Source organism: Pinus tabuliformis, chromosome 5_2 (genome assembly GCF_031772625.1).
Source record: "Pinus tabuliformis cultivar Carrire ecotype Pingquan chromosome 5_2, CPIR1, whole genome shotgun sequence".
NCBI classification, from domain to species: domain Eukaryota; kingdom Viridiplantae; phylum Streptophyta; class Pinopsida; order Pinales; family Pinaceae; genus Pinus; species Pinus tabuliformis.
This window is the reverse complement of record NC_142306.1, coordinates 598,561,189-598,633,277: the sequence shown is the minus strand read 5'-3', so window position 1 is coordinate 598,633,277 and position 72,089 is coordinate 598,561,189. Positions and strand designations below refer to the sequence as shown.

At 37.1% G+C, this 72,089-nt stretch overlaps 1 protein-coding gene and 3 pseudogenes across 1 annotated transcript; all 4 read right to left on the bottom strand.

Moving 5' to 3' along the window:
* The window catches only part of LOC149160420 (mitochondrial carnitine/acylcarnitine carrier-like protein pseudogene), a 918-nt pseudogene extending 704 nt beyond the window's left edge, over positions 1-214 (bottom strand).
* A 4,211-nt stretch (positions 215-4,425) lies between these two features.
* LOC149160419 (pentatricopeptide repeat-containing protein At2g03880, mitochondrial pseudogene) lies at positions 4,426-4,998 on the bottom strand (annotated as a pseudogene).
* A 19,713-nt stretch (positions 4,999-24,711) lies between these two features.
* Positions 24,712-25,939, bottom strand: LOC149160418 (mitochondrial carnitine/acylcarnitine carrier-like protein; annotated as a pseudogene).
* Positions 25,940-29,956: 4,017 nt separating this feature from the next.
* LOC149160417 (pentatricopeptide repeat-containing protein At2g13600-like) lies at positions 29,957-57,140 on the bottom strand. The gene is made up of 5 exons (XM_089434612.1): positions 56,976-57,140; positions 50,971-51,217; positions 31,163-31,332; positions 30,882-31,118; positions 29,957-30,772 (listed from the first exon to the last, which is right to left on the bottom strand). The coding sequence occupies exons 1-5, from the start codon at positions 57,138-57,140 to the stop codon at positions 29,957-29,959; spliced, it is 1,635 nt and encodes a 544-aa protein (XP_089290738.1).
* Between the last annotated feature and the right edge of the window lie 14,949 nt (positions 57,141-72,089).

Sequence of the window (72,089 nt, the reverse complement as noted above, 5' to 3'; positions counted from 1 at the left end):
CTCCCATTCCTTTGTACATCCCTGTGAGGCCTTCTTTGGCAATGGTCTGCTTGACAACATCCATTGCACCGACATAGCGAAGATGCTGGCCAGGAAGAAGCAATGGTTGACTCTGGGGCTTCACCTCAATTGTGTCAAAGGGATGCCCAGATATCAGTTGTGTTGTTCCCCCAACAGTGCTAGAAATTAGATCCTTTGCTACAACGATTACCATAATTGGAAGCGACTAATCCTAAAACCTAATATCTACAACACACGGCTTTACTTTATGTGGAACTCTATCTGACATTTAATATCGATAAAATCCAGCCTTTTATTTAGTTTTCAATAAACGAAAGTATTCTAAATGCAGAAAGCTTCCTTAAAATGGGTGTTCAAGGTCACTCAAATTGTACATAGAACCTTAAAATGGGTGTTCAAGTCCACTCAAATTGTACAAAGAAGGCGGATGAATTGCTCACCTGATCAACATGCCTTGTCCAACAGTAAAAACAACTTAATGTAACCTAGCGGAAAACCTACAAGCAGAACCCTACATGAGATGGACCAAGATTCAATAACTTGGAAGCAGCAGAACCTGGAAGTCAATTGTTGGTTGGGGCGCTCATCCTCGATAGCATTTGCGGCAGATAAAGTTGAGCTTAGAAGGAGTTGAGTACCCACCTGTACAAATATCAAATCCATTAAAAACCCATATCTAGCTTAGAGGAATTAGAGATTAGCAAATCGAAAAGGGCATTGAATTATGCCAGAGGACAACTTTCTCACCTGTGGTGGCTTGGAAACACAAGGCTTCACCTGCCATAACAGGCAAAATATTAGTTAACGTAAGTAGGCACAATGCCCCTCTGTACATGTATAGAAATGGAAAGAAAAACCATTAGAAAGAACAAATATATATCTATATATATATATATATATATATATATATATATACTTGCTCCTTAGTATTATTTTCGAATGCAGATAAGACAATACTTCTTTAGACATTTGGAACAATAGACCACTCTGCCTTTGTCATTTCTTTTACAGTGATGGAAATTCGTATTCACAGTGTTCTGTGATGTTGCCTTCATTTTATTCGCCTATACTGGAATATTGTGATGGTGCCTTCATTTTATTCTCCTATGTTGGAATATACTATCCACCCCCATCTGCATTTTTCTGACAAAATTCTTGGTATTCTTAACCTTGAAAACATCAGGAGTTGGGGTAATATTTAACCCCTCATTGCTTAAATTCAGTGGCGCAGGTCGTTTAGGCTCCGTGTTCGAAACCGATGCACTATACTCCAAAAAGCCATTGGTTGCTTCCTTATTGTGATCCTCGTCAATTAACATCATCTTCGTTACCTGCATTCATTAATTTCAAAACCCCAAATTCTGCCCCAATTTCTTCCTGCTCCTCGTTGACCTTGCGTTTCTGCCCTCTCTTCTTCACACCACCATCAATGCCCTCATGTAACACAGTCCGGGGTTTCCTGCCCCGCTTCTTACCCTGGCCTCTGTTGCTCGCAGTGTCCTTGGACTCTTGTTTCTACTGCATTTGATGTTTCTCGCATTGCGATATTGGTACATTAGTGGGTTTAAGCACTGCAATTCCATAGGCCACAGTGCGGGGCTTCCTACCCCGCTTTTTGCCTTGGCATTTGGAGCTCCCAGTGGCCTTGGGTTGCTGCTGCAGCAATTTTCTCACAATCCCCAATCCTCGGCATGCCCCACTTCCTACCCTGGCCTCTGATGCTCGCAGTGGCCTTGGACTGTTGTTGTTGCTGAAATTGATGTCTCTAGAATTCCAACATTGGTGGTTTGAAGCTCTGCAACACCACAGCCGTGGGCCTGCTCCCATTGACCTTAGGCCGCTAGCGCCACATTGCTCTGAGCTCCTTTCGCTGCAATTCTCTCCTTGTGAGCATTCTAGTGTCGTCATTGTTCATCACCATAACCTCCATGAAGAATTCAAACGGACTCTACCTGGAACTCCTGCGTAAAAAGCGCATAGATGTGGAGCAGAGAGCATTGTTCATTGCCATAAACTCCACTAAGAATTCAAATGGACTCTACCTGTAACTCCTCCATAAAAGCGCACAGATGTCGAGCGGAGTTTTTTTAAGGGTATTTTAATGTTTTAAAACATTTTTTATTAAATTAGACGGCTGATTTTTGTTCAATCGTCTAACAAAAGATCTAACAGCTACGATTAGGACAGAAGGGCATTTGGGGGAGTTCATTTCAGATGGAAACGCCTTACGGTGTATATATATATATATATATATATATATATATAATAAGTTTTTATTTAATATAATAATAAAAATTTTATAAAATAAAAAATATTAAACATAAATTTTAAGAATGATTTATCAACTCCTTCGCACTATGTCCCTCGGTTTTGTGCATATGACTGATAATTCGAGTTGTATTCAAATATATTTGCATCCACATTCAAATATATTCAGTATTATATATTATATATTCAGCTTACATAATATGTCCCTCGGTTTTGTGCAAATGACTGATAATTCAAATATATTTGCATCCACATTCAAATATATTCAGTATTATATATTTTGTATTCTGCTTACATATTTTTGTTTGTTATTTTTAGAGTAAATTTATTTATATTTTATCTATTTTACAAATCAGAAAATTATAGTTTTATGTTATAAATTTACAAAAAAGACACTAAATTCATTTTAGGATTAAAACATACAATTTAAATAAAAGCCCATCACTGTCTCATGAAAAAAATCATATCGCCAAATTACAAAGGGAAAAAAAAAAAAAAATGTTTCTGCGTCCATCTTCTATCTATCAAAACATCAATTACCTACCAATATGGAAAGGTCAAACACACAATTCACGTTTTTACTCAGACAGACCCTGACATCTTGTAGATGAGGGTTGGTGTGGGCCTCTTAAGCAACGAAAAGACTGTCCCACAAAGTGAAAGTTCCACCAAATGTATTGTAATGATGTACTCAACGACAATGAACATCTCATCTTTTTGGGTTTCCTGTGAACTAATGTACTTGATGATGTTCAATGAAACCAGCCACTCAAATCAATAGAAATTACAAGTATATCAAGGTAAAATCGTTTATTAATCTCACCTATCGGGCTCCATAGACAACTTGTAGTTGGCCTTTCAGAGGGATGACATGGATTTACCATGGTGTACTGGTAGTCTGGTAAAGGTTCCCTCTAAGCAACAGAGTACTGCAATGATGTAATATTAATCTCCAACTCAGTTTGTGGAGGTTATCTCTGAAGCTAATCAAGTTGTCGACAACAACTCATCTTTTTGGATCCCATCAACTAATATAATTGATGAGATCTAACGAAGCCAACACCTCATCAATAGAAATTAAAAATTTGCCTGGGAGGGTCACAGGCAAAATTGTTTACTAATCTCACCTATCGATTTTTATATACAACTTGTACATGGCCTCTGTGGCCTCTCATAGGTGCTAGCGAAATGGTGCACGGGTTGGATTAATCCATGGTGTATTGCTAAATGCTTGTAAATGATTAAGAGAGGTTAAAAGTACTCGGGTTGATATTTCACATTTGCATAAACAAACCCATACTCTGAAAGAATACTCAATATTTATTACAAGTACACTACAATGAATTCGTACCAATTTTAGAGATTTTAATTCATATTGATTCATTTAAAGCAATTATTGAAGATAAATCTCATCTTGGTTGCAACTTTTCATTCTTCTCCAAGGGCTTCACTCTGAAGTTACAAAGGGAAAAAGTATTTAGATTCTTCTGAATAGCGCATCATTTATAATGCTTAGATTCTAGCGAATAGCACATCACTTAAAGTACATACATGGCAAACATTTCCTAGCCTTTTGATTACTGCTTGTTATTTTGAATGCCCTTTAGTTCAAAAAGATATCATCCATGCTAAAAATGGTGGCCATCTTTTGCACGCAATGAACAATTTCACCTGTAGTGCAAATAAGAGAGCTCTCTTCCTTATTAGATCCCCAACATCCTGTCCCCAAGTGTTGTTAGTTAAAACCCAGATATGCTTAAATCTCGCTGCAAAAAGAATTTGTTGATTCAGCTCCTCGAGGATTGAATTTGAAGACTTCAATAACCTCCAACTATCATTTCGCTCTTCATAGATCAATCATGAATATTTCCCCTCCATCAGAAAAGCTGCATTTGAATTTTACTCCAATTGGTAGGAGATATTGGTTTGATTTTCACTTTTTGGACCGTGAGTATTATTATTGATTTTTGGAGTTAACAGGTTAACTTCTTCCCAATGGCAAAGCCTTTTCCATAAAATGGAATACCCTGCCCTTTAAACTTCATCTCTGATTCTCCACAGCATGCTGGACAAATCATGCTGCAATGATCTGCTTAAAATTATTTTGTGACCATGGATTAGTTCCAGCTTTTTATGTTATAGCGGGTGCATCCCATTTCGTGCAAGGAAAGCATGCAACTGCTTGTTGACTTCAATCCAACTGCGTCCAGCCGTTGGTTTAATCCCCCTATCTTTCATGGTTTTTCTCATCTTTTCAATACCATCCCACCGGCCCACTGAAGCATAGATATTTGAGAGCACAACATAAGTTTCTGCATTTTTCCAATCCAACTCAAAAAGGTGTTCGGCAGCGTATTCTCCTAACTCTGTATTGTTATGTATGATACAGGCACCAAGCAAACACCCCCAGACTATAGCATCAGGGGTTATTGGCATTTTGCTTATCAAGTCTTTAACCTCTTCCAGGTGCCCAGCACGGCCAACAAGGTCAACCATGCAGCCATAGTGTTCTATCACATGTGTGATCTGGTAACATTGACTCATAGAATTAAAGTACTTTCGGCCCTCATCCACTAGGCCTACATGACAGCATGCCGATAACACATTGACGAAGGTAACACTGTCCGGTTTCATACCAGATTGTTGCATTTCTTGAAATAGTTTCAGGGCCTCCTTGCCACATCCATGCATTGCATATCCTGCAATCATTGAATTCCATGAAACCACATCTTTTCCATGTATTTTGTTGAAAACTTCATTTTCCTTGTCTATGCTTCCACATTTTGCATACATGTCCAGAAGCGCGTTACACAGAAATACATTGCACTGAAAACCACTTCTAATTATTTCTTCATGGATTTCCATGCCCTGTTCCAGAGCTGCCAAATTAGTGCATGCTGGGAGAACACTAGCAAAGGTTTTCGAATCTGGCTGCACTGCTGCTTGTTGCATCTGTCGAAAAATCTCCAGAGCTTCCATGTTGTGCCCATTCTGTGCATAACCTGCAATAATGGCTGGCGGTCCAGGATGCAGCATTTCGTTGAGGCATTTTGTCAAACACTTTGCATGCAATGTCTATTCTCTCACATTTTCCATACATGTCTACAAGGGCAGTTCCCACAAAGACATTAGATTCCAACCCACTTCTGATTACTTCTCCATGTATCTCTATACCCTGATGCATAGTTCCCAAGTTCACACACACTGGGAGAACACTGGCAAAAGTTTTTGCATCCCGCTCAACGCCTGCCAGATGCATTTGCCTAAACATCTCCATGGCTTCCAAACTGAGTCCATTCTGCACATACCCAACAATCATCACAGTCCAGGAGACTACATTACGTTGGGGTATTTCTCTGAAAAGCTTCAATGCCTCATCTATGTATCCATTGTGCAGGTATCCTGTAATCATGGCGTTCCAGGAAACAATATTTCGTTCAGGCATTTTGTCAAACACATCGCGTGCTTTCTCAATAATACCACATTTTGCATACATGTCCAAGAGAGCAGTGCCTACAAAAACATCATACCGAAACCCTCGTCTGCTTATGGCCTAATGAACTTCCTCGAGGGTTTCCAAGGTGTTACATGCAGGAAGAACACCGGTAAAGGTGAATTGATCGGGTTGAATTTCACTCTGTTTTTTCATTTGACGAAACAGAACCAAGCTTCCCGGGAAAATCCATGTCTGGCATATGCGGAAATCATGGCATTCCATGAAAAGGCGTCTCGTGTTGTCATCTGGTCGAACACTCGCTGAGAATCCTCCGGGCTCCCGAACGTAGCATACATAGTGATAAGAGTGTTAAGTAAAAATCTATCTCTGACAAAACCCCTCTGATGCATTTGGGCGTGGAATATTTTTCCGCCCGATAAGGCCTTAAGCTTAATGCAGCCCTGCGAGAGAGAAACACATGCACTTCTATCTACAACGTTGTCGGTAGCATGCAAGAAGCAGAGGGCGTCTTTTAGCAGGCCCACTTCACGCAGTGTTACCCCATTCTGTACAGACGGAGTGTTTGTGTTAGCTCCTGTTTCAAGTACAGCAATGGCAGACTGCCTAACTTGAAGATTAAGCACGAACCCAACGAGCATTACAGTCTTCTTCTTTTTCGGGTTTCTTAATGGCTGTCTCCTTAGCAACCTGTTCATCTGAATATGTTAAAGTTCAAATCTATGGCATCCCTGCTCCATAAATCTGCCGAATATAGGCGGATTTATTTCAAATTCGAGAACGACGAAAACGACACTGATCAAATGAAAAATATGTTACTGCTGCGTAAAAAGCGCACAGATGTGGAGCGGAGAGCATGGTTCATTGCCATAAACTCCACTAAGAATTCAAATGGACTCTACCTGTAACTCCTCTGTAAAAAGCGCACAGATGTCGAGCTGAGTTTTTTTAAGGGTATTTTAATGTTTTAAACATTTTTTTATTAAATTAGACGGCTGATTTTTGTTCAATCGTCTAACAAAAGATCTAACGGCTACGATTAGGACAGAAGGGCATTTGGGGGAGTTCATTTCAGAGGGAAACGCCTTACGGCGTAATTAAAATGATATGAAAAATATAAAAATATATGAAGTATTTCATTTTTTTTTTTAATTTCCACCTAAACCACAATAAATTAACTTTAAATAATATTTATTTTGCCATATATACACATTGATTGGAAATGAATTGTTTCGTTTCATTTCAGGTACCCTCTAGCGCTTCAACAACATGTGTTTGGCCCCATTCGTTTCCTTGGTTCGATGTGCAGGTTGAATGATCGATTTGATGTGCCTATTTGATGCACCGGTTCAATGCGATTAGGGTGTGCAGGTCTAGGCATTCACCCTATTATCTTGAGATAAAAATCGAGTTGTTAAACATCTCAAGATTAGAGAAGTAGTTAAATTAGATCATAATCAAGATATGCCTGAGCAGGGCTTTTGGCAAAGCATTCTGGAGTATTTCAGAGATTCGCAAGCTGCAATCCCTCTGTTGGAATCGGTGCCCAGGTTAGTTGTTAATCTGAAAAATTAATTTACCATGTTAGCTAAACTTCATGGGTTTTTACTTGGGACTCATAAGCGCTCTGGTTGCATAATATTTTTAGGATTTGACTTTATATTTGTTAGTGAAAAATTACCTATATAACTACTAGTATATCAATTATATTTATTAATGTGGTTGTGCTAGTTAATATAAATGTTATTATATTTATGTACCATTGATATAATCTCTAAGGTTTATGTATATTTAGTTTTTTTCCTTTTCTTAAAAATATTTTAATATTTCTATCTTATAAATATTTTCAATAATACTTTAAACTATCAAAATTAATTAGCATCTTGAGATTTATAAAAAGATCTAATATATAACAGTCACAATTACAATACAAATCAATATATCTATAACTTTGTTAAACCAACCTAGATTTGTCTTAATTCCATATCTACCAAGTGTAGAGCGGCATGAATCTCTTGAAATGCAAACCTTTTTTAGAGAAAAAAAGTTTTGATCCCTCTTAGCCCTTTGTAGATACAAGCCAAGATGGATCTATCTTGGTTTAATTTCCCCCTTTAAATAGGCTATATTCCACATGAATACTATATGTTCTCATACAATGGGTGTATACAATGAAGTTATTTTTGTTTTAATGTTGTTTTTCTTATTAAAAATTGTTTTCACGTTATTAATTTTTTTTAATATTAATTTTAATTTTTATGTATTTTAACCAAGTCAAAATGTTTACAGCGCAAGACAATACAATATCTTTTTCATATTGGACTAGTTTTTATGTCTTTTAACCAAGTCAAAATGTTTACAGCACAAGAAAATACAATATTTTTTTCATATTGGGTTGGAGAGTGCAACAATATATCTAAAGTATGTATAACTTTGCTAAACAATATATCTAAAGACATAGATTTGAGTGACAAGTTTTAAAACTAAAACTATATTCAATGGAATTTTCAATGTTAAAGAAAATCATCATTATAATTTGAAAGTATGCCCCAGAATATTGAGTTTCTAATGTTAATTGGAACAATTTTTTATGGTATTCATATTGAGTTTCTAATGTTAATTGGAACAATTTTTTATGGTATTCATCATCCAGTATATTGTAGATGTGTAGCTAACGTTGGCTCAATTAAAAGATAATAAAAAGTTTAAATCATGTGAAGGATAAGTGTAAACATTTAAATATTGGCTCAATTAATAATAACAAGTTAAAAGTAATAAAAAGGGCAGTTAAAAGTAATATCAATCTAGGATGAGTAAAAAGGCTCAATTCATAGTAAAGTATTAAAGTAATAAAGAAATCAAATTTTTATATTTTAATTTTGTTATTGACTTGTGAATAGGCTTTGTTACAATTACAATACCATGGCTTATCAATACCACATGCCCAAAAACATATCTTATTTCACAATCAAAATATTTTGTAACAATATGACAAGATTCTTAACTATGAATATTCACCTCCACTTTACCATGGATATTATTAAATTGTAAATAGGCTTTGTTACAATACCATGGGCCAATCACTTATGAATACCACAATACCAGATACTGAAAAACATAACATATTTCACAATCAAAATATTTTATAACAATATGACAAGATTCTTAACCATGGATATTCACCCACACTTTGTCATTGATAGTATAAACTTGTGAATAGGCTTTGTCACAATACCATTGGCCAATACTATGGCTTATCAATACCACATGCCCAAAAATCATAATTTATTTCGCAATCAAAATATTCTATAACAATATGACAAGATTCTTAACCATGGATATCCACCCCCACTTTACCATGGATATTATTGACTTGTAAATAAGCTTTATTATAATACCATTGGCCAATGCCACGACTTATCAATACCACATGCCCAAAAACTATAACTTATTACACAATAAAAATATTTTAAAAGTATTTTATTTTAATTTTATTTTTTAATATTTTTTAATTAAATCTAAGAGGTAAAAGGTTATAATTACTTTTGAGATATATCTAAATCCTCTATCCTCATGACCACTAAAAACATTCCCATAGAAATTAAACCAAGGTTTTAATAAAATTAAAAATGAGAATACTTTTTTATAAAGATGTGAAATGTATATAATATAGATAATATTATTTAAAACCACCATAGATCCATCTTAGCTAGGGATCCAAGCAATGAGAGAAGGAAAAGTGAATAACAATAATAGAGGAAAGATAATGCATGTTTCTTTTAAGTTTTTCATTATTGTATTTTCTTTGACATGATTGATCCAAAATATAGGTTTAATATTTTACAACCGATTGAGTTTTTTTAATTTAGATAATTTATTAAACACAGTAAAATAGGATCAAATTTAAGAGAGAGAGAGAGAGAGCAAGGGGGGTCGGGGAGGGGAGAGAGAGAAAGGGAGATAGTGATAGAGCTAGAGGGCAGAGAGAGAGAGAGTGATATGGGGAGAGAGAGGGAGAGAGAGGAAAGAAGAGAGAGGGTAGAGAGAGAAGAAGAGAGGGAGAGAGAGAGAGATAGAACTGGAGGGGGGAGATAGGGAGGATAGAACGAAGACATAAAGAGGTTGAGGTGGAGAGAGAGAGGGAGTGACAAGGGAGAGATGGAGAGAGTGTGAGGGAGAGAGGAGAGGAGGGAAGAGAGAGAAGAGGAGAGGAGAGAGATAGGGAGAGAAGGGTAAGAGAGAGAGGGGGGACAAGGGATGGAGGGAGAGAGAGAAAGACATAGGGAGGGAGATAGTGAGAAAGTGATGTGGCGGGGGGGGGGGGGGGGGGAGGCAGGTAGGAGAGAAATGGAGAGAGTGGGAGGAAGAGAGAGAGGACTCAAGAAAGAGAAAGAGAGGGAGAGAGATGGGCGAGGAAGGGGAGAGAGAGGGAGCGAAGAAGAAAGATGTAGACAAGGAAAGGTGGAGAGAGAGAGGGAGTGACAAGGGAGAGTGTGTATTTTGGTGGGTGAGATAGGGAGAGGGAATAAGAAAGAGACACATAGGTACAAATATAGATATGATATAATATTATATAACTATCCTAGATCCATCTTAACTCTAGATCTATCAAGCACAGATGGGGATCAAATCTCTAGAGGTGCAAACCTTTCCTCAAAATTTTCACTCAAAAAAAAGGTTTGTGCCTCGAGAGATTTGATCCCTCTCGACGCTTGATAGATACAGGGTTAAGATGTATCTAGCTGGTCATTATAGTAGTAAAAGTTAATGTAAGTTAATGATGGTATATTATGGCTCATCAGTGCTAACGCTAACATAAGAAGAAAATAATCTATCAACTATGCAAGCATAGAAAGAAAACAATCACTTAAATTGGAGGGATGGTTAGTAGTACTTCTACAATGAATTTTGATATGATGTAAAAAGCTGAAATATATGAAAGTGGATTAGATTTCCAAATAGATAATTTTCATTTATGTAAATTAGGCTTATCTTGAGTAGTTGGGAGGAATGATTGTTATCCTCCTTAATAGTCTTCCTAAATATATAACATTTATTTATGGAAAATTGTTATAACTAAAAAAAATGTTTTTTTATAAGAATGGCATGTTATTTTTCCTCTAAAACATAATGTATATTTTCTCGTTAGGCCTTAATATTTGTACGTAAATGATAGATTTTTTTTAGACAAATTTGTAAAGTTGTAGACGCAATTTGTACATGCCATAAAAAAGTTAAAAAGTACTTTAAACTTATGTTTTATTGATTTTTTTGTGAATTGTACACCTAAATATCTAACCAGTGATTCAACATCAATTGAAAATTGTGCTAGTGTTATCGATAAAGCTATGGTAGATGGGACCTTCCATCAGGCCATGACAAGTATTCTCACATTGGAAACATATATGTGGTGTTACTCAACTTGAACATAAAAACCAACTAAGATATGTGGAGTCAATGGTATATAATCAATGTGTTCCAAAGTCCCTACACCTAAAGGTCTAAGATACTCCTTTTATATGCCACTACAAATGAACTATGTTACACTAGACTACATGTGATATGTGCTATCTTAGTGATATTTTCACCAAGGTGATCCAAAATCTTAGGTGTTTTGGGTGAAGCAAGGAATAGGCATATGCATAGGTGTAGGTGGTCCTCTCAATGGATTATTCCTAATATTTGATCAATCCTAGATAGAGACAAGACCAACCTCCTCGAACTTAGCGATGTGAAAATAATTTATGTGGAAACCAATCATGAACTTGACCCATAATTTCCAAAAAACATATAATGCTATATCTATATTATTACAAGGATGTTTATCAAAAATGATAAACCAATGCCTCATCCAATTCTCTTATGATTGATGAAATGTACACCAATCCATGAAAATATTATTCTTCCTTATATCAAATGTTTGGTTGGATCTAGGGTCAATAAATAACTCCACAATCATCTGTTTCTTGTGATATTAAAGTCTTTAACCTACTCCTTAATAATAGTGGAGTAGAATTCTCTCTACTTGGCCCGATCTTTAGTTATACTTGTTAATTGGTCTATACATGATTAATGGAGGTAATAATAGTATCAAAGGGTGTGGCTAATGGAACTCACGATGGTTCCATTATGTTTCTAAGCTCTTGAACCAATAATTTTAATTGGTTTAAATATTTTGTTACTTGTGTTTATGGGTTAGGTTTTTCTGTAAGGTTCAATTTTTCTTCTGGCTCTGTTGCATGGTCATTTTCTTGATTTTATTTTATGTTTTCAGGCATCATAATGACATATAATCAATCTACAATTAAACAAACACTTCCTTTAAAATGTTTGCATTTTTTCTTTCATACCAAAAAAGAAGAAGAAAGGAAAGATGGCTTACCTATGAAGCTAGAAGACCTCTGAAGCTAGGAAGCTTGGGTAGGGGCTCATGCTCATTTTGGCTACATTAGCAATGGGAAACTGCCATGGTTTAGTTGGGGAAACAATGAAAAATGCATGGCCCATTTTTTATTGATAAAGGAACATATGAGAACATATATGAATTATAAAATTATGATATATGCCAAGGCAAAAATATATTGAAAATAGTAAATGTTATATATATGAAAAGGTGATACAACTCACAATAACTTATAAGAGTCACTCTAAAAACTAGTACAAGGTAGATGTGTAGGTGCAATGAAAGTATATAAACAATTTTAAATGTCGGCTCAATTAAAAACTTAAAAGAATAGTAAATTTGTTATGTTTTGCTTTTGTTTTTCTTAATAAAATTAAGTAATTTTTTAGATAAAAGAATATCATAGTATACATGCCACATTAAAAAATGTAACATGATACATTTTACATTTAATTAATAAGAACATAAAAACATAATACTTACAATAAATTTACAATATGAAAAGATTCTTAACACATAAAAACATAATACTTACAATAAACTTACAATATGAAAAGATTCTTAACCATGGATATTCAACCCCACTTTGCCATGAATATTATTAACTTGTGAATAAGCTTTGTTGCAATACCATGGGCCAATACCAAAGCTTATCAATATCACATGCCCAAAAAGCATAACTTATTTTACAATCAAAATATGTTATAATAATATGATAAGATTCCTAACCATGGATACTCACCTCCATTTTACCATGGATATTATTAACTTGTAAATAGGCTTTGTTACCATACCATGGATCAATAACATGGCTTATCTGTTATAGGCCATTTTGTCACATTTGGTCAATACGCCTACAAATTGGGCCAGTCAACATCCATGAACACCTTTTCATAATCCCTACATAAAGCCCTAAGCATGAGTATCTCAAATCCTAGAGTTTCTAACCTTGACTACTTCATTGTAGTGCTTCTAAGGCCCAATGAACCCTGGCCCTTTAGGGACCTACTTTGATTCGCAGGTTTCTCAGTTTTGCACCTGCTCTGATCAAAGCAAGTTTTCCCTTGTTGGGGGTGCACTGGTTCTAGAAATTTAGGAAAAATAAAAAGAATCATGAAGCTTCCTCTTCCAGAAGCTTCGAGGAATTATTAAAACCATTTACCTTAGATAAGAACTTTGAATCCTATCTCCCCTACCTTGGAGTTTTCACCTCTTATCCCTTGACCTCATCCTCCCATCAAGAGTGTATCTCAAGCCTATATTTGTAAATGGATAAGAATTCCTAAACTACCATCCTCTCCTATATATTTACTGCTATCCACAAGCTAGAGGTTAGGTTTTGGAGACTAATCATACCCTTATGCTTCTACTTTGATCATAGGAGAGACATCATTCCCATGCATTAGGGTGGCTTTGAGGTGTACATTGTGGCAAGGAAGGAAAAGTCAACTTGGGATGTTCTCTACAAGACAAGCTTCCAATTTTGGTTGTAAACTCTCTCCGTTCCATTTTACTACAAAGAATATACCATTTTACTACATGTGTTATGTTATGTTTATGTACATGTGTTTCAATGCTATGTTGATCCATTGAATAGAATGATTGGATAATGTTACATGGATGTTGTAAATCTTTGACTTATGTTGTTAGTTTGTTCAAGTTATAATTATAGTGATTGGAGCTACAGTTGGATCCGACAAGCCAAAAGGAGAGAAGAGCTTGTGACAAATCACAAGTAAGAATATTTCCATTCTCCAATTCTTCTAAGGAAAACTATATAGTCTTTGATTTCTGTTGTTCTAGACTAGGCCACTAGGTGTAGGGAAAACAATTTTGTATGTATTTGTGGATTTTGTATAACATTATGAATACCACATGCCTAAAAACCATAACTTATTTTGCAAACAAAATATTTTATCAATATTTTATTTTTATTTTATTTTATAACATTTTTTAATTAAATCTAAAATAAAAAAGGTTATAATTCCTTTTGTTATACAAATAAACCCTCTATCCTACAACTAATAAAAACATTCCCATAGAAATTAAATCAAGGTTTTAATAAAATAAAAAAAAGAGAATAATTTTATATATAAAGATGTTACAATTATATAATATAAATAAAATTATTAAGAACTAGCATAGATCCATCTTAACTAAGGATCCAAGTGGTGAGAGCAAGAAAATTGACTAACAAAAATTGAGGAAAGATAGCACAATATTCTGTTAAGTTTTTCTTTATTGTATTTTCCTTGACATGATTGATCCAAAATATAGGTTTAATATTTTACAACCAATTGAGTTTTTTTAATTTAGATACTTTCTTAAACAAAAAACAATGGGATCAAATTTAAGAGGGAGAGAGGGGGGAGGGAGAGGGAGGGAGATAGTGACAGAGGTGGAGAGAGAGAGAGAGAGGGAGTGAAAAGGGAGAGATGAAGAGAGAGCAAGGGAGAGACGAGACAAGGGAAGAGAGAGAATAGGAGAGGAGAGTGATAGGGAGAGAAGGGGAAGAGAAAGAGAGGGAGACACGGAGATGGGGGGGGGGAGGGAAGAGAAGCAGAGAGGGATGGAGATATTAATAGAGTTGTAGGGAAAAAAGAGAGTGAGAGTGATGGGATGGGGAGAGAAAATGGGAGGTGGGAGAGAAAAAGGGAGAGTGAGGAAGGCAGAGAGAGAGAAATCGAGAGAGAGAGAGAGAGAGAAAGAGAGATGGAGTTGGTGGAGGGGAAAAATGGAGGGAAGAATAAAGAAATAGAGGGTGAAAGTTGGAGAGAGAAGGGGAGTGAAAAGGGAGAGAGATATTCCATTTGATTAGGTCTAGTATTTCAATGGTAGGTGTTGACGATGCTGGACCAGCCAATATTCACGGGATCTCCCTGATATGAAGTCCCAGTTATACCTCACATCATTTGGTGTAGGATTCCCATCTGGAATATGGTCCAGTTGTCAATGCAGTGGGTTTTAATGATATGCCTTGGCTGCAATTATGCATAGAGTTATGTTATGTATACAAAGAGTCAAGTGTGATGCATGAAGGTTCTGCCACATAGAAGGGAAAATAAGTGAGCCCCTTAAAGGCCTGTAATAGCACGTAGCTTGAAAGGAGCACATGAGCATAATGACATCACAAGATAATATGCGAAATAGTTCACAAGTTAACAGTGATGAATTAATACAACATCACACATTCAACAAGATTCATACCAATGCAAACAAAATAGTTCATAAGAATAAGCATAAGTTAAATAACATACATTGCAAACATAACAAGAATAGTCCTATTACATTTACAACATATGCATGAAAATGTGTCGGCTCTAAGCTTTTATTAAGTGAAAGTTCCAATCATACATACACCATTAACAGACCACTATCTCTAATAGTGGAATGTGAAGTCAACATCACCTTCTCCTCCAAAGAAATATACTTCCTCTATGCTACGGATAATCCAAGTCTCTCACAAAACTCCCAAGCTCCTGACTCTAAGCCTAAACCTAGGAAAAATCTTGGCTCCCAAAAAGCCCTTTACATAGTTATGAGGTTCTATTTATAATAAGAGGGGGTGAATCTTCAAATCTCATTTGTGACCTTTGGACTTCCCTCATGAATCTTCAACTTCTTTACAAAATAACTCATTACATTACATCATGACTCTTCACATTCCAATATTGACAATTTGAATTCCACTTAAAAATTAAGTACAAATAATATTAAAATTTACACTCCTACCCATATAAGACACAATAGGGTAGATCCAACTATATAGCCTGACAAGACAAAACACTATCATGCTTGAGTTTTGGACAACTCAAGTTCAACAACTTCCAATTGTTGTTTCTTAGTCACGTATCGGTGCCAAGCTTGGTACTGTGCGATGACATCCCCAAACTGTGTGATGTTGTTTGGTTGGAAGTGGACTCTAGCCTCCATGGCATCCAAGTACATTGATTTGGAATAAGTTTCAACTTCCTTCTTAAGCATGAGAAACATTTTTTGCACTTGGAGAGGGCCACTGATGTAGTTTTGCATTATCTGTTTGTTCACCTCCAAATATTCCTTGGTGGAAATATGTTGAAGATGCTCCAAGTATTCTTCTATCTCCTTTCTGACCTGGTTCTTAGGCTTGGATGTAGTGAGTGAACCAACTTATGGGATCCTCTGGGACTTCACCAAGAAATCTATACTGTTGTATAATTGTGCATACGAGGCCTGAATGTTACCAATGAACGAGGCGAGTTGTTTACTATTCTAGATCAACATCCACACTCTGGATTTCTTGAGCTCTATCTGTGGCTTCATTTTCTTACCCAAGTCAAGGGGTGGCCCGTTGTATCAAATTGTCCATTCATGCATAACAGTAATTGCAGCTTGCACATTTCTAAGAGTTTTGACAAGGTCTTTACACTATTATTGCAAGTCATACATGTGGAAAACTGCCTTACACACGGTAACAAGTTCCTCATAGAGATTCTACATGGTCTCTCCAAGTGTTGATACTTCACTAAGTATCGTTGCCCTCATTTCCTCCAGATGTACCTATGTGGAAGTTGTGTTCTAAGCTGCTGCGCGGAGTTGTTCAAACTCTTTCCTGAAAACCTACAAGTTCTCTTTCAATTCCTTATTATCGACCGTCAAAAACTCAGTATTTGACTTTTTTGCACCTGTGAAGGCCAAGTTGGTTGTGAAAATAACATTGGGATTCTTCCTAGTGTCAGCCACAATCACCCTTTCTCTCATGAAAGCCAGAGATACGAGGTCATTTGAAAACAAATTCTTATGCACTTGTACAATCTTCTTTTGAAGTTAATCATATGAAAAATTGTACATAACAGGATCATCATCAAGAGGAACAACTCCCCCTTCCTCTCCAAGACCCAACTCTAGTGCTGGAGGTGGTGGAAACCGAATAGGGACCTATTATGTGCTAATCATCAGGTCGACATCTTAATTTTTTGGCTTCGGTTCATCCTCCATGTCTGTGATTTCTACAATTGTTCAACCGATTGAGTAAGATTTGTGTCCTGCATCTGTCCGCCTTCCACCTATGATGGTTGTCGGTTTTGTTCTTGCTCTTCAACTTGTTTCCACGTTCTTTCTTTTGTTATTGTGCTCCACCTTTCTTCTTCTTCCTGCTTCTGCTTCTCTTCTTGTTATTGCTTCTTCTTTTCTTCCTCCAATCTACTCTACACATCCCTCTTCCACTATTCTTCTCTCTGCATCCTCTATTTCCTCTTTTCCTCTACTACTAAATCTTCTTTCATAATAGTTGGATCCAATTTCATCTTGCAGCTTCATTTCCCCCTTGGACTGTGAGCAACCTTTCACTTTCCCTTATCCTTCACGGGGTTTCTCCCTTCTACTAGCACTGCTTCCTGTTATAGCTCCAAATCTCACCCTTGGTTTTTGTGATGCTTCGTTTATGGCCTAGGGCAACCCCTCCTTCTAAAGTTGGTCCAAATATTTTAAAGGTAGTGTTTTACTCCCTGTACGCTACTTTGCCCTATGATAAAAGTGTGTACACGTGGGTTCGTCAATACCCAACCCGCGTATATGTGTTAAAACACTTAGAAAAGTTAAACTTCCTTAACTATGGGCGAAGTTCATAGGTTTTACCTATTGATTACCTCCTAGTGCCCATGGCCCAACTGTTTCCCAACTAAAAAACTAATTGGGAGAAGTATAAATAGACTTCTATGGGAAGGCCTTAAGGAGGAGAAGAGATAGAATTACTATACTGAGATTATCCCCTGACTGAGTCTGAAGTATCCCTGTGCTTCAAGCACTTCCCCAAGTTTAGGAAACCCTTGTTTCCTAGAGTGTTGATATTCTCCCACTTGCTTGAGATATCATGGTATTGGTTATGGAAGGAGGTTGTTGAAGACTGGGACTAGACGGATCCGGAGGACGGTTCCACTTGGAGCTAGAAGAAGAAGACTTAGGTGAATTCTCTTCATGTTGGTTATAGATTTCTACAATAAAAAGAAACATTGTCTTGTTCCTGAGATTAACTTTGTTTATGCATCAAATATTGTTGTAATTCATGTATGAATGTCATTTTGATGTGTAATTAATCATCTTACTTATATGATATAAAGTTGACTTCATTAAAATTCTTTATCTATATGATGCTATGTATGTTCGGATTGGTTTATTTGCAAATTCGAAGATCATCAGGAGTTGCAGAGGGTTTGAACCCTACTGGAACTACCCAAATGAAGGAAATCTAGATATGTTCATGCTTGCATAGTTTGTTTATTTAAGCATGTTGCCTGAGCTGTATGTGTGTTTCTTGCTATAGATTACTCTTGCTCTGTTGGGGTTTCAACCCAAAGCCATAGGGTACTTATTCCCGTAACAGAATTTGTGACTCCATTGGGGATAACAATCTTGTTATTCCTAGTTTGGGTTGTTAAGTGTCAATCAGGGCTCAGTTATTGGTTTGCTTGCTGTGACAGTATTGTTTGGTCCAGTAGAATCTCAGACCTTAAGTCTGATCTTTTTGATCTGTATTTTTTTTTTTTTCTTGAAAAGCTTTGTATAAGGACCTTTGTCTGTTTACAGTAGCATACACATTCTTGTTTCTGTGAAGTGAACCTGCGTATACGTGAGTTTCCTTTGTCAGAAGCACGTGTACGTGCAACTGTGCCTGAACACAGTCGCGTAAACCATTTTTTGCATACTTTTTTCAAATCTTTCCACCTAGAAAGATTTGTTTCTTGGTCTGTTTGGTTTCTGAGTGGTCAGTTTCTGTCTTTAGAATTTAATTATTCAGTGAGATTACTATTTTGAATTCTCTTCTGGTTTGAAAAGTTTTTGGCCTAGGTTTGCTTTTGAGTGAGTTTTATTGATTTGTGTTTGAACACAAAAGACTTCTTATCGAGGTTCTTGATTGTTCTGGTCTTCCGAAATAGCATATTTTTTTCAATATTTGTTTCAAGCTTGATTATTGGTCTACTTGCTTTGCTTTCCGTCAATTCGTGGCCTTACACCTTTTCTTGCTTTTTGAAAGTTTCCATTTGGCGAATTTGAAAGTGTTTCTTTCCTGACTTCTTGGTCAATTTCTCAAAGCTCTTTTGCTACTTTTGGATCATTTAGTACAAGTTGAAGCCCTTTTTTTCAACTTTTCATTCATGTCGAATTGGTTACTTACAAAGTTTCCTTGTGCTTTGCTTTTGGTCTTTGAGTCTTTGGTGGCATTTTGAGTGATTTTGAAAAGTTGTTTTCATTGCTTCCTGAAAAAGAAAAGTTCTTAAAAAAACATTGTTTTTTCTTTCTTTTGCTAAATTTGATTTTGGTTTCTTTTGATTTTTTAAAGTGATTTGTGATGTTTTTGATTAGTCCTCCTTGTTTGGAGAAGATTTTGTATTCAAAATTTATATTCTTTTCAAACACTTAAGTTGGCTTATTAATAAGTTATAAACAATTTCTTTCGTTCTTTTTTAGAGTAATCTAGGATCTTGCATTATCATGTACACCTTGCATTAGGGTAGTTTTGCATTATTAAAGCATCAATTGTCTTTTTAGTTTTTGTGAGTGTGAAGTGTGCTATAAGAAAAGAAAAAGAAAAAGTTTTTGCTTTATAGAAGTTTCTTAGAACCCAAATAGAAATTTCTTTTCATCAAAGAACAAACAATTGCATTTCATATAAGTTAGTTTTTCATTAATTTCTTTTGCATCATACAAACACCATCGGTTTCATTTCCATAGTGTCCCTTTGACTTAAAAAGAACAACCACTTAAAATCAAGTGCTTAATAAAATAAACTAGAAATTTTTGTATTGTCATCAGAATACACCAACAAGTTTTAGGTTTATTTAGGGCCTTGGATTAGGCTAGAGGAGAGTAAACTATCCAAGGCCACTCTAAACTGTAAAACATAGAAGTCTGATTAAAGAGTGAAATACAATAGCGTTAGGGAGACCAGGAAAGCTCCATGACTGGGAGTTAAGCACGAGGTTTCGTGAAGATAAGGACGAGAGATACCCCCTCTCTTACTTGTCGGATCTTACCTTACGATTATTCCGCTCAGCTTCTGATACGAGTTGGTATCTTTAATTGCCTATCCTAGGGATCCACACAGGTGGTGAACCAAACTTGCCACAGGAGATAGCCTAAAGATTTGTTGCATTTGATCTGTTAATTACTGTCTCTTGGGTAGAATGAAGGTATTTTCCAGTAATTTCATGTTAACTGTTGCCTAATAGCCCCATACGTTTTCTTTAAAGTAAAAGAAAAAATGAAGTCCCGTCAATGACAAAAAGTCGACAACAGTCTTTTGTAACATAGTGTGACATGCTGCTAGACGATGCTTAACAATATCAATTCCAATCAGTGTCCCAGACCTCCTCAAAATTTCAGCGAGCATACAGATTTCAACACCCGTGCCATCAAATCTAGGAAGTGCCCTATCTGTGATTTCATCAGGTCCCATGAATAACCTGACAAAATCGTGACAGTGTGTCCCTCAAAGAGGTATTCCAAATCATTTCCCAACATCAACATTGTTGATTGCATCAAATCCTTCTAGGTAACAATATTTTGATGCATTGATCACTCCAACAGGGCCTTGAACATGGTGGAGTCCAGAAAAAAAGCTTAGAATTCCAAAGCAACACACCTATGCCTTACGGCATATTTAGAAACCAATGATGCATAATTGATCAAATTCACAAATGGTGTTTCCAATGATTGTAAAACTGCAATTGAGCCATCGACTCTCCGAAGGGGTATCTTAGGAAAAACAATGGAACTCTATAGTATTGCATATATCTCAATGTCTAAACAATTAGGTTCTCACGGATAACTAAAGAATTTGTCCTCACATGTGGGAAAGAATGTGCGTAGGAGATCAATTTCCTCCTCTTTAAATTTGAAAATTGCAACGAGACGTATATGCTCTTCTAATCCAACAAAGACAATGTTCCTCCTCTTTAAATTTGAAAATTGCAACGAGATGTATATGCTCTTATAATCCAACAAAGACAGTGTACTCCCCACCTAGGCGCACTCCATTGGGGTGGGCTTTGAATATCTAGTCGAAAGCCTGACAAATCTCTAGTTGTCGTCCAACATATATAAAAATCAGCTTTCTGAGGTGACTTGATTCTGGTATGATTTCAACAATTGTTTTGTCGATAAGTGACTGAAGGTGTGGGATGCATGACTTAATTACAGTTTCAAGATGCTTCCATTTCAAGTCATTTTGAAAAACAACCTTGTTGATAGTGTGTAATATGTTGCAATTGATTATATCCCATAGTTTGACAATATGTCCAACGGGAGCAAGATGTAGAGTGTTTTTTATTCTTCTGCCATAAGCTCTTTGGAAATATGTCTCATGGTGGAAAAGAGAACCCATTTACCCACTTCTTCACCATCCTCTTCACTGGTAATATTTGTTATGTCAAATAATTCTTCCAAAATCTCACAGATATTTCCAACACTTTTGTCATGTTTTAGATCAATTGCACCTTGGTCTATTCTTTTTTCACTCGTATATTTTCTTCTTATACTCAACTTGATTGTAGGAAATGGTGTTCATGCATCTGTAAAGACACTTTGTAGAGAATCAGACACAAGCCCTGCATGATTGTTTTTCAAAGCAATGCTAACATGTTCATTTTTCTGACTAATTTCTTTTTTCCATAACTTACTCATTGGATGGAATGGATTAGAACATTAATCAAGTCTTTTTAGAGATTATCCTTCTCACTCATCTACAAGGAGAAAAAGTGTGTGGAAAATCTCCTATCTAAGGATGGACGTTGTGGATTATTGCGTATGATTAATTACTCTGCTTTTGATAATGAAACATTTCAAAGATCAGAAGTATAAAAATCTAAAGGATCTTCGTAGACAATTTCTATAAACAACTGTTTGATATTGTTGATACTCAAAAAGATTATTTTCTCTTTTTGTGAAGAAAACTTTTAGATATTTTAAATAGGATCAACCAAGGTAAGATAGATTAGGAAGATCGATAAAGATGGAAAGGTAGATCTTTTGAATTTATATATTATTTATATGTAATGATGAAATAAGATATAATTTTGAGGGGCATAATAAAGGGATCAAAGATGTATGGGGATGACATAAAAAATATTGAATATGTAACTAATTTTTGATAATGAAAATATGTGGGTTTTTTCTTATTGGAAAAAAAAAAGATGCACTCAGCAGCTCTAAAACCTATGAATCAGCAATGTAGTTCACAAATCAACCCTATAAATTCAATAAACAACACATTGCACTAATGGGGTGTTGGATTCTAGGTGTGGTTTCAGCAAAACAGATTTATCAGTAGTCATATAGGCCACATTTATCTCTCGGCTTGTGTTCTTGTGGAGACTACTGGTAATATTGAGTGAAGAGGATTAAGAATCACTGGAAAGAAAAAAATTGAAATGATGAGTGCATGTGACCTAATTTAGTGGCCCTAGAATCTTCTTTCTTGTCATCCCCTGGAAGATATTTTCTTAGAAATGTATTTATCAAAACATCCAATTTATGGTGAAGTTTGAATATGAATGGTTGCAACTTCATCATTTCTCTTAATCCTCCACGAAAGTTGGCTTGAACTCATGCACAAATTTGTTTTGGTCAATATCTCCAGAGATAAATTGATCCATTGATCCAATTGTTGTTTCTGAGATGTAACAACCAAGCTTTTCCCATGATATCTCATGTAACACATCTGAAACAATTTTTGGACTATTTAGAAAAAGCTCGACTAGTCTTGGATGTTGTGAAATATCAAACGATATTTTTCCAGTGGAAGGATGTCTTGGAACCCCTGATTAAATTGCCACAATATGAAAATCACTATCATGTGTATTTCTGTCTTCAATGGTAAGGAAAATTCCTTCAAAAGTAGTCTCAGTCGCATTGTAGAATGCATCCACACGAACCTTATCATGTCATGCCTTTAAAGCCTTGATCCATCTCCAGTCTGAAATACAATTGATATTCCAAGGACAAAAATTCCAAAGCATTTACCATAGAATATTAACTTTGGTTCCTTGTGTTCCAAACTTTTATTTGAATTTATTTAAGGATTTTTCCTTTTTCACCCTCCTAGATAGTAAATTGGATTTTTTTTTAATTAGATAATAATGGTTGAGAATTGGATTTTTTTAATTAAATATATATATATATATATATTCTTGTTAGACAACTATTTTTTTTTCCATATTGAATTTAATTTGAATTTGACCTGAAACTCACTTTGACTTCATAATTATGAAATAAAACAAAGTGTCTCGTTCAAACCCAAACTCCTACCTACCTATAAAATAAAGCATAATGTCTTCTCCATATAGCATGCACTATCGTGGGAGTCCAATGGTCATCACAGTTACTTAATTTACTTAATTTTGTAAAGGTCTTATTTTCAAGTAGTTGAATATGAAAATTTAAGGTAGCACTATGTTTTAAGGTTTTGATAATTAAACAAAATTGTAATATCATTAAATTTCTTCATAAATATATGAGATATATGACTTTGGAATAATTGGTGAAATTTTGAACAAATATTAAAAATAAGAAAATGAAGTTGTTTATATAAAGCATTTAGACTATCCAATTTTATCTAATTTTATCTATTTTTTATATAATTTTATTCTAAATAAATAAAAAAACATCACACACTTTTCACAACCCAACTTCAATTAAAGAAGTGAGCCTCTAAGTGTATCCTATATTCATGAATATTTTATTTTTGTTATTTTATTTTATTTTATTCAATTAAAGAAGTGAGCCTCTAAGTGTATCCTATATTCATGAATATTTTATTTTTGTTATTTTATTTTATTTTATTTTTATTTTTTAATAAAAAGAAATTATTGCATTACAATTTTGACATCCCAGTATTAGAGTACATAACTTGTAAAGAAATGATGGTGTATGCATTTGCATTTTCCATTAAATTGTCCAATTACAAGCTATAATATCTAGCCACACGGTAAAGTGATCTATTCTAACTTGTAGCCACACAGGAAAGTGAACTATTCTAACTTGTAGCTACGTGGGAAAGTGAACTATTCTAACTTGTAAAGAAGAAATGATGTCGCATGTGTTTGCATTTTCCATTAAATTGTCCAATTACAAGCTACTATATCTAACCACCTGGGAAAATGAACTTGCAAATATATAATAGATTATACTAATTCAAAGAGAAAAGCGAGCGATCTTATGGATACATACTTGATTAACCAGATGCACTTCACTCTCAGAATTCCTCGCTTCTGAGAAGAAGGCCCCTCATGCTTTTTATTTTCGATTCAATCGTGTATAAACCGAATAGAGGTACGACTGTAAATTGTTCAGAGGCACCAAAGAGAACATTGAACGTCTAGCTATTATGCCTGATGAGAGAGGAAGATGGAAACCCGTTAGAAATTTACGCAGCAGAATAAAATCAAAGACGACAGAGCTCACCCAAACCAAGAATGGAGAATAAAAAATGAGCCCTAAACAACTTTCAAATAACGAACATGCCATTTCCCAATTTGCTTTGTTTCTTTTGAACTCCTGTAACTAGACACAAGTTGATTTGAAGTTCCCATCATCCCAAGCTCGACCTGGTAATCTCATAAGCAAGGAAGCAGGCGACATTAGCAGGAACACTCCTGGCCATGGCTTTGACCAAGCCTTTAAGCCCTTCTAAAGAAAAAAGTTTCTTGATGACATTAATTGTACCAACATACTTTGATGGTGAAATTCATCAATCTGAATGACACTCTTCAACTCTTCAAAGCATCAGTTGGATATACAAGTGTCCAGCTAGAAGCGCCAGAAATCCCACCAGAAACAAGCAGGGTACCCATGCCCAATTGAGATGCATCATGTCGTCGTGCCATGAACGGCTTCAGAGCCTTATACACGCCATATGCAATGCCATTTACAGATACATCCCTTAATAAAGTAGGATAAAGCCCTTAAACAATTCTCTGGCTCCTTCGGATCTTAAGACATGCTTAGCTACATCAACTAGGCCATTGTGTTTAATAGAAGTTGTCACTCTTGTTACCCCTAAAGTTGCAACTGAAGCAGTAGCCAAAGCACTCTGAGCTTGCAATCTACATCTGATAAGCTTAGTTGGGTAAGTCAAGAAAGATAAGCAATCCCTGCCCCTTCTCCACACACCACCTGCTGCCCTACAGTGGCAAACCAGGCTCAACCCTAAATAGGGCTTCCATCTGACCTCTTGCACTAAACACAACTGCATTGCAAGCTGCGACAGTGGACAAAGGGGCTCCCATTCCTTTGTACATCCCTGTGAGGCCTTCTTTGGCAATGGTCTGCTTGACAACATCCATTGCACCGACATAGCGAAGATGCTGGCCAGGAAGAAGCAATGGTTGACTCTGGGGCTTCACCTCAATTGTGTCAAAGGGATGCCCAGATATCAGTTGTGTTGTTCCCCCAACAGTGCTAGAAATTAGATCCTTTGCTACAACGATTACCATAATTGGAAGCGACTAATCCTAAAACCTAATATCTACAACACACGACTTTACTTTATGTGGAACTCTATCTGACATTTAATATCGATAAAATCCAGCCTTTTATTTAGTTTTCAATAAACGGAAGTATTCTAAATGCAGAAAGCTTCCTTAAAATGGGTGTTCAAGGTCACTCAAATTGTACATAGAACCTTAAAATGGGTGTTCAAGTCCACTCAAATTGTACAAAGAAGGCGGATGAATTGCTCACCTGATCAACATGCCTTGTCCAACAGTAAAAACAACTTAATGTAACCTAGCGGAAAACCTACAAGCAGAACCCTGCATGAGATGGACCAAGATTCAATAACTTGGAAGCAGCAGAACCTGGAAGTCAGTTGTTGGTTGGGGCGCTCATCCTCGATAGCATTTGCGGCAGATAAAGTTGAGCTTAGAAGGAGTTGAGTACCCACCTGTACAAATATCAAATCCATTAAAAACCCATATTAAGCTTAGAGGAATTAGAGGTTAGCAAATCGGAAAGGGCATTGAATTATGCCAGAGGACAACTTTCTCACCTGTGGTGGCTTGGAAACACAAGGCTTGACCTGCCATAACAGGCAAAATATTAGTTACCGTAAGTAGGCACAATGGCCCTCTGTACATGTATAGAAATGGAAAGAAAAACCATTAGAAAGAACAAATATATATATATATATATATATATATATATATATATATATATATATATATATATATATATATATACTTGCTCCTTAGTATTATTTTCGAATGCAGATAAGACAATACTTCTTTGGACATTTGGAACAATAGACCACTCTGCCTTTGTCATTTCTTTTACAGTGATGGAAATTCGTATTCACAGTGTTCTGTGATGTTGCCTTCATTTTATTCCCCTATGCTGGAATATTGTGATGTTGCCTTCATTTTATTCTCCTATGCTGGAATATACTATCCACCCCCATCTGCATTTTTCTGACAAAATTCTTGGTATTCTTAACCTTGAAAACATCAGGAGTTGGGGTAATATTTAACCCCTCGTTGCTTAAATTCAGTGGCGCAGGTCGTTTAGGCTCTGTGTTCGAAACCGATGCACTATACTCCAAAAAGCCATTGGTTGCTTCCTTATTGTGATCCTCGTCAATTAACATCATCTTCGTTACCCGCATTCATTAATTTCAAAACCCCAAATTCTGCCCCAATTTCTTCCTGCTCCTCTTTGACCTTGCGTTTCCGCCCTCTCTTCTTCACACCACCATCAATGCCCTCATGTAACACAGTCTGGGGCTTCCTGCCCCGCTTCTTACCCTGGCCTCTGGTGCTCGCAGTGGCCTTGGACTCTTGTTTCTACTGCATTTGATGTTTCTCGCATTCCGACATTGGTAAATTAGTGGGTTTAAGCACTGCAATTCCATAGGCCACAGCGCGGGGCTTCCTACCCCACTTTTCGCCTTGGCATCTGGAGCTCCCAGTGGCCTTGGGTTGCTGCTGCAACAATTTTCTCACAATCCCCAATCCTCGGCATGCCCCGCTTCCTACCCTGGCCTCTGATGCTCGCAGTGGCCTTGGACTGTTGTTGTTGCTGAAATTGATGTCTCTGGAATTCCAACATTGGTGGTTTGAAGCTCTACAACACCGCAGCCGTGGGCCTGCTCCCATTGACCTTAGGCCGCTAGCGCCACATTGCTCTGAGCTCCTTTCGCTGCAATTCTCTCCTTGTGAGCATTCTAGTGTCGTCATTGTTCATCACCATAACCTCCATGAAGAATTCAAACGGACTCTACCTGGAACTCCTGCGTAAAAAGCGCACAGATGTGGAGTGGAGAGCATTGTTCATTGCCATAAACTCCACTAAGAATTCAAATGGACTCTACCTGTAACTCCTCCATAAAAAGCGCACAGATGTCGAGCGGAGTTTTTTTAAGGGTATTTTAATGTTTTAAAACATTTTTTATTAAATTAGACGGCTGATTTTTGTTCAATCGTCTAACAAAAGATCTAACAGCTACGATTAGGACAGAAGGGCATTTGGGGGAGTTCATTTCAGATGGAAATGCCTTACGGCGTATATATATATATATATATATATATATATATATATATATATATATATATATATATATATATATATATATATATATTATATATATATATATATATATATATATATATATATATATATATATATATCTATATATATATAATAAGTTTTTATTTAATATAATAATAAAAATTTTATAAAATAAAAAATATTAAACATAAATTTTAAGAATGATTTATCAACTCCTTCGCACTATGTCCCTCGGTTTTGTGCATATGACTGATAATTCGAGTTGTATTCAAATATATTTGCATCCACATTCAAATATATTCAGTATTATATATTATATATTCAGCTTACATAATATGTCCCTCGGTTTTGTGCAAATGACTGATAATTCAAATATATTTGCATCCACATTCAAATATATTCAGTGTTATATATTTTGTATTCTGCTTACATATTTTTGTTTCTTATTTTTAGAGTAAATTTATTTATATTTTATCTATTTTACAAATCAGAAAATTATAGTTTTATGTTATAAATTTACAAAAAAGACACTAAATTCATTTTAGGATTAAAACATACAATTTAAATAAAAGCCCATCACTGTCTCATGAAAAAAATCATATCGCCAAATCACAAAGGGAAAAAAAAAAAAAAAAATGTTTCTGCGTCCATCTTCTATCTATCAAAACATCAATTACCTACCAATATGGAAAGGTCAAACACACAATTCACGTTTTTACTCAGACAGACCCTGACATCTTGTAGATGAGGTTTGGTGTGGGCCTCTTAAGCAACGAAAATACTGTCCCACAAAGTGAAAGTTCCACCAAATGTATTGTAATGATGTACTCAACGACAATGAACATCTCATCTTTTTGGGTTTCCTGTGAACTAATGTACTTGATGATGTTCAATGAAACCAGCCACTCAAATCAATAGAAATTACAAGTATATCAAGGTAAAATCGTTTATTAATCTCACCTATCGGGCTCCATAGACAACTTGTAGTTGGCCTTTTAGAGGGATGACATGGATTTACCATGGTGTACTGGTAGTCTGGTAAAGGTTCCCTCTAAGCAACAGAGTACTGCAATGATGTAATATTAATCTCCAACTCAGTTTGTGGAGGTTATCTCTAGAGCTAATCAAGTTGTCGAAAACAACTCATCTTTTTGGATCCCATCAACTAATATAATTGATGAGATCTAACGAAGCCAACACCTCATCAATAGAAATTACAAATTTGCCTGGGAGGGTCACAGGCAAAATTGTTTACTAATCTCACCTATCGATTTCTATATACAACTTGTACATGGCCTCTGTGGCCTCTCATAGGTGCTAGCGAAATGGTGGACTGGTTGGATTAATCCATGGTGTATTGCTAAATGCTTGTAAATGATTAAGAGAGGTTAAAAGTACTCGAGTTGATATTTCACATTTGCATAAACAAGCCCATACTCTGAAAGAATACTCAATATTTATTACAAGTACACTACAATGAAGTCGTACCAATTTTAGAGATTTTAATTCATATTGATTCATTTACAGCAATTATTGAAGATAAATCTCATCTTGGTTGCAACTTTTCATTCTTCTCCAAGGGCTTCACTCTGAAGTTACAAAAGGAAAAAGTATTTAGATTCTTCTGAATAGCGCATCATTTATAATGCTTAGATTCTAGCGAATAGCACATCACTTAAAGTACATACATGGCAAACATTTCCTAGCCTTTTGATTACTGCTTGTTATTTTGAATGCCCTTTAGTTCAAAAAGATATCATCCATGCTAAAAATGGTGGCCATCTTTTGCACGCAATGAACAATTTCACCTGTAGTGCAAATAAGAGAGCTCTCTTCCTTATTAGATCCCCAACATCCTGTCCCCAAGTGTTGTTAGGTAAAACCCAGATATGCTTAAATCTCGCTGCAAAAAGAATTTGTTGATTCAGCTCCTCGAGGATTGAATTTGAAGACTTCAATAACCTCCAACTATCATTTCGCTCTTCATAGATCAATCATGAATATTTCCCCTCCATCAGAAAAGCTGCATTTGAATTTTACTCCAATTGGTAGGAGATATTGGTTTGATTTTCACTTTTTGGACCGTGAGTATTATTATTGATTTTTAGAGTTAACAGGTTAAATTCTTCCCAATGGCAAAGCCTTTTCCATAAAATGGAATACCCTGCCCTTTAAACTTCATCTCTGATTCTCCACAGCATGCTGGACAAATCATGCTGCAATGATCTGCTTAAAATTATTTTGTGACCATGGATTAGTTCCAGCTTTTTATGTTATAGCGGGTGCATCCCATTTCGTGCAAGGAAAGCATGCACCTGCTTGTTGACTTCAATCCAACTGCGTCCAGCCATTGGTTTAATCCCCCTATCTTTCATGGTTTTTCTCATCTTTTCAATACCATCCCACCGGCCCACTGAAGCATAGATATTTGAGAGCACAACATAAGTTGCTGCATTTTTCCAATCCAACTCAAAAAGGTGTTTGGCAGCGTATTCTCCTAACTCTGTATTGTTATGTATGATACAGGCACCAAGCAAACACCGCCAGACTGTAGCATCAGGGGTTATTGGCATTTTGCTTATCAAGTCTTTAACCTCTTCCAGGTGCCCAGCACGGCCAACAAGGTCAACCATGCAGCCATAGTGTTCTATCACAGGTGTGATCTGGTAACATTGACTCATAGAATTAAAGTACTTTCGGCCCTCATCCACTAGGCCTGCATGACAGCATGCCGACAACACATTGACGAAGGTAACACTGTCTGGTTTCATACCAGATTGCCGCATTTCTTGAAATAGTTTCAGGGCCTCCTTGCCACATCCATGCATTGCATATCCTGCAATCATTGAATTCCATGAAACCACATCTTTTCCATGTATTTTGTTGACAACTTCATTTTCCTTGTCTATGCTTCCACATTTTGCATACATGTCTAGAAGCGCGTTACACAGAAATACATTGCACTGAAAACCACTTCTAATTATTTCTTCATGGATTTCCATGCCCTGTTCCAGAGCTGCCAAATTAGTGCATGCTGGGAGAACACTAGCAAAGGTTTTCGAATCTGGCTGCACTGCTGCTTGTTGCATCTGTCAAAAAATCTCTAGAGCTTCCATGTTGTGCCCATTCTGTGCATAACCTGCAATAATGGCTGGGGGTCCAGGATGCAGCATTTCGTTGAGGCATTTTGTCAAACACTTTGCGTGCAATGTCTATTCTCTCACATTTTCCATACATGTCTACAAGGGAAGTTCCCACAAAGACATTAGATTCCAACCCACTTCTGATTACTTCTCCATGTATCTCTATACCCTGCTGCATAGTTCCCAAGTTCACACACACTGGGAGAACACTAGCAAAAGTTTTTGCATCCCACTCAACGCCTGCCAGATGCATTTGCCTAAACATCTCCATGGCTTCCAAACTGAGTCCATTCTGCACATACCCAACAATCATCACAGTCCAGGAGACTACATTACGTTGGGTATTTCTCTGAAAAGCTTCAATGCCTCATCTATGTATCCATTGTGCAGGTATCCCGTAATCATGGCGTTCCAGGAAACAATATTTCGTTCAGGCATTTTGTCAAACACATCGTGTGCTTTCTCAATAATACCACATTTTGCATACATGTCCAAGAGAGCAGTGCCTACAAAAACATCATACTGAAACCCTTGTCTGCTTATGGCCTAATGAACTTCCTAGAGGGTTTCCAAGGTGTTACATGCAGGAAGAACACCGGTAAAGGTGAATTGATCGGGTTGAATTTCACTCTGTTTTTTCATTTGACGAAACAGAACCAAGCTTCCCGGGAAAATCCATGTCTGGCATATGCGGAAATCATGGCATTCCATGAAAAGGCGTCTCGTGTTGTCATCTAGTCGAACACTCGCTGAGAATCCTCTGGGCTCCCGAACGTAGCATACATAGTGATAGGAGTGTTAAGTAAGAATCTATCTCTGACAAAACCGCTCTGATGCATTTGGGCGTGGAATATTTTGCCGCCCGATAAGGCCTTAAGCTTAACGCAGCCCTACGAGAGAGAAACACATGCACTTCTATCTACAACGTTGTCGGTAGCATGCAAGAAGCCGAGGGCGTCTTTTAGTAGGCCCACTTCACGCAGTGTTACCCCATTCTGTACAGACGAAGTGTTTGTGTTAGCTCCTGTTTAAAGTACAACAATGGCAGACTGCCTAACTTGAAGATTAAGCACGAACCCAACGAGCATTACAGTCTTCTTCTTTTTCGGGTTTCTTAATGGCTATCTCCTTAGCAACTTGTTGATCTGAATATGTTAAAGTTCAAATCTATGGCATCCCTGCTCCATAAATCTGTCGAATATAGGCAGATTTATTTCAAATTCAAGAACGACGAAAACGACACTGATCAAATGAAAAATATGTTACTGCTGCGTAAAAAGCGCACAGATGTGGAGCGGAGAGCATCGTTCATTGTGATAAACTCCACTAAGAATTCAAATGGACTCTACCTGTAACTCCTCTATAAAAAGCGCACAGATGTCGAGCGGAGTTTTTTTAAAGATATTTTAATGTTTTAAACATTTTTTTATTAAATTAGACCGCTGATTTGTGTTCAATCGTCTAACAAAAGATCTAACGGCTACGATTAGGACAAAAGGGCATTTGGGGGAGTTCATTTCAGGGGGAAACGCCTTACGGCGTAATTAAAATGATATGAAAAATATAAAAATATATGAAGTATTTCATTTTTTTTTTTTTAATTTCCACCTAAACCACAATAAATTAACTTTAAATAATATTTATTTTGCCATATATACACGTTGATTGGAAATGAATTGTTTCGTTTCATTTTAGGTACCCTCTAGCGCTTCAACAACACGTGTTTGGCCCCATTCGTTTCCTTGGTTCGATGTGCAGGTTGAATGATCGATTTGATGTGCCTATTCGATGCACCGGTTCAATGCGATTAGGGTGTGCAGGTCTAGGCATTCACCCTATTATCTTGAGATAAAAATTGAGTTGTTAAACATCTCAAGATTAGAGAAGTAGTTAAATTAGATCATAATCAAGATATGCCTGAGCAGGGCTTTTGGCAAAGCATTCTGGAGTATTTCAGAGATTCGCAAGCTGCAATCCCTCTGTTGGAATCGGTGCCCAGGTTAGTTGTTAATCTGAAAAATTAATTTACCATGTTAGCTAAACTTTAGGGGTTTTTACTTGGGACTCATAAGCGCTCTGGTTGCATAATATTTTTAGGATTTGAGTTTATATTTGTTAGTGAAAAATTACCTATATACCTACTAGTATATCAATTATATTTATTAATGTGGTTGTGCTAGTTAATATAAATGTTATTATATTTATGTACCATTGATATAATCTCTAAGGTTTATGTATATTTAGTTTTTTTCCTTAACTTTTCTTAAAAATATTTTAATATTTTTATCTTATAAATATTTTCAATAATACTTTAAACTATCAAAATTAATTAGCATCTTGAGATTTATAAAAAGATCTAATATATAACAGTCACAATTACAATACAAATCAATATATCTATAACTTTGTTAAACCAACCTAGATTTGTCTTAATTCCATATCTACCAAGTGTAGAGCGGCATGAATCTCTTGAAATGCAAACCTTTTTTAGAGAAAAAAAGTTTTGATCCCTCTTAGCCCTTTGTAGATACAAGCCAAGATGGATCTATCTTGGTTTAATTTCCCCCTTTAAATAGGCTATATTCCACATGAATACTATATGTTCTCATACAATGGGTGAATACAATGAAGTTATTTTTGTTTTAATGTTGTTTTTCTTATTAAAAATTGTTTTCACGTTATTAATTTTTTTTAATATTAATTTTAATTTTTATGTATTTTAACCAAGTCAAAATGTTTACAGCGCAAGACAATACAATATCTTTTTCATATTGGACTAGTTTTTATGTCTTTTAACCAAGTCAAAATGTTTACAGCACAAGAAAATACAATATTTTTTTCATACTGGGTTGGAGAGTGCAACAATATATCTAAAGTATGTATAACTTTGCTAAACAATATATCTAAAGACATAGATTTGAGTGACAAGTTTTAAAACTAAAACTATATTCAATGGAATTTTCAATGTTAAAGAAAATCATCATTATAATTTGAAAGTATGCCCCAGAATATTGAGTTTCTAATGTTAATTGGAACAATTTTTTATGGTATTCATATTGAGTTTCTAATGTTAATTGGAACAATTTTTTATGGTATTCATCATCCAGTATATTGTAGATGTGTAGCTAACGTTGGCTCAATTAAAAGATAATAAAAAGTTTAAATCATGTGAAGGATGAGTGTAAACATTTAAATATTGGCTCAATTAATAATAACAAGTTAAAAGTAATAAAAAGAGAAGTTAAAAGTAATATCAATTTAGGATGAGTAAAAAAGGCTCAATTCATAGTAAAATATTAAAGTAATAAAAAATCAATTTGTTATATTTTAATTTTGTTATTGACTTGTGAATAGGCTTTGTTACAATTACAATACCATGGCTTATCAATACCACATGCCCAAAAACATAACTTATTTCACAATCAAAATATTTTTTAACAATATGACAAGATTCTTAACTATGGATATTCACCTCCACTTTACCATGGATATTATTAAATTGTAAATAGGCTTTGTTACAATACCATGGGCCAATCACTTATGAATACCACAATACCAGATACTGAAAAACATAACATATTTCACAATCAAAATATTTTATAACAATATGACAAGATTCTTAACCATGGATATTCACCCCCACTTTGTCATTGATAGTATAAACTTGTGAATAGGCTTTGTCACAATACCATGGGCCAATACTATGGCTTATCAATACCACATGCCCAAAAATCATAATTTATTTCACAATCAAAATATTTTATAACAATATGACAAGATTCTTAACCATGGATATCCACCCCCACTTTACCATGGATATTATTGACTTGTAAATAAGCTTTATTATAATACCATTGGCCAATACCACGACTTATCAATACCACATGCCCAAAAACTATAACTTATTTCACAATCAAAATATTTTAAAAGTATTTTATTTTAATTTTATTTTTTAATATTTTTTAATTAAATCTAAGAGGTAAAAGGTTATAATTACTTTTGAGATATATCTAAACCCTCTATCCTCATGACTACTAAAAATATTCCCATAGAAATTAAATCAAGGTTTTAATAAAATTAAAAATGAGAATACTTTTTTATAAAGATGTGAAATGTATATAATATAGATAATATTATTTAAAACCACCATAGATCCATCTTAGCTAGGGATCCAAGCAATGAGAGAAGGAAAAGTGAATAACAATAATAGAGGAAAGATAATGCATGTTTCTTTTAAGTTTTTCATTATTGTATTTTCTTTGACATGATTGATCCAAAATATAGGTTTAATATTTTACAACCAATTGAGTTTTTTTAATTTAGATAATTTATTAAACACAGTAAAATAGGATCAAATTTAAGAGAGAGAGAGAGAGCAAGGGGGGTCGGGGGAGGGGAGAGAGAGAAAGGGAGATAGTGATAGAGCTAGAGGGCAGAGAGAGAGAGAGTGATATGGGGAGAGAGAGGGAGAGAGAGGAAAGAAGAGAGAGGGTAGAGAGAGAAGAAGAGAGGGAGAGAGAGAGAGATAGAACTGGAGGGGGGAGATAGGGAGGATAGAACGAAGACATAAAGAGGTTGAGGTGGAGAGAGAGAGGGAGTGACAAGGGAGAGATGGAGAGAGAGTGAGGGAGAGAGGAGAGGAGGGAAGAGAGAGAAGAGGAGAGGAGAGAGATAGGGAGAGAAGGGTAAGAGAGAGAGGGGGGACAAGGGATGGAGGGAGAGAGAGAAAGACATAGAGAGGGAGATAGTGACAAAGTTGGAGAGTGAGAAAGTGATGTGGCGGGGGGGGGGGAGAGGTAGGTAGGAGAGAAATGGAGAGAGTGGGAGGAAGAGAGAGAGGACTCAAGAAAGAGAAAGAGAGGGAGAGAGATAGAGAGATGGGCGAGGAAGGGGAGAGAGAGGGAGCGAAGAAGAAAGACGTAGACAAGGAAAGGTGGAGAGAGAGAGGGAGTGACAAGGGAGAGTGTGTATTTTGGTGGGTGAGATAGGGAGAGGGAATAAGAAAGAGACACATAGGTACAAATATAGATATGATATAATATTATATAACTATCCTAGATCCATCTTAACTCTAGATCTATCAAGCACAGATGGGGATCAAATCTCTAGAGGTGCAAACCTTTCCTCAAAATTTTCACTCAAAAAAAAGGTTTGTGCCTCGAGAGATTTGATCCCTCTCGACGCTTGATAGATACAGGGTTAAGATGTATCTAGTTGGTCATTATAGTAGTAAAAGTTAATGTAAGTTAATGATGGTATATTATGGCTCATCAGTGCTAATGCTAACATAAGAAGAAAATAATCTATCAACTATGCAAGCATAGAAAGAAAACAATCACTTAAATTGGAGGGATGGTTAGTAGTACTTCTACAATGAATTTTGATATGATGTAAAAAGCTGAAATATATGAAAGTGGATTAGATTTCCAAATAGATAATTTTCATTTATGTAAATTAGGCTTATCTTGAGTAGTTGGGAGGAATGATTGTTATCCTCCTTAATAGTCTTCCTAAATATATAACATTTATTTATGGAAAATTGTTATAACTAAAAAAAATGTTTTTTTATAAGAATGGCATGTTATTTTTCCTCTAAAACATAATGTATATTTTCTCGTTAGGCCTTAATATTTGTGCGTAAATGATAGATTTTTTTTAGACAAATTTGTAAAGTTGTAGATGCAATTTGTACATGCCATAAAAAAGTTAAAAAGTACTTTAAACTTATGTTTTATTGATTTTTTTGTGAATTGTACACCTAAATATCTAACCAGTGATTCAACATCAATTGAAAATTGTGCTAGTGTTATCGATAAAGCTATGGTAGATGGGACCTTCCATCAGGCCATGACAAGTATTCTCACATTGGAAACATATATGTGGTGTTACTCAACTTGAACATAAAAACCAACTAAGATATGTGGAGTCAATGGTATATAATCAATGTGTTCCAAAGTCCCTACACCTAAAGGTCTAAGATACTCCTTTTATATGCCACTACAAATGAACTATGTTACACTGGACTACATGTGATATGTGCTATCTTAGTGATATTTTCACCAAGGTGATCCAAAATCTTAGGTGTTTTGGGTGAAGCAAGGAATAGGCATATGCATAGGTGTAGGTGGTCCTCTCAATGGATTATTCCTAATATTTGATCAATCCTAGATAGAGACAAGACCAACCTCCTCGAACTTAGCGATGTGAAAATAATTTATGTGGAAACCAATCATGAACTTGACCCATAATTTCCAAAAAACATATAATGCTATATCTATATTATTACAAGGATGTTTATCAAAAATGATAAACCAATGTCTCATCCAATTCTCTTATGATTGATGAAATGTACACCAATCCATGAAAATATTATTCTTCCTTATATCAAATGTTTGGTTGGATCTAGGGTCAATAAATAACTCCACAATCATCTGTTTCTTGTGATATTAAAGTCTTTAACCTACTCCTTAATAATAGTGGAGTAGAATTCTCTCTACTTGGCCCGATCTTTAGTTATACTTGTTAATTGGTCTATACATGATTAATGGAGGTAATAATAGTATCAAAGGGTGTGGCTAATGGAACTCACGATGGTTCCATTATGTTTCTAAGCTCTTGAACCAATAATTTTAATTGGTTTAAATATTTTGTTACTTGTGTTTATGGGTTAGGTTTTTCTGTAAGGTTCAATTTTTCTTCTGGCTTTGTTGCATGGTCATTTTCTTGATTTTATTTTATGTTTTCAGGCATCATAATGACATATAATCAATCTACAATTAAACAAACACTTCCTTTAAAATGTTTGCATTTTTTCTTTCATACCAAAAAAGAAGAAGAAAGGAAAGATGGCTTACCTATGAAGCTAGAAGACCTCTGAAGCTAGGAAGCTTGGGTAGGGGCTCATGCTCATTTTGTCTACATTAGCAATGGGAAACTGCCATGGTTTAGTTGGGGAAACAATGAAAAATGCATGGCCCATTTTTTATTGATAAAGGAACTTATGAGAACATATATGAATTATAAAATTATGATATATGCCAAGGCAAAAATATATTGAAAATAGTAAATGTTATATATATGAAAAGGTGATACAACTCACAATAACTTATAAGAGTCACTCTAAAAACTAGTACAAGGTAGATGTGTAGGTGCAATGAAAGTATATAAACAATTTTAAATGTCGGCTCAATTAAAAACTTAAAAGAATAGTAAATTTGTTATGTTTTGCTTTTGTTTTTCTTAATAAAATTAAGTAATTTTTTAGATAAAAGAATATCATAGTATACATGCCACATTAAAAAATGTAACATGGTACATTTTACATTTAATTAATAAGAACATAAAAACATAATACTTACAATAAATTTACAATATGAAAAGATTCTTAACACATAAAAACATAATACTTACAATAAACTTACAATATGAAAAGATTCTTAACCATGGATATTCAACCCCACTTTACCATGAATATTATTAACTTGTGAATAAGCTTTGTTGCAATACCATGGGCCAATAGCAAAGCTTATCAATACCACATGCCCAAAAAGCATAACTTATTTTACAACCAAAATATGTTATAATAATATGATAAGATTCCTAACCATGGATACTCACCTCCATTTTACCATGGATATTATTAACTTGTAAATAGGCTTTGTTACCATACCATGGATCAATAACATGGCTTATCTGTTATAGGCCATTTTGTCACATTTGGTCAATACGCCTACAAATTGGGTTAGTCAACATCCATGAACACCTTTTCATAATCCCTACATAAAGCCCTAAGCATGAGTATCTCAAATCCTAGAGTTTCTAACCTTGACTACTTCATTGTAGTGCTTCTAAGGCCCAATGAACCCTGGCCCTTTAGGGACCTACTTTGATTCGCAGGTTTCTCAGTTTTGCACCTGCTCTGATCAGAGCAAGTTTTCCCTTGTTGGGGGTGCACTGGTTCTAGAAATTTAGGAAAAATAAAAAGAATCATGAAGCTTCCTCTTCTAGAAGCTTCGAGGAGTTATTAAAACCATTTACCTTAGATAAGAACTTTGAATCCTATCTCCCCTACCTTGGAGTTTTCACCTCTTATCCCTTGACCTCATCCTCCCATCAAGAGTGTATCTCAAGCCTATATTGGTAAATGGATAAGAATTCCTAAACTACCATCCTCTCCTATATATTTACTGCCATCCACAAGCTAGAGGTTAGATTTTGGAGACTAATCATACCCTTATGCTTCTGCTTTGATCATAGGAGAGACATCATTCCCATGCATTAGGGTGGCTTTGAGGTGTACATTGTGGCAAGGAAGGACAAGTCAACTTGGGATGTTCTCTACAAGACAAGCTTCCAATTTTGGTTGTAAACTCTCTCCCTTCCATTTTACTACAAAGAATATACCATTTTCCTACATGTGTTATGTTATGTTTATGTACATGTGTTTCAATGCTATGTTGATCCATTGAATAGAATGATTGGATAATGTTACATGGATGTTGTAAATCTTTGACTTATGTTGTTAGTTTGTTCAGGTTATAATTATAGTGATTGGAGCTATAGTTGGATCCGACAAGCCAAAAGGAGAGAAGAGCTTGTGACAAATCACAAGTAAGCATATTTCCATTCTCCAATTCTTCTAAGGAAAACTATATAGTCTTTGATTTCTGTTGTTCTAGACTAGGCCACTAGGTGTAGGGAAAAAATTTTGTATGTATTTGTGGATTTTGTATAACATTATGAATACCACATGCCTAAAAACCATAACTTATTTTGCAAACAAAATATTTTATCAATATTTTATTTTTATTTTATTTTATAACATTTTTTAATTAAATCTAAAATAAAAAAGGTTATAATTCCTTTTGTTATATATATAAACCCTCTATCCTACAACTAATAAAAACATTCCCATAGAAATTAAATCAAGGTTTTAATAAAATAAAAAAAAGAGAATAATTTTATATATAAAGATGTTACAATTATATAATATAAATAAAATTATTAAGAACTAACATAGATCCATCTTAACTAAGGATCCAAGTGGTGAGAGCAAGAAAATTGACTAACAAAAATTGAGGAAAGATAGCACAATATTCTTTTAAGTTTTTCTTTATTGTATTTTCCTTGACATGATTGATCCAAAATATAGGTTTAATATTTTACAACCAATTGAGTTTTTTTAATTTAGATACTTTCTTAAACAAAAAACAATGGGATCAAATTTAAGAGGGAGAGAGGGGGGAGGGAGAGGGAGGGAGATAGTGACAGAGGTGGAGAGAGAGAGAGGGGGAGTGAAAAGGGAGAGATGAAGAGAGAGCAAGGGAGAGATGAGACAAGGGAAGAGAGAGAATAGGAGAGGAGAGTGATAGGGAGAGAAGGGGAAGAGAAAGAGAGGGAGACATGGAGATGGGGGGGGGGGGGGGGAAGAGAAGCAGAGAGGGATGGAGATATTAATAGAGTTGTAGGGAAAAAAGAGAGTGAGAGTGATGGGAAGGGGAGAGAAAATGGGATGTGGGAGAGAAAAAGGGAGAGTGAGGAAGGCAGAGAGAGAGAAATCGAGAGAGAGAGAGAGAGAGAGAGAGAGAGAGAAAGAGAGATGGAGTTGGTGGAGGGGAAAAATGGAGGGAAGAATAAAGAAATAGAGGGTGAAAGTTGGAGAGAGAAGGGGAGTGAAAAGGGAGAGAGATATTCCATTTGATTAGGTCTAGTATTTCAATGGTAGGTGTTGACGATGTTGGACCAGCCAATATTCAGGGGATCTCCCTGATATGAAGTCCCAATTATACCTCACATCATTTGGTGGAGGATTCCCATCTGGAATATGGTCCAGTTGTCAATGCAGTGGGTTTTAATGATATGCCTTGGCTGCAATTATGCATAGAGTTATGTTATGTATACAAAGAGTCAAGTGTGATGCATGAAGGTTCTGCCACATAGAAGGGAAAATAAGTGAGCCCCTTAAAGGCCTGTAATAGCACGTAGCTTGAAAGGAGCACATGAGCATAATGACATCATAAGATAATATGCGAAATATTTCACAAGTTAACAGTGATGAATTAATACAACATCACACATTCAACAAGATTCATACCAATGCAATCAAAATAGTTCATAAGAATAAGCATAAGTTAAATAACATACATTGCAAACATAACAAGAATAGTCCTATTACATTTACAATATATGCATGAAAATGTGTCGGCTCTAAGCTTTTATTAAGTGAAAGTTCCAATCATACATACACCATTAACAGACCACTATCTCTAATAGTGGAATGTGAAGTCAACATCACCTTCTCCTCCAAAGAAATATACTTCCTCTATGCTACGGAAAATCCAAGTCTCTCACAAAACTCCTAAGCTCCTGACTCTAAGCCTAAACCTAGGAAAAAGCTTGGCTCCCAAAAAGCCCTTTACATAGTTATGAGGTTCTATTTATAATAAGAGGGGGTGAATCTTCAAATCTCATTTGTGACCTTTGGACTTCCCTCATGAATCTTCAACTTCTTTACAAAATAACTCATTACATTACATCATGACTCTTCACATTCCAATATTGACAATTTGAATTCCACTTAAAAATTAAGTACAAATAATATTAAAATTTACACTCCTACCCATATAAGACACAATAGGGTAGATCCAACTATATAGCCTGACAAGACAAAACACTATCATGCTTGAGTTTAGGACAACTCAAGTTCAACAACTTCCAATTGTTGTTTCTTAGTCACGTATCGGTGCCAAGCTTGGTACTGTGCGATGACATCCCCAAACTGTGTGATGTTGTTTGGTTGGAAGTGGACTCTAGCCTCCATGGCATCCAAGTACAATGATTTGGAATAAGTTTCAACTTCCTTCTTAAGCATGAGAAACATTTTTTGCACTTGGAGAGGGCCACTGATGTAGTTTTGCATTATCTGTTTGTTCACCTCCAAATATTCCTTGGTGGAAATATGTTGAAGATGCTCCAAGTATTCTTCTATCTCCTTTCTGACCTGGTTCTTAGGCTTGGATGTAGTGAGTGAACCAACTTATGGGATCCTCTAGGACTTCACAAAGAAATCTATACTGTTGTATAATTGTGCATACGAGGCCTGAATGTTACCAATGAACGAGGCGAGTTGTTTACTATTCTAGATCAACATCCACACTCTGGATTTCTCAAGCTCTATCTGTGGCTTCATTTTCTTACCCAAGTCAAGGGGTGGCTCGTTGTATCAAATTGTCCATTCATGCATAACAGTAATTGCAGCTTGCACATTTCTAAGAGTTTTGACAAGGTCTTTACACTATTGTTGCAAGTCATACATGTGGAAAACTACCTTACACACGGTAACAAGTTCCTCATAGAGATTCTACATGGTCTCTCCAAGTGTTGATACTTCACTAAGTATCGTTGCCCTCATTTCCTCCAGATGTACCTATGTGGAAGTTGTGTTCTAAGCTGCTGCGCGGAGTTGTTCAAACTCTTTCCTGAAAACCTACAAGTTCTCTTTCAATTCCTTATTATCGACCGTCAAAAACTCAGTATTTGACTTTGTTGCACCTGTGAAGGCCAAGTTGGTTGTGAAAATAACATTGGGATTCTTCCTAGTTTCAGCCACAATCACCCTTTCTCTCATGAAAGCTAGAGATACGAGGTCATTTGAAAACAAATTCTTATGCACTTGTACAATCTTCTTTTGAAGTTAATCATATGAAAAATTGTACATAACAGGATCATCATCAAGAGGAACAACTCCCCCTTCCTCTCCAAGACCCAACTCTAGTGCTGGAGGTGGTGGAAACCGAATAGGGACCTATTATGTGCTAATCATCAGGTCGACATCTTAATTTTTTGGCTTCGGTTCATCCTCCATGTCTGTGATTTCTACAATTGTTCAACCGATTGAGTAAGATTTGTGTCCTACATCTGTCCGCCTTCCACCTATGATGGTTGTCGGTTTTGTTCTTGCTCTTCAACTTGTTTCCACGTTCTTTCTTTTGTTATTGTGCTCCACCTTTCTTCTTCTTCCTGCTTCTGCTTCTCTTCTTGTTCTTGCTTCTTCTTTTCTTCCTCCAATCTACTCTACACATCCCTCTTCCACTATTCTTCTCTCTGCATCCTCTATTTCCTCTTTTCCTCTACTACTAAATCTTCTTTCATAATAGTTGGATCCACTTTCATCTTGCAGCTTCATTTCCCCCTTGGACTGTGAGCAACCTTTCACTTTCCCTTATCCTTCACAGGGTTTCTCCCTTCTACTAGCACTGCTTCCTGTTATAGCTCCAAATCTCACCCTTGGTTTTTGTGATGCTTCGTTTATGGCCTAGGGCAACCCCTCCTTCTAGAGTTGGTCCAAATATTTTAAAGGTAGTGTTTTACTCCCTGTACGCTACTTTTCCCTATGATAAAAGTGTGTACACGTGGGTTCGTCAATACCCAACCCGTGTATATGTGTTAAAACACTTAAAAAAGTTAAACTTCCTTATCTATGGGCGAAGTTCATAGGTTTTACCTATTGATTACCTCCTAGTGCCCATGGCCCAACTGTTTCCCAACTAAAATACTAATTGGGAGAAGTATAAATAGACTTCTATGGGAAGGCCTTAAGGAGGAGAAGAGATAGAATTAATATACTGAGATTATCCCCTGACTGAGTCTGAAGTATCCCTGTGCTTCAAGCACTTCCCCAAGTTTAGGAAACCCTTGTTTCCTAGAGTGTTGATATTCTCCCACTTGCTTGAGATATCATGGTATTGGTTATGGAAGGAGGTTGTTGAAGACTAGGACTAGACGGATCCGGAGGACGGTTCCACTTGGAGCTAGAAGAAGAAGACTTAGGTGAATTCTCTTCGTGTTGGTTATAGATTTCTACAATAAAAAGAAACATTGTCTTGTTCCTGAGATTAACTTTGTTTATGCATCAGATATTGTTGTAATTCATGTATGAATGTCATTTTGATGTGTAATTAATCATCTTACTTATATGATATAAAGTTGACTTCATTAAAATTCTTTATCTATATGATGCTATGTATGTTCGGATTGGTTTATTTGCAAATTCGAAGATCATCAGGAGTTGCAGAGGGTTTGAACCCTACTGGAACTACCCAAATGAAGGAAATCTAGATATGTTCATGCTTGCATAGTTTGTTTATTTAAGCATGTTGCCTGAGCTGTATGTGTGTTTCTTGCTATAGATTACTCTTGCTCTATTGGGGTTTCAACCCAAAGCCATAGGGTACTTATTCCCGTAACAGAATTTGTGACTCCATTGGGGATAACAATCTTGTTATTCCTAGTTTTGGTTGTTTAGTGTCAATCAGGGCTCAGTTATTGGTTTGCTTGCTGTGACAGTATTGTTTGGTCCAGTAGAATCTCAGACCTTAAGTCTGATCTTTTTGATCTGGATTTTTTTTTTTTCTTGCAAAGCTTTGTATACGCACCTTTGTCTGTTTACAGTAGCATACACATTCTTGTTTCTGTGAAGTGAACCTGCGTATACGTGAGTTTCCTTTGTCAGAAGCACGTGTACATGCAACTGTGCCTGAACACAGTCGCGTAAACCATTTTTTGCATACTTTTTTCAAATCTTTCCACCTAGAAAGATTTGTTTCTTGGTCTGTTTGGTTTCTGAGTGGTCAGTTTCTGTCTTTAGAATTTAATTATTCAGTGAGATTACTATTTTTAATTCTCTTCTGCTTTGAAAAGTTTTGGCCTAGGTTTGCTTTTGAGTGAGTTTTATTGATTTGTGTTTGAACACACAAGACTTCTTATCTAGGTTCTTGATTGTTCTGGTCTTTCGAAATAGCAGATTTTTTTCAATCTTTGTTTCAAGCTTGATTATTGGTCTACTTGCTTTGCTTTCCGTCAATTCGTGGCCTTACACCTTTTCTTGCTTTTTGAAAGTTTCCATTTGGCGAATTTGAAAGTGTTTCTTTCCTGACTTCTTGGTCAGTTTCTCAAAGCTCTTTTGCTACTTTTGGATCATTTAGTACAAGTTGAAGCCCTTTTTTTCAACTTTTCATTCATGTTGAATTGGTTACTTACAAAGTTTCCTTGTGCTTTGCTTTTGGTCTTTGAGTCTTTGGTGGCATTTTGAGTGATTTTGAAAAGTTGTTTTCATTGCTTCCTGAAAAAGAAAAGTTCTTAAAAAAACATTGTTTTTGCTTTCTTTTGCTAAATTTGATTTTGGTTTCTTTTGATTTTTTAAAGTGATTTGTGATGTTTTTGATTAGTCCTCCTTGTTTGGAGAAGATTTTGTATTCAAAATTTATATTCTTTTCAAACACTTAAGTTGGCTTATTAATAAGTTATAAACAATTTCTTTCGTTCTTTTTTAGAGTAATCTAGGATCTTGCATTATCATGTACACCTTGCATTAGGGTAGTTTTGCGTTATTAAAGCGTCAATTGTCTTTTTAGTTTTTGTGAGTGTGAAGTGTGCTATAAGAAAAGAAAAAGAAAAAGTTTTTGCTTTATAGAAGTTTCTTAGAACCCAAATAGAAATTTCTTTTCATCAAAGAACAAACAATTGCATTTCATATAAGTTAGTTTTTCATTAATTTCTCTTGCATCATACAAACACCATCGGTTTCATTTCCATAGTGTCCCTTTGACTTAAAAAGAACAACCACTTAAAATCAAGTGCTTAATAAAATAAAATAGAAATTTGTGTATTGTCATCAGAATACACCAACACGTTTTAGGTTTATTTAGGGCCTTGGATTATGCTAGAGGAGAGTAAACTATCCAAGGCCACTCTAAATTGTAAAACATAGAAGTCTGATTAAAGAGTGAAATACAATAGCGTTAGGGAGACCAGGAAAGCTCCATGACTGGGAGTTAAGCACGAGGTTTCGTGAAGATAAAGACGAGAGATACCCCCTCTCTTACTTGTCGGATCTTACCTCACGATTATTCCGCTCAGCTTCTGATACGAGTTGGTATCTTTAGTTGCCTATCCTAGGGATCCACACAGGTGGCTGCAGAGGGGAATCCCGTGGCACCTGAGGTTGATGTTACATCATGTTCAACAATACTTCTAGAAGGCACCCTTGCGAAGCTTGGGGGCCTGCACCGGCAAAGGCTGTTGTCTGGAGGTCAACGTAACTACGTCTGATACCTTCGCTATTAGACCTGGGGTGTAATTACCCCAGTCTCTTTTCGGAAGGCCCTTATTATTAACTTTATTGTATTTTGGTGTCTTATCCTAATCACCCGGAGCGGAAATACTTGGAAGTTCTTTGATTGCTGATCTCTTTAGGGACATTTTTAGTGTGTGTTTTGTGCTCCTAGTCGGCCTAGCTTTCAATATTCTTGAGTCTTTAAGTAGATCTTATAAAAATAATTCAAAGTGGCTGACCAACCATCTCGACGGTCCTGGAGACTTCGTGGTCTTTCACCTACAAGTACAAAGCCTTCTCCTAGAAAGCGTAGGAGTGATTCTGCCAGTGGTTTTCAACCAGTGGTAGCAAGCGCATCGAAGATTGATCCTTCGCTTGGGGGCATTAGTTTACAAGATAGACCTAGTACTACTACATAGTTAGAGAGGAACACACTAGTTCCTTCTAGAGTTCTCTTCCAGTCGGAAGATAGTATTGAAGTAGAAGAGATTTTAGAGTCAGTTGCGGCTCCGAATTCTCCTCTCCCTCCTAATCGTCCAGACGTATTGTTATACATTGGAACTCTGACTCACAGGCCTTCGATTACGGGTCCACACACATCTGTCCGTTTGATGACCACTGCTGGATGCATGGCATCCACCACGAGTGTTGCGAACATGCAGACTCCCATATTTGTGCAAGGGGGAGGAACTATTTCCATCCCTTCTAAGACTCCCAGCACATCCTTTTTTGGGTCTACTTCCATTCTGTCAATGAGTGGAAGTTCTCAAGCTAATGCATCCAGTTTTGGATTTTCCCTTTTGGAATGCCCTCTCAAGGTATTCCTTCAGTTCCGTTGAATATACCATCAACTGCCTCCACATCCATGATGAGTGGATCGGCTTCTTTTCAGGGTTTCCCATTTGGAAGTGGTCATATACCACATTCCAATCCGACAGTAGGGTCTATGCCTTTTCCTTTCACAAGTCAAGGTGGTAACCCCTTTCAAAGTTGGAAAAACCCGGCGGTTAGTGGGATAGGAGATGGGAATCAGTTTTTTGGCCAACAAGGGAATGTGTTGTTTTCCTTGGTTAATTCATTTCAAAGTTTTCCACCTTTAGCTAACGCTTGGAACCCTTATCAGGGGCTATCAACTCCTTACAATACTTCATTAGGAGGTAAATTTACTAGTTACAGAGGATTTTCGGCTGGAGTTGGTCAAACTCCGAGTTTTGCTGGACCACAAGGATCACCCTTTGGTGTAGTAGGTTCTACAATTTACTTCGAGAAACCTAGTGCCTTTCAAAATCTAGATCATTCTTTTTAGACCTATGGGAACCCCGCCCTGTCTAGATGGAATCCCCAAGGTCCTCCACGACTTCCTTTTCTGGCCACGCTTAATCTGCCAGACTTAACTAAGTTGACAAATGATCCAATTAGGTACAATACGACTTGGCCTCTGGTCCCAACCAAACTTCCATCGGATAATCCAAAATTCGAAGGGAAGAATGGTGAAGACCCAGGCGACCATGTAACCACATTCCATTTATGTTGCTCATCCAACTCCCTGATCGATGATTCGATCAAGTTGAGGTTATTTCAGCGCGCCTTAACTAGGAATGTGGCTAAGTGGTATATAGAGTTGCCAGGGGGCACCTTTACTTCTTTCGCTGATTTGGCTAACATTTTCTTAAACCATTTTTAGTTGCCTATCTATTATGAAGCCAGAACTGAGCATCTAGCCAACTTTCATCAGGACATGACTACTCACATTTCGGATCATATCCAGGAATGGAGACAGAGAAAAGGGCTTATCAAAGTTGAAATTTGACCAAAATTCCATCTCGAGTGGTTTCTGAAATCATTACAACCCGAGATCTCCAAGGACGTTTCTCTTTCTGGTGTTTATTTGGAAGAGCAGGCTATCTTTCATGCCTAGCAGTTAGAACTGATATATTCTCAGTTTGGGACTCTTCAGAAAATCTTACCTGATGCTCCTAGATCCATGGTTGATGTAGCCAAATCGAAGCCAAGCCCTCACATTGATGGTATAGTTGGATCGGTTGATGCAAATATGGTGAACCTTTTGAACCAATTGCAGCAGTTGTCTCTACAAACTGCTTCTTCTAACCAGGCTACACCATCTACTCCTTCGCCTTCCCAACCTTCTTTTATAAACTTCATTCAGGCCTCTAACCCCAAAGGAAATCAACAATCCGATGGGAAGAAGAAGGGACGAGGTAAAAAGAAGAATCAAGAAGGGAAGGATAATGTGAACAACCCCAACAATGGTGCCGATGAGGGTAGCAAAGAGTCTAAGAAGAAAGTTAAATTCCCATGCAAGCTATGCAATGGAGATCATTTGACTCACCTCTACCCCAAGATTCAGGATGCTCAGTGCTTGTTAGTGCAGCAAGGGTCCTCTAGCTCCCAAGCTGTCCTGACTAACCCTTTTCCACAAGGGAAACAATTACTTGCTGGCGCGAACTCGAATGCTGGTACCTTCGCAGGGGGAAACTAGGAAGGGGAAAATTCCTCAAATGTGTATTTGATGAACTCGCATGTTGATGTTGCCACACACGCACGCGATTACGGTGAAATGGAAACATCTAAGGAAAAATTTGTTCTTGAAGCCTCAAACCCACTTCATATTGAGCAACCCTCTGTTGAGTCTATACCTCGAATACCAAAAGGTTCCGCTAAGTGCTCGAAGATTAACCCTAATGCTAGGGCAGCCTAGAACTACTTTATTGTAGAAGATCTGGCTCAAAGTCTATGTGTTATGTCTGCATTGGAGGTACTCCAGTCGTGTCCAGCTCAAAGAAGTGCTTTGCTTTCGAAAATCGGGGCAGTAGATCCAAAAAATTCTTTAGTGCTCACTTTTGATATGCTCAATGTCAAAAAGAGACTTCCTCATCATATGGCTTTCCAGATAAAGTCTACTTACTAAAAAACCAATATTTTTCAGACAGTTATAGATGAGGGAGCTTCCACATGTGTAATGTCTATGTCATGTTGGAAGGTCATTGGATCACCTTTAGTGGTTCCTTCACTAACTCTCTTAACAACATTTGATGGTCATTCTCATAGGCCACACGGAATTATCCTGGCTTTTCCTATATGTGTTGGAGGAAAGGTCGTTAATATTGAAGTGGAAATCGTTGATGCCAACTTAGATTACAACCTCCTATTGGGAAGAAATTGGATTTATGAGATGGACGCCATAGTTTCATCTCTGTTTCGCATCCTTTGTTTTCCTCACGAGGGGAGAATTGTTAATATTGATCAATTAGATTATTCTCCGGGTGATTCTCGTGCAACTTCGGATTCTACCCTTCCATTGGTGGATAATCCTTGTTAGCCTATAGAGAATTTAGGAGCTGGGATGTACTCTTCCTTGATGGGTGTATTTGATCTTCCCCATCCTACAGCTAGAATCGATACAATTTCATCCTCCAAGGAGCCTTTACGGAAAGAGTTTTTTCGAACTCATTATTTTTTGGATCCTGGGACCTTACCTTCATCTACGACCACATCAGATGAAGGGTAGGTGGGTGGAATAGAATCTCCTATGTCTGCAACAGAACTTAGATATGAATCTATCGATAACTCTACAGATGACCATCCCACTCCTTCTTCGGAGGAGGAGTTAGATGGTGATGTGGCTCCTACTTGGACCCTCGACTCCACTTCTGCTTTGGATTGCTTAGATACAGTTTTTCCATTTGACAAAGCAATTTTCGAAGTAATGATGATTGTAGATCGACCATTGGAAGATTTACATCATCATTCATATTTTCGTCCTCCTTTGCATGAAGTCGAATCTAGGTCCTCCAATTTGCTTACTAGTGATGTTTGTATAGTTTCAAATCCTTTGGCTCCAACACAGTTATCTGCCGAAGGTAATATATTGATTGGCTCAAGAACTGTACCTATAAACATCTCTAGGAACAAGTTGGCGGAGCCCCAAGGTGGGCTCTACCTCAAGAAGTATTTTGCTTAGGTTACGGCTAAGTAATGGCTTCTTTGTACATTTTGTATTTTTGTACATATTTTGTTGGGAATTTTTGTGATATCGACACTTTTTTTTATTTGCGTTGGCAGGTGTTGATGGATGATTTGATCTATTTTGGATTCGCTGATGGTGCTAGTCGGCACACTTGGAATCTTGCTTACGCAGCTTGGGTGATTTATTATCCATCTAGTCAGTTGATGGTGTCAAGGGGAGTACGTATTGGTCCTGCTTCAAATAACATTTCCGAATATACTGTCGTTATTAATTTACTATCCGAAGCTATTTCTTATGGAATTGATTCCTTAGTATTGTATCTTGACTCACAGCTGGTAGTGTCACAATTAAATAACATTTATCGGGTTCGAGATCCTTATTTATCGCCAATTCTTGAGAGTGAGGGTGTTGCAGCGATCATTTGTTTATATTACTTATTTGCACATTCCACGATCTGAAAATTCATTAGCAGATTCTATCACTAATCAAGAATTAGATTGGCATATCAATCATTCATCAAGTTAAAAACAAACATAATAAATTTGGAACTGTATATATATATATATATCATAAAACTGACCGTGTGTACATAAAATGTTCAAAAATAATATACAAAATCAGGACTAAATGCCCATAATCATGTCTAGTCTATCTATCGACCCGGCTTAGGATGAGCGGCTAAGAAGGTAACTACTGCATTGGCCACATGCCGAAGTATGCGGACCTAGTCCCATGGTACTCCTACCATGCGGCGCTACATCTCTTCAGGTAGGTCCTCCATGGCTACCATCAGTACCTAGTGAGTCAATCTCACCAAGTTTCTTTGGACTGCATATAAGACCCTCTCTGTCTCAGCAGCCGCCTCTTCAGTGCCTCTTCTGCGACACCTCTGCCGTGGGAATCCATCTGGTCTTACTGGACCCACATCTGGAACATGATCTTTATGTTAGTATTTTAGTCCCATAAAAAATATTTCTAAGTTAATTTTTATATTTAAAAAACATAAAAATCTTAAAAATCGATAAAAATTTAAAAAGTTGTTACCTATGTCTCCCCACATTGTGTTTGGCGGCAGCACCAAGTCTGGATCTCCTTGGAAATCCATACTAGTGTAGGGGTAGTCATCAACTGCGATGATTTTTTGTTCCCACCAGGCGAAGAACTCGTCATCAAAAGTAGTCCTCGGCATGTCCCCGCCTCCAAGGCATTTCATCAAGTCAGCCCACCTACCCATTCGAGGATCTCGGGGGCTGCTTATAGAGACAGATACCTTGGGACGTAGCCCAGGTACCTTCTCGAAGAAGAAGGAGCATAAAACGGTCCCATATCCAAAGTTTTTTGTTTGACCCTTCTTGATGGAGGTCAGCTGGTTCTTCATGTTGGTTAGAAGAGGTGTGCACCAATCAAACACAGTGGTTAAGCATTCCACTGCTAAGCTCATGGACACCCGTGAAGTCTGATGTAGTGAAGCTGATTCGTTTACCTTGGCAATGGTAAACAATAGAATCCTGAGTGATAAACTATCCACGTGTTTGATTGGAATCTAACTTTCAATCTTTTTTGGATGCCTAGGACAGTATATGTGTACGTAATCTTCTACTAAAAGGCTACTCTGTGTTTGGCTGGTTAAAGGCATAACCTCCCCTCTTTGGGAGAGACCTGTGATAAAGTAAATATCTTCCACCTCAATCCTAAGAGGCATCTGCTCTATCATGAAGGCATCATCCTCCACACTCCAATAGTGGATCAATAACTAGAGCAAGCGTGTGTTCGCTTTCATGTTCGGCATTTTGAAAAATTTCAACAAACCGCACCCTCTCAATGCATCTAGTGCAGTTTGGTCATTCATTACCTCAATGTCACTTGTGGTATGCTCTCTCTCTCTCCATGTAATGGTCATCCTGAAAAGAAATGAGTTTCAACTGTTAGATTTTGTGTTTGAACTTCAACTCATGTACACACGAGTTCCCTTTACACACAGTCACATGTAGGGCCATCGTATACGCGGGTTGATAACATCCAACCTGGATGTACACAGAGTTGGATTTTTTGACATAATTTCCAATGGTCAAATCTTAATAAAAACTTCTAAAAACAATCACAAAGCATTGCAAGCATGAATTGAGGGTTACCTGGCAATTTTGGCGCAATTTGAATGGTCAAATTCTTCAGAGGCAAGTTTGTTCCCTTTTGATCCACAACTTTTTTCCAAATGCAAATGAAAAATTTGTGAGTCTAAAAGTCCATATATAGCTCTAAAATTTTAAATTTTTTCTCAAAATTTGATTTTTTGCCTCATGAATATTTTGACTTGTGGGCTTGGATTGTCGAGAGTGGGTATTGTTTCAGGATATTTTGGACACTTCTTCGAGATTTTATTTCGTTTCCATGACCGCTGACCCATCATGGTAGGTATCGTTTACTCACTGGCATATAGGTTAGGGAAACCATTTTTTCCGTTGCATCTTGCATACTAGCCTCCATTTGTCGATACACTTGCCATAGGGTCGACCCCATCGTGTCTTGGTTAGCAAACCATGTTCACTCGCCGATTTTTAAATCATGATGCGATGGTAGATCCATCCTTTACATGGTAATCGTAGTTAGCACCTCATTGAAATTTGTTGCCCATGTTGTTATATTGACTAGGTTCAGGAGTCCTCTTTAGTCCCACCATGACTTGTGCATTGAAGACTCATTCTCTTTGCTTCTTCACTTAGTTCTAGCCTTATAACTTTGAGGCTCCTTTGTGTTGAGTTGTATTACTCCATTGCATTTTGACTATTTGCACCTTTCGGTCTTGAGCTGGCTTCACCTGGACTCGTGTTTAAGCCACTTATTTGACCATGTCTTCTGCAAACTCAAACCTGCAATCACTTAGCTTCTGTAACTTGACACACCCTTTGATCCATGGAAGGAACAACCCTTTGAGTGTCCTTGACTAGTTTCACCTCCCTGCATTGAGCATAGGATTGTTCCCATCCCAGGAACTAGATGATATGTTTCACTGACACTTGTTCTTTCCACCATACTATAGCATTCTTTTATTCTTTTTCCAGCTTAAAGAAAAAGACAAAAAAATTATATATTGAAAAAAGAGCGGGAACAGGACAACATTTCCATATATTTTTGGTAGCTAGAGTCAGTCGTGTCGCCCTTTAACAAAGCACTCAAAATAAAATCTCCCCTCCATTTTGGGCAGGATTAAGTTTGACTTAGGTATGCCTTAACCTTGTTATTGAGTCAGTTCTCCTCCAATTGGTTACCTATTCCAATCATATGGAGAGTTCGTTCGTGCCTCCTGCATGTCGAACTTATACAGAGTTATCGTATGTTGCCATATAGTCATCACTGAATCGTGCTTTTGTTCAAGGTAAGTAAACCTGAGTCAGACTCTCTGCTGTGTCTCTTAACCTATTTTTCAGTCGGACATCCCTGGTTGTCAATGTCTTGTTTATCATCACATTAGTTATATTGGCCCTTTGCTCGTGCCGGTTTAGGAAGGTCTCCATTGAATTCTTACTGGCGGGTCTTGTCCTTATCAACGACGACATATTTCTCTGAGGGTAGGCCTAGAGCCGCACCTTGGCCCTATTTTCATTAGTGATAGGTCACCTTGTGCTCAACATCGATCAGTATCATGGGTCTTTGACTGAGTGGTTTCCCTTGTGTTTGACATCAGCTTTTATTTTCACACATTGGGATTCGTTTAGTGCCTTAGTTTCCATTTGACCCTATTGGTGGATTCTTCACCTCTGTGTCAGCTTTCACTATTGGTTGGTTCAGAGGGTTTCTATCGTGCACTAGCTACATCTTATGTATGCCAGAAATGTGCTTCGGTCAAGTTACTACATCTTTTTCGTCTGATTCCTTCCACAATATTGGCCTACGAGTTACACTCGTGCTATATTGATGAAGGATGCCTTAATGCCTTCCTTCTAGTAGATCTTTTCCTATCGACTATGACTCATTGCTCTGGGGAAAAGATCTAGAGTCCATTTGGCAGTACTTGGGGTTTGCAGTCATCAGTGGCAGATCCTTCACTATCGATAGTGGGAAACCATCATTGTCCCCTGATTGATAGATTCTTCCAAGTGTTCGACCTCAGCTCATTCCTTCACACTTGTTAGATTGTACTAACTACCTTGACTGTCATTATGATTATCAGTGAGTAGTCTCGCATTTGTTAACAGTATACATCAATGATCGGTAATCAAACGATTTCTCACATGGTCGACTTCAGATCATTTATTCCCATTGTGTAGAAATGTACCACGGTGGTCGGTGAAGACCTCGGGTTGCATCAACATTTTTTGGTTCACTTGTCAGTTGCTCCTGTTGCTGCTAGTCGAAACCATCTACATTATATGTTGCAATCCTTCATAGCGACATCTTATATGCTGGCATCCGAGTTGTGATGTAGTATCATCTTATTCCATCATGTTCATTTGGTACTATTGGGATCAGTTTTTGACATCAGTGATCAGCTTCATCTTTCAGCTTCATTTATCATCTTCTTATATATGATATTCAGATGTGTACTTGTTCGATCACGATCAGATGATCCATTATGTACTTTCAATCTTTTATACTTGTATACATAGTGGATCCGCTTCTACTTAATATGCAGACATGCTTTACTTTCTCTGAGCATGGGTATGCCCGCCTCAGATAGCTGTTTCTTTTTGATGGCTTGGCAAGCTGAAATTTGGTGAAGTCCTTCTCAGTTTCCACAGGTTTCCTTTCCATATACTTAATACATTTTGGCCATCATGTACCCCTTCTAAACTCATAGATTAGTGGGCATTTGTTATAGCTCCAAATATCACCCTTGGTATTTGTGATGCTTGGTTTATGACCTAGGGCAACCCCTCCCTCCAGACTTGGTCCAAATATTTTAAAAACAATGTTTTACTCCCTGTACACTACTTTGCCCTATGATAAAAGCATGTACACACGGTTTCGTCAATACCCAACCCACGTATATGTGTTAAAACACTTAAAAAAATTAAATTTTCTTAACTATCGGTGGAGTTCACAGGTTTTACCTGTTGATTACCTCCTAGTGCCTGTGGCCCAATTGTTTCCCAACTGTCTCCCAACTAAAAAGCTAATTGGGAGAAGTATAAATAGACTTCTATGGGAAGGCCTTAAGGAGGAGAAGAGATAGAATTACTATACTGAGATTATCCCCTGACTTAGTTTGAAGTATCCCCGTGCTTAAAGCACTTCCCCAAGTTCAAGAAACCCTTGTTTCCTTGAGTGTTGATATTCTCCCACTTGCTTGAGATATCATGGTATTGGTTATGGAAGGAGGATGTTGAAGATTGGGACTGGACAGATCTGGAGGACAGTTCTGCTTGGAGCCGGAAGAAGAAGACTCAGGTGAATTCTCTCCGTGTTGGTTATAGCTTTCTACAATAAAAAGAAACATTGTCTTGTTCCTGAGATTAACTTTGTCTATGCATGAAAGACTATTGTAGTTCATGTGTGAATGTCATTTTGATGTGTAATTAATCATCTTGCTTATATGATATAAAGTTGATTTCATTAAAATTATTTATCTATATGCTGCTATGTATGTTTAGATTGGTTGATTTGCAGATTCGAAGATCATCAGGAGTTGCAGAGGGTCTGAAACCTGCTGGAACTACCCAAACGAAGGACATCCGGGTATGTTCATCCTTGAATAGTTTTTTTATTTAAGCATGCTGCCTGAGTTTTATGCGTGTTTCTTGCTGTAGATTGCTCTTGCTCTGTTGGGGTTTCAACCCAAAGCCCTAGGGTGCTTATTCCTGTAACACTTCCAAAGTGGCTTCCTTTCGTGGAGTCACGTATGAAGTTCCTGCAAAATTGACTAGCTCGTGGGTCTTGGAGGCATTATCGAAATTCTTCAATCATCCTCCTCTTGCCAATGAAAGGTCCCACTGAGCTACTGAAAGTGAATTATCACATAGTGGTATTTGCAAATACCACGAGAATCATATGGATTAAAGTCTTGAGTATCGAATGAAAACTTCTCTATCACCTTTCCTTTGGTATCTACAACTTTCAGGGTCTTTATCTTATACAATCCAATTTGCATATGAAGAGTTAACCAAGGTTCTTTCTTCTTCATGTGCAAAGATGTTGACAACCCTGTGGTGAGATGATATGACACTCCTTGTTTGACAAGTTTTTCGGTGGCATACCTTGGAAAAAGATACGGTGATTTTCAATCGACGAACAATCTAAGGAAGGTGCCATCTGGTGAGGCAAACCAATCTACAATCTCTAATACTACTTATGTTTCCCCACGTGACATGCAATGTGGTTCTTCCTCAAAGATCATCTTGTAAAGTGGAATGAGGAAGTGGTCAGTTAGCTTCTCCATTACTCCTCGATGGCTGCAATCCAAGAGCAATTTGCAGTGGATGTGCATGACAAGATCTCAAGGTTTCCAATCCTAATTCATGCCAGGGAATTCCTTATGTGCATAGATTGCATCCATTAAATATGAAGACATATAAAATATTTATTTCCCACCCTTGGGACAATCCAGGGTGTTACCTACATGGATATTTAACTTTCAAGCCAACAAGTCTAACTAGTTGAAAAACTTCCCCTCATTCACAACCTGGTTCAATAATATTTCTCACCCTTTAGGAAAGGTCTATGTGCTTTTCTTACTGTAGATTCTGCAAGTTATGATGATCAACAAATGATAGGCCCTCATGAGAGACCTTGTCTTATATGTGTTGGTGGGTGTTTGTCGAAACTTTGATGGATTTTTCACCCAAATCTTAACAACATATTTGTTGCCCACATAGATTTTCGTGGCATAGAAGTATGAATCCATGAGTGTTTTTGGCTCGCAAAAATGGTACATATGATGGTAATTTGTTTCCACAAAAGTAGCTGGCACTATTCAAAATCATGGTCTTCATATCAATATGTGAGACAATCCAGCTGATGATATCTACACATGGGAAGGTTGGATATTTACATGAAACCCTGTGTAGCCTTGATTTATGGACATTAATGTATCCATGTCATTCCTTAATATATACTTCAAAGTTCTTTTCTAAAAATTCTTCGTTCACTTTCTGCCATGTAAGTTCTGATTCCTTTTCCACATACATAGAGTATACTGGCAAGTTTGCTAGCATGCTCTCAATTGCTTCCTCAGTACTGCTTTCTGTGGTGTCTTTTGAAGAAACTCTCTTGGGTGCCATGGTAATATTGACTACTAGAGACAAGTGCCCAATAACTATGGTACCTAAGGGAAGGAAAGGCACTCATGGCATGAATAAATTAGTTTTTGCAAATCCACCTTCAAAGAAATATTAGGTAGAAAAATAGTGCATTGATGAGGGAGACTGGCTAAAGGAATTGCATATTGCACAGTCTTAGCAGCCAGTGGTGCATCCTAAGGCTTGAGACTACACAATGCGCAATTCAACCTCGGCAGTGATAGGGAGACACTGCACATTGCGTAGTTCCTTTAGCTAGTCTCAGTGGCCAAGGTGGCAGGACTGAGCCCTCGGACTGCAAAATGTGCAACTAATCCATCCTATACTACAAATTGTTCAGTCTCAAAGGCCAAGCCTCACCTTGGGCTTCAGACTTGGGCAATGCCTAGTTGGGCAAGGCAGTGCATGGCCATTAGAAGTGCAGATCTGCCAAGTGAAGGTGTGGGAAATAAGCATATATAAGAGATAATGAAATTTAAATCATGGATCTGACTAAGTATGGATGGATCAATGTGAATCAAGTGCATAAATGCAACAAATGAGAGGAAAAACAAAAATGTGAGAGTCATCGAAACGACGATCACTAGTGAGAAAAAATAAGAAAATCGACATGACACTTATGAAAGGTGAATGAAAAACTAGAACAACACTTCTACAAGCTAACGTAAGTTAAAACACCAACAAACATGAAGACAAACAAGACAAACAACACTCACAGAAGTGAAATGACAAAAAGCGACAAAAAAAAGTGACAAAGGATGAGAAAATCAAAACTCACTCGGAAAAGTGACACAAACTCCACCGAAGGCTCCTTGATCTCCTTGGGAATTCTAGAGCTCCAAGCTCGAATGTACAAATGATCTCTAGAGGCATCTATTAAATATATTTGGGTGGATTGGGGTTTATGATGCACATGCCTAAAATCAAGGAAAAAAACGACACTTGGCAGAAATTTCTAAAAATACAAACTGTGCTACCTTTAGTAAACTAATGATGAATCCCTACTTCATAGGGAATTTTTTTCAATTTTTTTTCAAATTTTTGCTTTTTTTTTGGAAAACTTTCCATGCACACTACCAAGGAATATTGCGCAATTCTGGAGAACTGGGCAACTTCTAGGCTTAGTGCATTGTGTAGTTTCTGAGCACAAGGAATGGATTGCACATTTTTTAAGCTTAGTGCTGTGGTGGCATTCATGATTGTGAAATTCTCAAGCTCAAGGTTGAGCTGTCATTCTAGATTGCACATTTCTATCATCAAGGTTGGCTTACCCAAGACTACTGCAAGGTCGATTCATAAGGTTAGCCTGTGACTCAAAAAATAGTATAAGAATGAAAACAAGAAAACGCATGCACAAATGAAAAGAATAAGTCTCAGTCAAATCATGAATACTTGACGATACTTAAAGATATGCTCATGTAAACAGAAGGGAAGGCTCCAAAATCAAAGCAAAGGAAAAATTTTGGAGGTTGGTTGTAGTAGCTACAATAATAGGTTGTTCCATTTGATTAGGTACTCACTAATTGCTCAATTTTGCAACTACTTAGTGCAAAGTTGTAGAATAATGATTTTCCTTCCAATGTAAGGTAATGTAGAAAAAAATACTTTAGGAAACAAATATTTCCTTCTCAAAATAAGTAAATCCATATTTACTTAAAAATAAACTAAGTTATTTTTTAAATGTTCACATTTATTCTATAAAACATGTATCTTAGTTTTAAATGATCTAAAATTTTAGACATATATGCTTACCTAAGTGTTCTCAAATTCCATTTAGAGAGGACTATTTGGTTGTTTATATTATTAAAAAATATGTTTTTTGTGAAAGATTTTAGTTTTGATTTTTGTGAAAAATTTTAAACATACAAATGTCCTTTGCAATTGGTAACAAAAGTTTTTGTAAGGAATTTTTCTTGGTGGTGAAGTTGTTTTTTTGGTGCACTAAGAAAAACATAATCATCAATATGTTGATGGATGGAAATACAGTGGATTACTAATTGTTAAGTGCTATCATACTCTAAAATAGATATAAGACACCAATTTGCCAAGACTAGGATGAAACATTAATATTTGAAAACCAAAATGGGACATTAATGTTCTAGAAGCAGTGATGAACCAACCTCAAAAGCATATCCATGAAGCTCTAAGGCTAAAGTGGAGAAAACTAATTCTCCAAATCAAAATGAAGCATTGATATCATGCAACCAAAAGTGGAGTGGATGCTCCAACGTCTCGCAATTTATCATCTACCACTAAAAGGATGCTCCATCTCTCCTCTAACTTTCCCTCTCTCTCTCTTCTCCTTATCTCTTTCTCTCTTCCCCTTCTCTCCCTCTCTCTCTCTCCTTCTCTCCCACTCTCCTCTCTCCCTCAGCCTCTTTCCATCTCTCCCTTTTCACTCCCTCTCTCTCTCCAACTTTCACCCTCTATTTCTTTCTTCTTCCCTCCCTTTCTCCCCTCCTCCAAATCCATCTCTCACCCTCTCATTCTCTCCTTCTCTCTCTTGATTCCTCTCTCTCCCTTTCTCTCCCACCTCCCTTTGTCTCTCCCCCTCCCATCACTCTCCCCCCCCTTCTCTCTCTTGATTCCTCTCTCTCACATTCTCTCTTGCTCCCATCACACTCTCATTCTTCCCTCCAACTCTATCACTCTCTCCCTCCCTCTCTCCTTCTCTCTCCCCACAATATTTGTGTCTCCCTCTCTTTCTCTTCCCCTTCTCTCCCTATATCTCTCCTCTCCTCTTCTCTCTCTTCCCTCCTCCCTTCTCTCTCACTCTCTCTCCATCTCTCCCTTTTCACTCCCTCTCTCTCTCCACCTCCATCTCTCTGACTTTGTTCTTTCCTCTCTCTCTCTCTCTCTCTCTCTCTCTCTCTCTCTCTCTCAACCTCTGTCATGACTATCTCCCTGCCTCTCCCTCCCCCCTCTCTCCCTCTTAAATTTGATCCCATTGCATTTTGTTTAAGCAAGTATATAAATTAGAAAAACTCAAATATTTGCAAAATATTAAACCTGTATTTTGGATCAATCAAGTCAAGGAAAATACAATAATGAAAAAATTAAAAGAAACTTCTGCTATCTTTCCTTTGTTACTCACTTTGCTTGCTCTCATAGCTTGGATTCTTAGTTAATATGGATCTATGCTAGTTCTTAATAATATTATTTATATTATATAAATTTGATATCTTTATATATAAAATTACTCTCATTTTTTATTTTATTAAAACCCTGATTTAATTTATATGGGAATGTTTTTATTAGTTGTGAGGATAGAGGGTTTAGATATATTCCAAAAGTAATTATAATATTTTTTCTTTTAGATTTAATTAAAAATATATTATAAAATTAAATTAAAATAAAATATTGATAAAATATTTTGTTCATGAAATAAGTTATGGTTTTTAGGCATGTGGTATTGATAAGCCATGGTATTGTAACAAAGCCTATTTACAAGTTAATAATATCCATGGTAAAATGGGGGTGAGTATCCATGGTTAAGAATCTTATCATATTATTATAACATATTTTGATTGCAAAATAAGCTATGGTTTTTGGGAATGTGGTATTAATAATCCATGGTATTGGCTGATGATATTGCAATAAAGCCTATTCACAAGTTAATAATATGCATGGTAAAGTGGGGATATCCATGGTTAAGAATCTTTTCATATTGTAAGTTTGTTGAAAGTATTATGTTTTATGTGCTTATTAGTTAAAACTAAATATGGTTATTGAATCATTATTTTAATTTATAACATAAAATGGATCTTAATTTATGGCTACTAACATGTTATATTTTTTAATGTGGCATGTCTATTATGATTTTCTTTTATCTAAAAAATTGTTTAATTTCATTAAGAAAAACAAAATCAAAACATAACAAATTGAGTTTCATTATTTTTATTACTTTTATCTTTTTATTATTAATTGAGCCAACGTTTAAATGTTTACACTCATACCCATACTGGCCTCTATAATAATTTAAACTTTTTACTATTCTACTCATACTAGCCTCTATAAGAATTTTAACTTTTTACTATTCTTTTAAGTTTTTAATTGAGTCGACATTTAAAATTGTTTACATACTTACAATACACCTACACATTGTTGTATACTGGGTTGTAGAGCGTCACTCTGTGCAACTTGCTTTAGGGGGGAATGTGAAATGGTTGATGAACCATGTATGAAAAAAGTATCCTAGTAAATTGCTGGATATAATGGCTAGTTACATGTATGTATTCATGGCCAATTTTTTATATGGACTTCAACAAAAAGATTGGGACCAAGTAATATGCCTAGTCAAGTTTACGGAATTGTTAAGAAAGAGGTCTATCATTGGGATTTTATGGGTTAGATGTTTCTATAAGCCATATTGTTACCCATGGTATTTTCATTAATGCAGACTACTTATAAGAAATATAACTCCATTATAAGATATCTAAAAATAAAAAAATAATAAAACTATTATTAAGAACTAATTTTCCTCCAAAAGTGTCTACTATAATTTATGGTATCCATGTGTTATTTCCTTTCCCTTATATATTACTATTAGGTTTTTATTTATCTCTTTTTATAACAATTTAGTGGTTAGTAAAAAGTGAAGATACTGATAATTGGTTATCATTTGTAATGTGGGTGACACATCATTTCAACTGATTAAGTTGTTAAACTAGCTCTTATAAAATGATTTCCTATATTCGATACAAATTCTTGAGATAACTCTGATAAGAGAACTTCCTAGATATTAAAAATAAATACAAATTTCATCGAAATTGGTTTGATGTTTTATTTATTCTTTTATTTATTCTTTATGTTTTCTCTTTTATAGTTTCTTGCTTTTTTTTAAGAAGTATTTAGTATTTGGTTTTATTTTTTATGATATGGTAAAAATATAATAAATTTTTTACGAGGGGAGGTTTTGATTATTAAGAACATAACAAAAATATTTTAAAGTAGTACAGATATTTATAAATTATATTTTAATAGAATACAACATTTTAATAATAAAAATAACGTTGTAACCAATTTTATTTTTATATTTAAATTTTAATCCCCGAGAAATTGTGCTTAGGAGTGGGATTTAACCAATAAATAGAAGATAATGTGGATCAATGGGTTTCTAACCGTATAAATAGAAAAGGGAGATACAACATGCATCTTTACGCAATGAACATTGATTGGCAGGTGAATAACAGCATAGGAAAATCACTGGTGGAAAGAAGTGAGGCTCCATAGATGTTGTCGAGCTCCCTGTGAAAAGACTGGACAACAAGGTCTCCCAACTTACAAAGAAAATATTTGTGAAGATAGCTAACCTATAATTTCCTCGTAAGAAGACTCACTATAGTATTTTTGCTGAAATCAAATTCTATTTAGAATTTTATGATTTTATAAGTTTGAAAAATAGTTGAAAGGCTAAGAAGTAAAAGACGAATATTTATATGAGAATGTAAATATTTAATGTTATTAATGAAATATTAAAGGAGGCACAAATTTATTGATTAAATGGAACCATTCAAATGTCATGGGGGAAGAAGAGGATAAAAAAGGGAAACGAAAACAAAAACAACAAACAAAGTTTTTTTACTTACTGATATTTTGTAAAATACAAGAGGAGCCACCACATGAATAGTTAGACTCCCATCTTTTATGGAATGGTTAGAATTAGTTATGGTCCAAGAAAGGACAAAGACATAGAAAAAGAAAATTCTCCATCTTGTAGGGAGGATTTTCCATTGACCACTAGAAGGATCATGAGTGGAGAGAAATGTCATGGGTGGAGGATGATTTAAAAACAAGATTGTGGGAGAGAAGGAAAATATAGAAATGTAATACAAGGTTCTAGTGGGAGATAAAGACTAGACCCATGTAATTAAATTATTCGTCCCAGGTTTACCAGGATGCTATTAGGGGCTTGAAAGGTGATTCTATGAAATCCATTGATTGTTTCCTAGCAGAATAAGAGTCTACAACTCACGAGAACTGCATAAGAGTCTACAACTCATAGGAACTGCTTAGAGACAACTATTCATGGATTGGGAGGAGTGTGGAAACTCCTATTGTATTTTCAGAGATTCAAATATGCAAAATAGTTATTTATATGCTTTGTTGGGATTATATATATATATATATATATATATATATATATTCTTTTCTTTTGAATCTGAGTAAGAAGTAGGGGAAATTGCAAGTATATGTTGGGTGTAAGCCTCTACTTATAAAAAGTAAATAACTAACTCTGTAATAATTAAATCCGTGGAAGTGACTGTATACAATAAACTGTGAATAAATTGTTGATTGGTTTTGGTATGCTTTTATGGAAAGTTTATGTGTATATGTGTATATGTATTCATGTTAGTAAAGAAGATGTATATATGGGAGGGTAAGCAAGGTTAGGGGTTAACTATGTTAGTAGAGAAGATGTATATATGGGAGGTGTTGTAGCGGCTACGACCACCCTCCAAAATTTTTCCTTAGCTTCGTTTTGGAGCCTCCATACTTACCTTTCATAACACCTTGTCTTGCTTCGTCAAGTACACAAGCTTCAATGTTTTCTTGCACAAAGACAACCTATCGATCAAAGCTTGATGCATTCCCCTCATAGGCTGATCACCCGGACTTGGTCAGCTACAGGTTGAGCAGCTCCCCCAAGAAATTGCGCAATTCTGGAGGGAAACCAGCCTTCCCTCCATAAATTGTGCAATTCTATCTGGCATCCTACTAGGCTCTAGAATTGCACAATCCTACGAGTCAGGATTCACCCAAAAAACTGCACAATCCTTCCTAGCAGGCTTGCTTAGCCCAACAATTGCGCAATCCTAAGAAGCAGTTAGCTGCTTTGCCTAGAAATTGCACAAATCTCCTGCGCAACCAACCCAACTCCCATCCATAAATGTGAATTTTCTCCCAGCAGTTGAGCAGCCTCATGCATGAGTAGTTGGGTTGACCAGTTCCACCCGGGACCAAGGAAACTTGACTTGCATGCATGACTTGCTTTTTCCCAAAATAGCAAAAGGCAACATGCAAAAAGCATCCCATGATTCAGGGAGCTATTTTTAGCAGCTGAAGGTTACATGCAAAGTTAGTGTTAGAAAATTTCCTCCAAGGGTCGCCTTTTCCTAGATTTGTGGCATGCACGTCATAAGCCCATACTTATTGATTTGACACATCAGAGCTTAGTCTTTCACATCGATCTTGGAGCTCTATAATCCCACAACACATCCAAGACCCTTTGACGCATCTGGCTTAGCTATTCATGGTTAAGTGGTCTCAACTTGTCTTTTTCAACATTTCTATCGCTTTTGTGTTTTCGCTTGTGTGAGTGGTGTTTTCTTATTTTATTTGAACACGTGTTGTCATTTACATGCTTACTAGATTGTACTAGAACCATTTCAGTTTTCGTTGCTATCTTACTGTTGTCGCATGCATGAAACTGTTTTGCACGAACAGTCATCGATTCGGCAACTCGCTTCACCCACATGCATGTTGATTTGTTTACTGAATCTTTCATTCAATGTTTGCATGCACAATCAATCACTTCTGCTTTCACTTAGTGTCACCACACATTCACTTTAACATTTGCTTTCAATTTCCCGTCAGCGGGTCTGGCCAGCCTTGGCCTGGACTCTGCCTCACTGAGACAACATTAAAACGATCCAGGGAAGGAAGGCTCTGTCTTCCTTTCCAAAAAAATTCATTTCTGCCCAGGAACTATCCTCCAGGATTGCTTTACACACTTCTGAGGGACAATGACTATTGGCCCAGAAAATTGCGCAATGCAGTCACTAAGCATGTAGTCATTGCCAGCTAGAATTGGGCATTGCGCATTCCCAATAGTCAACAGTCAGTCTGGATTGTGCATTGCACAAATCCAGTAGTCAGTATTTCCTACCAGACAACCTAGATTGCCTTTTGTACAATTCTAGCAGTGAGTCACCTAGCCTCCCAGAAGAAATTATGCAACCTTCGCCTATCATTCCCCAGGTATGTGTTATGTCATTCCCCGAATTTTCTTTAGTTTTTGCTGACAGATTTCTTTCCATGCATGTGGCTTTTTCTCTAGATATTTTAGGTGTTCATCTACCTCTTAGAAATACATGATCAATGGCCTCCAAGAGAGCAGGATCAAAGGAAAATGATGGAAGTCCAACTGGAGCAGCAGTTGAACGGATGTCCACATGTCTACCAATCTATGAAGATACCAAGTTGTTTCTAGACAAGTACATCAAGATGAAATGGAAAGAGGAAAATGAAGCATTTGCAGGCACTTTTATGGAATACCTCGAAGATCTCCAGGTGTATGTGAACATTCACAAGTCCGGCTTGTACTGGATTGCATGCAGATACCCCACGTTCCCATTCGCAGACATGAAACACTGGATCATCTAGGACACTGATCCCGAGACGATGACTTTGACCAGTGTTAGCAGGATGAATATTGAAACCTTCTAGGCATAGGATTATGATGAGATGTATCAGATGTTAGAGCCTGTGACTATCATGGAGACTCCCTTTAGCTTACCTAGTAGAAGTGCCAACTCCAGAGACATTCCAAAGAACTAGGTAAATGAGCTGGCTAGGTTCAGGATGGCAACCAACCAGATCTACAAGAGGAAGATATTGTGGAAGGCGTATCAATACTTGGTCATATTTTCATGTCGATTGAATGGCCAAGAAATCATGGAAACCTTCCCACAGAGTTGGGTGATCGCACTGGACCAACTGGCCAGAGAGGGTAAACCATGTAACTAATCCGACATGTTGACTCATTAGCTGAAGGAATAGGAAACGAAGGCTCGATAGTCACCTGAAGGTATGCAAGAAAATATCTACATGTCCGCTTACATCATAGATGCAATTTGTGCCCGACAGGAGTTCCCAGGCTTGGAGTGGACATGGTCACCAGCAAAGACTGTTGTGAGCACATATTGTAAGTTGTTTTCTGAATGCAGCTTTAGAGGAGTTATCACATGACTGCCCGATCATTTTTTCACCCCAGTTTACAAGATGATATTCGAAGAGGATCCACCCTGCATGTCGAGGGCAGCAATGGAGGCACTGATAGACATTACTGATTGGTATGCCTCATCGTCCGACACCTTCATACAAATGTTCAACGTGGAGAAGCCTCCACATGTTTTACCAAAGTTTGCCTTGGACATACTCGTCATGTAGGAAGTATCATATCACATCTCAGGAGGATTGACAGCTAGACTGCATCAAAAGAAGAAGGCCCCTTTTCCCACCCTTCCATTGCAGATTGGGTTATATGAGATCCAGATTTTCAAGCAAGTAGATGTCGAAGCAAAATAGATGAAGAAGTATCCATTCGACCTCCGAAGTTACAATCTGTATGACCCACATTGTATTGTGAAACATCACTACACGAGAGTACATTTCAATTGGATCCATGGGGCATTTCATTGGGCTGAGGAGGACCCATGGAGATATTGCTACATTTTCTCCAGACCCAATGGATAGGTCAACTTCATTGTGGAGTGGCTAGCGAAGCAACATGAAGTAGCATCCCAAAGAGCACCAACACCAACAGTAGTAGCAGCAGAGGCAACCATACCAATGCGCGACAAGGGCAAGAGGAAGATTGTCTATCACATGGAGGAAGAGCAGATCTACAAGTTCTGAGCAGATCCACTGGTAGAGAAAGATGCTATGGCTATATAGGCGAAGAAGATATAGCGCGACAAGTGAATCACATAAAGGCAGATGGAGAAGAGAAGAATGGAGGAAACAAAGAAGGAGTTGCATGAGCTGAAGGAGCAACTCCGGAAGGAACAAGAGCTGCACAAATAGGAGAGGGAAGTGCGAAAATAGGTACAGCAAGAGGTGCAACATGTGCAAATAGATGAAGCAATGCCCATACTAGTAGTGGACTTATCAGAACAACTGGCATCAGGTAGACAAGGTGAACCATCATAGGAGCAGGACTTCACTCGTGAGATTGAGAAAGCACTTCAATGGCTGGATAGGGATAGGGATATGGAGCAATGGGAATTGGAATAGGACATCGACCTTATGCCTCACCACCAAGAAGTCAACTTATCTACTTCATCGCATCTAGATGATGAGCAAGTCTCAAGTGACCGAAGAGGCACTGAGATCCTCAGAGATCAGTTGGAAGGAGAGATGCACAACATCTCATTTAATGAGTCTTAACAAAGAGTTGTGTAGTATCATAGAGTGTTGACCCCAGATGATCATACATATCCTGTGCAAGGTGGAGAACGAGTGATCATGTCTGACATGCGCAAACATCCAATAACCTTAGCCGATGCAACCAGAGTGTATGCTGAAGCCACTAGCTTAAGTCTTTGCTTTCTGATAGCTAAAAATGAGTGAACAACTAAGGAACTCCAGACGACCAAGCAAGGAGGAGATTTGGTGACAACGTCTGCCTGAGTTGAACTCAAGAAGGCAATACTAGATGAAGTGTTGTCCCTTGCCACAGTTATGCGAGCGTTCTACTCCAAATTTGGTACCGTGCATAAGGAAGTCGTCCATCTCAATGGATGGCAGCAGTGATGTGATAGAAGAGCACGTATCTTGATGAACTTGCATGTTGTTGTTGATTATGTGAAAACATGGATGATGAGATACAAGGTAGCCCTGCTTCACTTGCCTAAAATGATGAAGGCCAGTACGGCCAAGCTGAAGGCACATATTCAGAGTCAGATCTGGAACTATGAAGAGTTCCCATAGCTCATCACCAGTACACATGCTTCCCATGCACGTGTATTCAAGAGTATGGATGTTGTGGTGCGCGCACATGTGATCCCATCTATTGGGACTCTCACCCAGGCGAAGAGAAAGGCACAGGTTCGACTAGATCTTGACTCGTACTTCGACGAGTTGATGCGTATTGCCACCAGCCCAGACTTGCCCATTAGTGTAGACATCATGCACAAGTATGTTGCTGGTCCAACCGCATTGAAGACAATTATGCACATGCTTATAGACAAGCTGGATAGAGGAGCTCGAGTAGTGTACCTGGATGATGTGGAGGCAAGAGTCAGGTTCTAGAAAAATGTCACCTTGGAGCACATGGACACCCTCACGGAATACCGATCTTGGCATCAGTATGTTATTGTTGATCAATGCGAGGATGTTGAGGAGTTGGACTTCCATGGTGTTCTAAGTCATAGTGATGTCTAGCATGGCTTTCTCAAGCCATTTCTCTCACATGGGCACATGTGCATTGTAATGTAATTTCTTGTCAAGTGTAAGTCAAGTGTCGATAGTTGGATGTAACAGTCATAGAGTAGATGAAGAGTCATGAGGGTAGTTGAACTGTCACAAAGGGGAATGTCAAGGGCCACCCCACCCTTTGCTACAAATAGTCCCTCATAACTCATTGTATGGGATTTTGGTCAACCAAGCTTTCGATAAAACTATATTGGAAAGAGCTTGGACTATTTTAATGAGCCTTGGCTTCTCCATTGTGCAGAGCTAGTACATCTCTTTAGAGGAGCAGGTGGTTGTGGTTGTAACATTCCTCTATTGGAGCTAGTGGTTGGACATGGATGTATTGTATGACTGGAACTTACACTTCTTAATATAATAAGAGCTAGCATGTTTCATGCATATGTTGTATTGTATTCTATGCTACCTGGTTTTCTCTAAATGATATATGTATTCATTTACTTATGCATGCATGTATAGCTATCTATGTATGTATGTATGAATCTTTCTGAAATGTGCTATTGGTTTAACTATCAATTTGGATTGCTAGCTAACTTACCTTCCATGGTGCGATGCATCTTTGCTCATGTGTTCCCTTCTTAATTGCGTGCTATCACAGGTTTCCAAGGGGCGCACTCATCTCAACCCCTGTGTGTTCGAACCTCTCATGCACCTTCCTTGGCTCGCTGTAGTTGTCACACCCTTGCTACCAACAAAGTTATTTTACTTGCCTCTATGCAAAATCGTGGTCAAGGCATTACCATATGACCCACAGTTGGGACTCCTACACCAAACGGACTAAGGTCTAATTGGGACTTCTTACTGGGGAAATCCCCTGACATGTTGGCAAGTCCAACACCATTAAAAGGAGGGTAAGAAAGGTTAGGGGTTAACTCTTAGACAAAGTGATCAAGTGCTCAAAAGTTTCTCAAAATTCAAGGTTTTCGAATTGGTGTGGAACCTAAATGGTCGTGTATTGCTTGTCATCCTAAATCCATCGCAACTCGTTTCGCATGAAACAGACTCCATATGCTCCCATAAACATGTTATGTTTGTTCTCCTACATAGGTGAATTTTTGAAAAAATATGCAGGCGGCCCAGTCAACAGCCTGTATTGCTGACATGGTGGTGACTGGGCATGCCTACGTGGTAGGGTGACTGTGCATATGACCATTTCATCCGGAAAAATAGATGGTGCCAAATGGCATGATTTTATTGGTGCTGATTTGGGTGATTTCCATTGGTTGGTTGGTGACCAACCATAGGCTACCACATGGCCCAACCAAGGGCGACCACATGGCAGTCCGAGGGCCACCAATAATTGGGTTAATATCTGGGTAACAGTGACGGGGGTTGAACCCGCGACCTCCAAACTCCAAGCGCCAAGTCTAACCAACACACCATACTTTTTGCTTATTATATTATGGTATTCCGCATATATTTAAACTGTAAGTCATACACCATCCTGAAAAGGGGCCAACCCACGTGGGGCCAGCCCTTGGGTGTGTGCCACCCAGCAGGACCACGGGTAGAGCGGAGTGGGGGCCTGACTAGCTGGGGTGGGCTGTTGGCCTTAGCGCCAGGCACGTGGCCCCCCCATGTGGCCTAATTTTCGGGATGAAGGCCTCATTGGGAATTTAATCCATCTAACAAATTCGCCTGGAATTAGGTGAAATCAACACATAGTTAGCGAAATTGGAGGCAAAATTGTAGGATGGTGCCAGATTTTGGGGAAATTGAGGTATAATTAGCAGAAAGACTTGGGGAAGTCATAACTTCTTCAGTTTTTGTCTAAATCAGGAGCATAAAGAGGCTAGACATGCATTTTTGGTCATTCTAGATCCATTGGAACAGGTTTGAGAGTTGTTTGAGCATTGTAAACTAATGTATTCACACTTTTGAGTGTAATAGAGAGGGCCAAGCCACTGGTAGTTGGACCAAGGGGACGTCGACTAGGCAGGGTGAACTACTTCATCATGTGTTGTTGTGATATTGTTTTGGTGATGTTCATGTCTGTTATATGTTGATGTTTGTTATTAACCTCATGAATCCTTAAGCACTTTTACATATTCTAAAGAGGAATTTAGCACAACAAAACTAATCTTTCCACTCAGATCAAGTTCTAGTATCAGAACTCCTGGTTTTCTTTATGCAAGGAGGATTTAACTATTTCCAAGTGAATGTGATTCCAAGAGGGTTGAAGCTCAAGAGAGGAGAAGGGAAGCTAGTTGAAGGTCTTGAAGTTGGGTCAAGGAGAAGGAGTGAAATATTTCCACAATCTCCACCACCAATCCTACCTCAAATTGCAGTTGAAGCTTTAGTAAACATGTCACATGAAGGAGATCCTGCAAATATGTTAGAGAATGAGAAGGTTTTTAGGAAGGATTTCTTTGACATGACATAGATGGTGAAAGTCCTCTATGAAGAGAGGAATACAAGACTGCAAGGTGAAATCTCCAAGCCTCCAAAAGAAGAAGGTTCTTCAAGAGGAGGAGGTAATGGAAATGGAGGTAAACCTCCACCATCTCCATCATCATCTTCATCTTCATCTTCATAGGGATCTTCATCCTCCTCCACTAATACAACCCTTATTCATACTCATCAAAATACCTCAAAATGAATTGGTAAAACACCCCAGTTAAAACTTGATATTAAATTTGAGTTTCCTATGTATAATAGTGAAGTGGATGCAGAGAAGCTTGACAACTAGGTTCGTCAGTTGGAGGTCTATTGAAGAATTCAAAACCTTCAAGATGATGACATAAAGATTCGACTATCTTCCTTGAGACTCGAGGGTGCAACATTAATATGGTGGGAAGCCAAGACACAAGAAGAGATAAAAAAAAACATGGTAAGATCTCAATTTCTTGGTCTAATTTCATTGCTGCAATTAAAAGACAGTTTTACCCTCTAGCATATATACAGAAAGCCATAATGAATTGGAAGAACTTTAGACAACTTAAAGGTCAAAATGTGCAATATTACACCCAAGAATCTAGAAGGTCTCTAATGTTAGGAGTATATTTGCAATCACAAGACACCTTGTTGAAGTATATAGGGGGTTTACATAGTTACCTTAGGCATAATATCCTTATGTTTAATCACAATAGTCTAGATGAGGTTTGTGTGCAAGCCACTCATCTTGAGGTAAGAGGGAAAAATAATTCAGAAGAAGGTAGTAAGAAGCCATTTAAGGGTAAATAAAAATAAAATGGTTTCAAAGGGAAAGGAATGAAAAAGGAATCCATTAAAAAGGAAGGAGAGAAAACAATATGTAAATATTGTTCCAAAGAGGGTCACGCTAAAGACCATTGTTGAAAGCTTCATCCAAAGATGAGGCCTAAGAAACTCAACAACAAAGGAAAAGAAAAGATAGCTGCAATCATTCAAAAGGATTTGGGATCTGATTCGGGTGATAAAACTAAAATTACAGCCATGGGTATAAAGGGAAAATAATCCATTTCTTGCACTAATACATAAAATTGTCACACTAGCACTCCAAATGAAGAAACAATGATTGAATTATTTCATGTGAGGGTTATTGCAAAACATACAAAAATCGACACACTATTTGATAGTGGGTCTCAAGCCAACTTGATATCTGAAGACTTAGTCAAGAAACTTAATCTTGAAACCATTCCACATTCCAAGCCATATCCATTAGGTTGGATATGCAAGGACACAAACTTATAGGTTACAAGAAAATGTACTCTTTGGTTTTCAATCACAACAAACTTC

Coding starts and splice junctions, on each gene's coding strand:
- LOC149160417 (XM_089434612.1), bottom strand. CDS start 57,140: ATGGCACCCAAGAGAGTTTCTTCAAAAGACACCACAGAAAGCAGTACT. Junction 51,218..56,975: donor TTTTAGAAAAGAACTTTGAA/GTATATATTAAG, acceptor TTCTTCGAGAAG/GTACCTGGGCTACGTCCCAA. Junction 30,773..30,881: donor GAATAGACATTGCACGCAAA/GTGTTTGACAAA, acceptor ATTTTTTGACAG/ATGCAACAAGCAGCAGTGCA.